The 57,115-nt window shown below is 46.7% G+C and overlaps 1 long non-coding RNA gene across 1 annotated transcript; it reads left to right on the top strand.

The window, feature by feature from the left end:
* Positions 1–36,759: 36,759 nt before the first annotated feature.
* Positions 36,760–56,801, top strand: LOC127192324 (uncharacterized). The gene is made up of 3 exons (XR_007830942.1): positions 36,760–36,900; positions 37,621–37,755; positions 56,399–56,801. It is a non-coding gene; the product is annotated as an uncharacterized LOC127192324 (long non-coding RNA).
* The last annotated feature ends 314 nt before the right edge of the window (positions 56,802–57,115 follow it).

Here is a 57,115-nt window from a genome sequence, read left to right as displayed (position 1 = left end):
ACCTGCCATGACTGGTCACTGACTAATGCATTTATATAGACAAATGGTACATTTGGAATTTACTTAGACCATTATTGAATTTCTGACATCTGACATTTGGCAAGATAACCATATTTTTAATGGTAATAACGATACTAAATGTATTTACCACAGTGACCGTTTTAAGTGTGCAGTTGAGAATGTTAAACAGTGCTGTGCGTGGGTCTCCCCGAATCACATACCCGCCACCGGTCCCTGCGAACCACCATTTTTCTGCTTGCAGGGTTTTTATTTCTTTGTTGGTATTGTTTTGTTCTGGGCACAGGTGAAGGTTGTTTGTGGTGCTGGAATCAATCCCAGGGTCTTGTACACACAGGGCAAGCACGCCACCTCTCAGCTACATACTCAGCCCCTTGATTTTTTTTCCAGTTGTGTGGCTGCGGGAGGAAGGGGTGCATGACTTTAATCCAAGCACTTACGAGGCAGAGGCAGGTGCATCTCTGAGGTCAAAGTCAGCTTAGACTAACAGTGAGTTCCAGGATAGGCAGGAATATGTAAAAGACCCCATCTCAAAGCAAACAAGCAAGCAAAAAATTTAAAAATTGTGTATGTTCAAGTGTGTATATGCATGGGGATGTTGTAGGGTAAGCCTCAGATGGCCTGACTTATTTTTCTGACTTCAGTATACCTGAAAATCAGTAGAAACAAAACTGGCTCGAGACCAATAGCTGTCTTCCAATTCCATGCCCACACTCACTTCATGGCCTCAGGTACATTTTAGAATTTTTTCCCCTTCATACATGAATGCATTTTATTTTGGCCAAATCTACCCTTCACTCCCTCTACCTCCAACACCTCCTTACACGTCCTCCTCCCAGTGTCATGCTTATATATGGATTGTATATTGCCTATGGGATCCAATTAGTGTTGCCCACACACACCTGGGTGTAGGTCTGTCCACTGTAGCATGAGTGACCTAGCAGAAAAGTGATTTTTGTCATTCCCTCCCCCACTTACAGCTTGACTGCATGCGGCATCCCAGTCGGAAGAGGGGCTTTGGGGGACCCCAACATCCATACTGGATTATGGACTAGAATGACCTTGTAGAGGTCTTGTGCAGGCAACCATGGCTGCCAAGAGCCCTGAGTACAAGTGCCCTGTCGTGCCTGGAAGACACTGTTTTACAGATGTCTTCCCCAACCTCTGGCTCTTACCATATTTCCTACCCATCTTCTAGTATGTTCCTGGGATGGGAGGCCTGGGTGGGGTGGGATGGTGCGGGTGTCAAGGGCCTGGCTGATGGCTCTTCCACCCTGGGCTGAGGCCTGTGCTGGCTAGTTTTATGTCAACTTGACACAACCTAGAATTATCTGAAAGGAGGGAACCTCAATTAAGAGTCTGCCTCCATAAGACCCAGCTGTAGGGCATTTTCTTAATTACCAATTGATGGGGGAAGGCCCCGCCCATTGTGGGTGGTTCCATCCTGGGCTGGAGGTCCTGGGCTCTATAAGAAAGACATCTGAACAATTCATGAGGAGCAAGCCCGTAAGCAGCATCCTCCGTGGCCCCTGCATCAGCTCCTGCCCTCAGCTTCCTGCCCTGCTTGAGTTCCTGTCCTGAATCCTTCAGTAATGGACCTAAAGTGTAAGTGAAAGAAACCCTTTCCTCCCCGAGGTCCTTTTAGGTTACGGTGTTTCATCACAGCAATGATAACCCTGACTAAGACAGAAGGGAAGGGAGCTTGCAGGACCTGGGCCTACCCATTACCCCCTGAATGTCTTTGATCTTAACTTTAGCCCTTGTGTGCAGCATTGTACACACCCTCATAGCAAACTGGGTCACTGTTGTTGCACTCCTTGGAATGACAAGGAGCTGAACTCTCAGAGAAGCTAAGCTACCTACCCAAGGGCACACAGTAAGTAGCCAGGACGTGACGCCCCACTGGTATAAGTGCCCCCCACCAATGGCTCTCTTTGCCTTACACTCACACTGTGCGACAATCTCTGGCTCATCTTCAATCTAAAAACCTCAGCCATCTGGAAAAGGCCCTAAAAGCAAGCGGAAGGGCCTCGCCTGCCCTGCCTCCCACCTCTCCTGTCCTGCTTTGCATTCATGACAACACTGTTCTTGCTCCAACTCCAGGGCCAATGAGCTGTGGCTGGGCTGGCTGCCTCTGAGTCACTGCACCTGGCAGACAGCGCTAAACTAATTTTGCAGGATCTTTGGGAGGCATTTGGCTTCTGTCTCCCCAGCTAATAGGCCTGCCGACAACAGCAGCAGGCTGACAGGACCCGGGGCTCCCTGCCTGGTCCAGGAGAGCCCAGCTTGCGATCAGATATGATCAGATCCTGACTGACAGAGTGGTCCTGACTTAAAGAGGACCCTGTGCTGGATCCCAATGCTGGAACATGGGTGCCAAACCACAAGGATGCTGCTAGAACATGCCTGGAAACAGAAGCAGATGAAGGAAAAACATGGCTAGCTTTTGCAAAGATTCAGGCCAGGGGTAGTATCTGGATAGCAGAGTGCTAACATGCCTGGCTCCATGCTGAAACAAAAGGCAAAGCTAGTGCTCCCAGCACACATGCAAATAACCTAACCTTCTGTGAACAAAAAAAAAAAAAAAAAAAAAGCAACTCCAACATCAAAGAGAATATGAGACATTTTATTCTGGAGCCAAGTATGAGTGACTGTGGGGCTTAGGAATACTGTTTAGGTTACCCCAGACCACATGTCTGTGTACTCCATCTCTGCCTAGTGCCTGTGGAGGCCTGAAGAGGGCATCAGATCCCCTGGGACTAGAGTTACAGACCATTGGGAGCCACCACGTGGATGCTGAGAATTCAACCTGGTCCTCTGGGATGGCTCTTAACCACTGAGCCATCTCTCCAGCCCCAAGGAAGAAGGTTTATAAAGATTTTTATACTAACAGAACAAAGAAGGTCATAAATCAGGGTATTTTTTAACTACACGTATGGAAACATTAAATGGGCATTGCAGCAAAGTGGAAATACCTCCATTATTTGAGGCCCCCCCCTCCCCAATAGGGTTTCTCTGTGTAGCCTTGGCTGTCCAGGAACTCTGTAGACCAGGCTGGCCTCAAACTCAGAGATTCACCTTCGTCTGCTTCCCAAGTGCTGGGATTATAGGTGTGCACCGCCACACCTGCCTCTAAAAGGTTTTTAACTGCAGAGGAGGGATCAAGGCTATTAAGTGGGCCAAAGACAGCCCAGTATAAATCATAATTCGTTTCTCATTCCAAACGCCCCAATTTTCGAAGTTTTAATCAATCAGCCTTTATAAATTACATCTTCTTTCGGAAATTCTTCCTCACACCTCCTTGCCTGTCTGGGGCATGAGCGTTATTGAGCATTTGTATTTTGCAAATGAAGGAACAGGGGCGAGCACAGCTTGGGTAACTTGCTCACAGTCACAGCCTGGTAAAGCGGAAGCCGGGGTCTCTCTTGACCTGCAAGCTTCATAGCTAGCCTGCCCAGGTGCCATATACGTCCAAGAACTGGGACTTTATTGTCTATGTGTGAACTGGTTCTGCATCCATACAACAAAATTACCTGACAGACAGCTCAGAGGCAGAAAGTTTGCTTTGCCTCCTGTTCTCACAGGGTCTTGGGCCATCGGGACATGGGAGACGAGATGGGAACCAGGATGCAGAGAGCCTATGGCTGGAGCCAGGGTCCCTGTAACCTCTACGGGTCCAGCCCCACTGACCGACCCCCACCAGCCAGGTCCTACATCTTAAAGGTTCCAGGTCCTTCAAAACAACCCCAGCTGGGAAGCAAGCATCCAAAACCTCATGAGCCTGAGGGAGACTATTTGAGTTCGGACCCTAAGCGTCTATACACAAGGAACGGAACGCAGGGCTCATTTGGTGAACCTTGAGAAAAGAAATGAGCTACTCGCCTGGGTGGTGGCGCATGCGCCTTTAATCCTAGCACTCGGGAGGCAGAGCCTGCTGGATCGCTGTGAGTTCCAAGGCTAGCCTGGTCTACAAAGTGAGTCGATGACAGCCAAAGCTACACAGAGAAACCCTGTCTCGGAAAAAAAAAAAAAATGAGCAATTCACAAAACTGCAAATTATATAACTCCATCCTTGTAAAATAGCCTGAATAAACAAAGCCACAGAAATGCTGATATCCATGGAGGGCAGGGGCTGACGGAGGGGTAAACAGAGAGTCACTTCTGAGTGGGTATAAAGTTTCCTCGAAAGTGACAGAACATGCTGACTCTAGATAAAGGTGATGGTTGGCCACACTACGGCTCTATTGGCTCTGTGGTTGATGATGGCTTTTTGTGGTACTGGGGATTGAACCTAGGGCCTATAAACATGCTAGGCAAGAGCTCTAGCACAGAGCTACAGCCCCAGCCCTCTTTTTGCCACCCCCTAAATTGCATTTATTTTACTTATGAGGGGTGCTTATGCCCCAGCACACACGGGAGGCCAGTTCTTTCCTCCACTGCCCAGACCCGAGTCTGAACTCAGGTCACCAGCCTTGGCGGCAGTGCTGTCACCCACTGAGCCCTCTCACTGGCCTCACTGACTTGCTCATACTGACCTTCAACCTGTGGTCCCTGCCTCAGCTCCCAAATATCCAGGGTTATAGGCCTGCTCCACCAAGCCTGGCTGTGAGTGTTGTTTGCCCCTCAATTGTACATTTGTTAAAACACATATAAAATGGTAAATTCTTCTTAAATAATTTTATTGTTTTTCATTTTATACGTATTCATGTTTTGCCTACATGTATATCTGTGCACCACATTATGTGCCTGGTACCCAGAGGCAAGAAGAGGGCGCTAGAGCCCTTGGAACTGGAATTACACACAGCTGTGAGCTGCCTGATGGGTGCTCAGAACCCAACCCATGTCCAGTACAAGAGCAGCAGTGCTCTTAACTGCCTCACCGTCTCTTTGGCCCCTGAAATGGTAATTTTTTGGTTTTTGGTTTTGGTTTGGTTTGGTTTTTGGTTTTTGGCCTTTTGAGACAGGGTTTCTCTGTGTAGCCTTGGTTATCCTAGACTTGCTTTGTAGACCAGGCTGGCCTCGAACTCACAGTGATCCACCTGCCTCTGCCTCCCAAGAACTGGGATTAAAGGTATATGCCACCACGCCTGGCCTGAAATGGTAAGTTTTTAAGGCGGTTTTTCTTACTATTGAGGTTAAGATTCCTATCGAGCTAACCTTTTATAATATTCAATTCAGTGGCATTTCATATGAAGTGTAACAGTTTCATAGGCATTTTACTACCAAAAAAAAAAAGTGCTCTGCTCAGTTATTAGTTCAACCTAGACTTCTAGACTCTTTGAGACGACAGATGCTGATGGTCTGTGGATTTGATAGTGTGATTTTCTTAATGGTTTACTTATTTCATGTATGTATGTCCTTACCTACGTGAATGTATGTGTGTCACATTCACACAGCACCAGGAGAGTCAGATCCCCTGGAACTGGAATCACAGAGGAGTGAACCACCATGTACCTGCCAGGAGCCCAGGTCCACTGCGAGAGTGGCCACTGCTCTATACCAGCCCTAGGGCCACCAGGGTTTCATAACATGATTTTATTTAAAAGACACTGCTGTCCGTGGAAGGACAGCTGAGAAAGTGGAGCTGCACCTTCCTCTAAGGGCAGCCCAAGATCCCGTGTGAGTGCTGCCATGAAGCTATGGGGACAGCTATGCTCCACTCAGCACAACCACAGAGAGGGTGCGGGTGGACAGGCCCTGCACCCAGACGACACGGGCAGCCTGTGTCAGCGGCCTTGGCGGAACTTCTGGAAAGCGTATCGTTCCATCTGTCTTGTTTTTTCCATGAGACGCAGTCTCCTCACCTTGTAGCCCCAGCTGGCCTTGAACTCACAGTGCTGCAGCTTCAGCCTCCCCAAGTGCTGGGCTTCTAAGCTAGACAAACATATCTAACTCTTGTGTCTGCTTTGTAAATGATTTCTCTGTGGTCTGTAAACAACGTCAAATAAAACAATGAGGTAAAGGCTGGAGAGGTGGCTCAGCGGTTAAGAGCACTGGCTGCTCTTCCAGAGGTCCTGAGTTCAATTCCCAGCAACCACATGGTGGCTTGTAACTATCTATAATGTGATCTGGTGCCCTCTTCTGGCCTGCCAGTGTATATGCAGGCAGAGCACTGTATACATAATGAATAAATAAATAAATCTTTAAAAAAAAAATGATGAGGTAAAATGCACTATGTGCGGAGAGGACAAATCTCACCTTCACTGTTCTTGTTTTAAAAAACAATAACAAAACAAACAAAAAACCACCTTGAGGTTCTAGAGGTACAGCAGCTCTGTCTGTGCAGCACTTGCCCAGCATGTACAAAGCCCTGAGTTCCATCCGCCGCACAGGACAAGCTGAGCTAGGCGCCCGTGCCTGTAATCCAACACTCAGGAGCAGGAGGCAGGAGGAACAGAAGTTCAAAGTCAACCTCAGCAACACGGTGAGTTCAAGGCCAGCCTGAGCTATAGAAGACCTTACGTCTGAAACTTTTCACAGGAGGTCCCTCTGTTGCTGTGTCCCTGCTGGTGTCCACACGGCGCACTGGAGAATTCATTCTCTTCCATCGTTTTTCATTAGTTTAAGTAATAAGGTTAGCTACGTGCCCCCAAAATGTCAGGATGGGGGTGCACGGCGACCCTTGACATTTCCAAATCAGCACCAAAAACCCAGTACCCTCTGATGGGTCAAGGGGGCAGTGGCAGTGTGCCAGCCTGAGGCATCCGTGTGGTGGCAGATAGTAATAACTGAGCATGCCCGCTGGGCACCTAGGCACCCCAAATCCTAATGTGACTTAGGGGGCTTTGACACAGCTACTGTTTCAGCATGAAAACTAGAGACATGGGCCTGCACAGAGTCATTTGACAGTTGTTTACGTTTTAAAATTTTTAAAACATATTAAGAGCCAGGCTCAGTGGCTCACACCTGTAGTCGCAGCACTCGGGGAGGCAGAGGCAGGGGGCTCCCTGTGAGTTCGAGGCCAGCCTGGTCTACAAAGTGACAGCCAAGGGTACACAGAGATCCTATATCAAAAATATCAGATGGACAGACACATACATGCATACATACCTATTAAGCAGCAAAGACCCATGGCTGTGCTTGAGTCTGTCTGGTTTGTGCTCATAGACCTGTCTCTGCACTTTGGGTCCTTTCCCCTGGAAAAGGCTGAAGCCCAGCTGAGCCCCATTGATTTTCATCCTGCTTTGGGATCACTGGCACCAATGAGTTCAATAACTTCCAACTTTCCTTCTGAAAGGGGAGCCTGTTGCTTCCATAGGAAATATTTTCCAGCATAGCATCCCCTCGGCCCCTGGGAGACGTGGACTATGCAGCATCTGCAGCACTGGGGGTCCTAGGAGCGAGGCTGTGTTCGGAGGTCCTAGGAGCGAGGCTGTGTTCGGAGGTCCTAGGAGTGGGGCTGTGTTTGGTGTGCTAGTGATATCACGGGTGGCCTCAGGCCCCCAGGGAGCTCCAGGATGGGGGATGGACAATGGGGCTACAAGGAAGAATTAGAGTTAAGGTGTTATGTTCAGTTAAAATGCTTTAAAAAAAAAAATACAAGGTGAACATAGTGGCACACATCTGTGATCCCGGCACGCAGAAGGCAGAAGCAGTAGAGTCTTGAGATCAAGGCCATCTTTTGGGATAGCCACACTTCCTTCAGGCTTGGCTGCCATCAGGGGTTCCCCTCGCCCCCCTCTTTGCTTTGGTGGCGATAGAGATGTGCACAGGACTCCGATGCTGTTTGGTTGTTCATTGCTGTGGTTACAAAGGACGTAACTCAGGAGCAGCCTGATGGAGGCCACTAGGGAGGAATGTGGACAGGCAGGGCTGCCGCTGAGCCACCCTCTTAGTGCTTTCACGTGGTCCCCAAGCCCTGCCAGTTAGAGGCGTGATGGCATCAATCATTGGCCAGCGGTGACTCAACCAAGTGTCCAGGCCCTTCCCCTCCCTGCTGAGGGTAAAGAACGGGATTCAAACCTCCATTTTAGAATTTATAATCCCATAAGCAGAGGCAGGAGGATTAGCAGTTTCCTAGTCAGCAAGTTACATGGCAAGGTTCTGTCTCATTAATAATAATAATAATAATAATAATAATAATAATAAGAAGAAGAAGAAGAAGAAGAAGAAGAAGAAGAAGAAGAAGAAGAAGAAGAAGAAGAGTTTGTAGACAGTTTAACTAATTCTCCCTTGTAGCTCCACTGTCCAGCTCCCACCCTGGAGCTCCCTGGGGCCCTGAGGCCACCAGTGATCTTACTAATATACCAAACACAGCCTTACTCCTAGAACCTTCCATGCCGCAAATGCATAGTCCACATCTCTCAGGGGCAGAGGGGATGCTAAGCTGTAAAATATTTCTTGTGTAAAACATAAGACTAGATTTTGACCCCCAATGCCCATGTAAAAAGTCTGGGGCAACACAGTGAGCTGCAGCCCCAGTGCTGACGGGGGCAGACTGAAGGGTGCCCAAGGCTTGCTGCAAACCATTCTAGAGTTAGCTCTAGGTTCAGTGAGACACTGTCTCAAAAAGTAAAAATAAAAATAAAAAAGTGAGGGTGCAAGCTGCTGGCTTAGGGGATGGTTCATAGGTAAGAGCACTTGCCTCAAAACCCTGATGATCTCAGTTTGGTTCCCTGAAAAAAGAGCTGGATTTTGTGGCTCAGGTCTGTAACTAAACACACACACACGCGCACACACACACACACACACACACACACACACACACACACACACATGCACACACACCACTCTAAATAAATATTTTAAGTTTTTTAACAAGGAAAAGAGAAAATAAGTTAGAGAACAACTGAGAAAGACACCTGGGGTCACCCTCGGTCTCCGCACACATGTGCAGGTGTGTGCACGAAATTGTGCACACACATGCACACACACACACTCATAGGCAAGGTTTTCTTTCCATCATTTATACCTTACAATCAGAAGTACAGTTCCACTGAGCCCACGTTAGCCTCTATTTTTTAAATTTTGTGTTGTTATTTTTACTATTATTTGAGTGTCTGTGCGAGTGCAAAGGCACACGTATGTCACTGTACGGTGGAGGCCATAAAAAGACGGTTAATCCCTTGAAGCTTCCATTACAAATGTTTGTGAGCAGCCCAGCAGGGGGCGCTGGGGCCCACGCTCAGGTCTGATCACCCAGCACTTTGAACCACTCAGCCGGCTCTCCAGCCCCATAATCTCTACCTTTTAACTTCAGTTTTTTCCCCTTTAAGTCGGTTGAGCTAAGATTCTTGGTATAATAGGCACAAATGAGAACATACAAGGTGGGTAAACACATGAATATGGAGAACGCCTGTAGCAGCAGCGGGAGCCGAGCGCACCAGCTCTGTAAATAGCCAAGGCGGGATTATGTGAGAGAAGCTGGTGTATTTTGGACTAAGCTGAAAGTCAGAACTAGCTCTGTGGAGTGTGACTTACATAAAACAAACTTTCATTTAGACTAAGAAAAACTGCACACGGTTTGAGCTACTTACGGCTGGGAAGGGCTGATGGAGGAGGCAGATGGAGAAGCCAGACACTGAATGCGTCCTACAAGGGTGCAATGGGTCCTGGGCAGGTCTATGGAGGGCAAGAGCAGGCTGGCAGCTCAAAAGTGTGCACAGAATTTATAGGGGATGGTGTTCAAGTGGCTGTGGTTGTGTAGGTCTGGGGTGGGGCCGGGAGGATGCACTTCTAACCCACCCTGGGGAAGGCAGGCCCAGCTGGCCCGTGAACCACACGTTGAGGAGCTCAGAGCTCAGTGAGATCTGGGGACCTCAGGACTCTGAGGTTCAATCACCCACCATGAGTGACAGTCACCTCAAGCTGACAGGAAGCACATCTGTTGCTTCCCTTTCTCGGTGACTATTTGTTTAGCAGGGGGGATGGGGCAGGCACACCTGCTATGCCACTCGTCCGAATCAGATGACAGCTTGCTGGGGTCCACTGTTTCCTGTTACCGTGTAGGTCCCAAGAATCAAATTCAGGCCGTCAGGGTTGGCAGCAAGCCCCTTTACCCTCTGAGCCATCTTCACAGCCCTCTTTTCTTTTTTTTAATTAAAAAATTTTTTACATATAATATTTGTACAAAACAGCAGATTTGTGGTATTTTTCCTCCTCATTTGGTGTCAGTCTGTATTAAAGTCACCTGACTCTCAACCCCTTTTGTTCCCCCCTTTCCTACTGACTGCCCCGCTCTCAAATAGTGCCCTTTCTGCTTCCGTGACTTTGTTTCCTTTTTTTTTTTTTTTTTTTTTTTTTTTCTTTCTTTCTTTTTACTGTTTTTGAGACAAAGTCCCAGTTTTAGTCCTGGCTGGCTCAGAACTCTACGTAGACCAGGCTGACCTCAAACTCGTAGACACCAGCCACCTCCACCTGCCGAGCACTGGATTAAAGGTGTGTGTCACCACTCCTGGAACCTGTTTATTTTTCTAATGTAGTTCCCAAACAAGACAGAAAACATATGCTGTTTATTTCTGGGTCTGGCTTACCTTCAGCTCCACCCACTGTACTGCAACACAGACAACGCCATTTCATTCTTTATGGTTGTATAATACTCCACATGTGGGTGCACAGATGACTCATTTTCTTCATCCCTTAAGGCTGGCCTGTCTTTTGTCGTACGTCTAGAACTTAGCACAGTCCCCAGGACACAGCAGGCATTCATCTGAGTGACTCTTTTTGTTGTCTGCGGGTGCTGGGGTCAAATCCAAGCCCAAAGTATGCCGGGTAAGCATGCTGTTACCAACCTCCACCCTCAGCCACTATGGCATTCCTGCTATTTTTGTTACACTAGTTTATTATATGTGTGTGTTAGCATGGCATGGAGGTCAGAGGCCAAACTTTAAGGAGTCTGTTGTCTCCTTCCACCATCTGGGGTTCAAGATTAAACTCAGGTTGTCAGGGTTCGTGGCAAGAGTCGTCACCCACTGAGCCACCCCGATGGCCATCTATGGTGTGCCTAAAAAGACAACACTATGCTAACACAGAATATACGAGTGCATGCAAGGACCTGGGAGAAGGAGGTAAATGTAATTACAAAAGAATAAACGGAAGAGGGGGGGGCGGTGACCCTGTTCATATTCTCAGGGTGACTAAAGAAATCTCTGTACATGCATTAACATTTGTAGATACACATTCCGAAAAGGTCAGTCTTACTGTGTGTGATCATTTTAAAATAAATATTTTATGATAGCTATTATCAAAAACAGGCATTTGCTGAACACCTACCCCACACAGGGCCCGAGCTGTGAGCGCCGGTTCAAAGGCAACGTGACAAGGGCTGGGACCGTAGCTCAGCAGAGGCTGCTTACCTCGCGCGTGAGCACCCTGGGTTCCAAATCATCATCTAGGACAACAAGAGAGACTTAAGAGAGAACGCGCCATGGCCAGCTCCACCCTCATGCTTAAAATGTCTGCATAGGGGCTAGCAAGGCGGTTCACTGGGTACAGTCGCTTGCTGGCAAGCCTGGCAACCTAGCTTGATCCCTAGAACCCACATGATAGAAGGAGATAAATGATTCCCAAAAGTTGTCCTGTGGCCTCCATGTGTGTGTGTCTACACACACACACACACACACAAACACACAAACACAAACACACACACACTACAAAGTAAGCAAATGTGGAAAAACAAACCTTACAAATATCTTTATGGAAATAACTAGCCGAGACCCACAGGGCCAGTGGCTGCAGATAGCAGCCTAAGCCCTTGTCAGTTGCTGTCTCCATTGCTTGCGCTCAATCAGGATGAGTCCTAACTATGTTCTGTGTTCCTGAAGGCCTTGGGCAACATGCTGGGCAAGCTGTTCCCGCTGCCTTGTTCATTTGCTGTTCCCACCTAACATGTCCAAGTGTTTGTCTCCTGACTCGAGGGCCTTGTAAATTGTCAAACCCATCCGAGGGCACAGACGACAGCTACCCAGCCTAGAGAAGATGGAATCTCCAGTCAGGACTTGTAGAACCTGGGCCTGGGGGGTGGCTCAGTGCGTAGAGTGCTCGCCTAGCAGCACTTAGTCTGGGGTTCAGTCTCGTACTTCCTACATAACGCAGGTGTGGTGTTTCTGACTTAAACAACAGCCCATTCTAAGCTCCATTGAGAGTTCAAGACCCAATTAAATCTATGGGTCTCAGCCATTCTCAACCTATGGTCCTGACCCCTTTGGGGCTGAACAACCAACCCTTTTATAGTGGTCACCTAAGACTGTCACAAAACACAGATATTTACAATTCATAACAGTAGAAAAATTACAAAACTCCAAAGAAGTTATGAAGTAGCAACAATGAGGGTGGGGGTGAGACAGGCTTTCTCTGTGTAACGCTGGCTGTCCAAGAAGCTGCCCTGTCGACCACGCCAGCCTTGAACTCAGAGATCTGCCTGCCTCTGCCTCCCAGTTGCTAGGATTAAAGGCATGGGGCACCACTACCCAGCTCAAAAATAATAATAATATTTATTATTATTATGCAGCCTTCGGAAGTTTGAGAACCGCCGTTCCAGAGAGATGTGGTAGTTTCAGAGGCAGGTGGGTCTCTGGGAGTTCCAGGCCACCCTGGTCTACTTAGTCAGTTCCAAGCCAGCCAGAATTACACAGATCCTGTTTCAGGAAGATGCTTGCCAGATGAGATATCTGGATCTGGGGTGCCAGCTCAGATGGTAAAGCCAGGTTCCGGAGCACATGCCGGTAATCCCAGCATTAGACAGGTAGAGAGATAAGAGGGTCTGTCCTGTGGCTTAGTGGCCTGCCAGTCTAGCCTAACTGGTCAGCTCTGTGTTCAGTGAGGGTCCTTGTCCCAAAAAATAAAGTGAAGAGCAGTTGAGAAAGGTCGGTGTTGACCTCCAGCCCCCCACATACACATGTATAAAAGGTGCCCATGGCTGGTGCTAACAACTTGGTATCTACTGCGGTGGTGAGTTTTTCTGTACGAATACTAACATATCTGCATATGTTACCTATGCTGGAACAATGTAATTATTCAGAAAAGGCTGCTCCTGGCTTGCCCTTCCCTGTACTCATCGTTAAGGTTCTAAGTCAGTAATGGAAGTTGCATTTGGGAGTGTCCTGAGTTTCTATCCTGTCCCCGAGATAAAATAACGCGACTTGAGGGAAAAAGGTTCGTTCTGGCTCACAGTTCAAGGGGACAGTCTATCATGGCAAGGAGTCAAGGTGGCAGGAGCCTGAAGCAGCTAGTGATGTCACATCCTCGGCAGGAAGCAGAGAGTGGCGAATGCCACGCTGCAGCTCACACCCGTTCCCTATTTACACAGTGCAGACTCCCCGCAGCCAGAGAATAGCGCCACCTGCGGTGGGAGGGACTTCCCGTATCATATATGCCTGTAAGATGAGCTAGGTTAGTCTGCTATAGCGAATAATCCAAATCTTAATTGTTCAAAAAGTTTATTTCATTGTGTCTGCGTTTTTGTGCTGGTGTATATGGGTGTGTAGGTACGTGCCCGTACGTGCATGGGGGAGGAGGATAGAGGTCAACACTGGGACACTCATCAATTGCTTCCCTACCGTGTTCTTCATGTTGTTGTTTGTTTTTGGTTTTGTTTTGTTTTTTGTTTTTGTTTTTTTTTTTGCTTTTTTGAGACAGGGTTTCTCTGTGTTATCTTGGCTGTCTTGGATTAACTATGTAGACCAGGATGGCCTCGAACTCACAGCGATTCACCTGCCTCTGCCTCCAAGTGCTGGGATTAAAGGCATGCGCCACCACCGCCCGGCATCGTGTTGTTGTTTTTGAGACAAGGTCTCACTCTACAGCCCTGGCTGTCCTGGACCTCATTGTGTAGGTCAGGCTGGCTTCAAACTCACAGAAGATCTTCCTGCCTCTGCCTCCCAAGTTCTGGGATTAAAGATGTGTGCTACCGTGTCTGCTCTCCTTAGTGTGGTGTGTGATGTGGGGGTGTGTGTGTGTGTGTGTGTGTGTGTGTGCGCGCACACACGTGCATGCCTGTTTGTGTACTGTAGACACATTGGAAACCAGAGGACAACTTTGTGTAGCCGATTCTCCCTTTCGACCTTTGTGGGGTCAGGGGTTGAACCCAGGTTTCCAGGCTTGCCCAACCTGCCTTTGACACGGTGTCTCTCACGAAACCTGGAGCTCACCAGTTTGGCTAGACCATCTGGCCAGCAAGACCTAGAGTGCAACCACAGAGCTGGGATTGCAACGTCACGATGTCTAGTCCAGCCTTTTTACATGGGTTCTGGTGATGGAACTCCAGTCCTCATGTGTTAACAAGTAACTTACAGACTGTGCCATCTCCAGACCAGGAATTTCTCCCTCGTAATACATTTCCGGTGAGCTGGGACCTTCGCTATGCCATTCACTCTGAAAACCAGGCTGGTTATGTGGCACTACCAGAAGTAGTGAGGAGAGTGAAGCATAGAGAAAGAGAAACAAGCATCTTCTCCCCACCCCCCCTACACAGAGAGGGAGTTTTCTCAGTAACTGGGGAACAAAGCCAGGGCTTTGCACATGGTAGGCAAGGACTGAGGTGATTGTTGTTTTTAATTTATCAATAGGGCCTAATAATTGTTTATTATCAGGCCTATAATAATTATTATTATGGCAGTATAACCCACTAGCAATCAATCAAGTCACAGACACCTATTATATTTTTAAATAGCCTTAGTTAACCTGGGGCAGGGCAAATATCAATCCTCTAAACTACTTCCCATAGTGGGACAGGCATATTATACCTGCCTCAATCCCATGCCATCTGCTTCTATCAAGCTACCTCCCATCCACAATCCCAAATACTTGCTAATGCTCTTCATCTGGGCAGAATGCCCATCCACGCCCGCCGTGTGCTTCTCTTCCTTCTAACGCATGGTGGACTTCCTCTCTTCCTCCTCTTCTGGTCTCCTCTCTTCTTCCTTCCAAGAGTCTCTCTGTCTCTCCAGCCTGGGAACCTTAGCCACACCTATCCCATCTGACCAGGTGATGGCTTTTTATTAATCAAAAGGTGGGGCACAGAGACAGGAAGCAGGAATTAGCATCAGAACACATCGGACCATCCTCCAACAGTGCATCCCAGAACCTACCCCAGAATCGCTATGACTGACCCTGGAATAGCTATGACTTTTTGTTACCTTCAAGGCAGAGAGCCCGTTGTGTCTTGAGTCTTGACACAGGGAAGTTATTCTGCTTTATCCAGCTAGAACCACTGTAGTCACAAGGGTCCTTAAAAACCTGGGTGTGGCGGTGCATACCTGTAATGCCGGCACACAGGAATTCCTGAGGCAGGAGGATGGCAAACTTTAGGACAGTAGGCTCCATAGGAAGACTTCATCTTAAAACTTAAAAAAAAAATTAAGGAAAAATAGGTAAAGGAACAGATCAAAGAAATACTCCATGAAGGGTCATCAAGAGGGCTCAGCAGGCGAAGGAGCTTGTGGCCTCGGAGCCTGATGGCCTGAGTTCAACCCCCCCAAGACCCACAGAGTGGGAGGAGAGAACCAACTCCTGCCAGTCATTGCAACACAGAACAAGTGTCACCTGCCATTGCTGGCTTGAAAGATGGAAGACAGACATAAGGACAACAGACCCTACAATCCAGGACCAACAACAGAAGAAAGTGGAGCTTCAGCCACTTAGCTGCACAGAAGCACCTTCTGCTGGGCTGACAGTATAGCCGGGTAGAAACCTGGAGCCTGCAAAGGCAGTACAGTCCTGCCAACACGCATTCTAGCACGTGAGACTTACTTGGGCCTTCTGACCTGGAGACCTGTAAGGAAATGATTTTTAACTTATTTTGGCAAAAACATACAACACAAATACTAGCTGTAAATTTTTTCTTCTTCTTCTTGATATGGGGTCTCAGTGTGTCCCCCTCAAACTGTCCCCAACTCCAAACTCAAAGGACCCAGACAGAGTATCTGGGCCAGTAGGTGCTGGCCACACCCAGTTTCATTCTCACAGTCTGGTCAGTACAGAGTAAGAAATCCCGATTCACCATCCCTCCTCTCGGGTCACCCTAGAGGGCATGCTGGAAGCCTTCTTTGTGTACCAGTCCACTCTCCTCAAGAACCGAGCCCACAGATCTACAACAGCGCCTTCGGGGGAATCTTCAAAAGTGATGAAGACTACCTGAAGGAAAGGGAGCCATCCGTTACACGTCTGCACTTTTTGATGAGTCGTCTTTTTTATTTTGAGACGGTCTCATATTCCAGGCTGGCCCCGAACTCACTCTGCAGGCAAGGATGACCTTGATCTTCTAACCCTCCTGCCTTATTCACCCCACAGCCTCCACGCCCACTCCTGTAGTTCATAACGATTTTGTAGACGCAACTCAGGGACTTCAGAAACGCTAAGCAAACATAAGCCAAATCACTTCGTTGAGTTTTAAAGGGACCCCCCAGGATATGTTGTGCTGTCAGCGTAAGTCATTGCACAAAGTTGTGGGGTTGTTCGTAAGAACGATATTTTAAAATGTAAACCCAAGCGTGAACTGAAACTTCGGGGGTTCTCGGCCGTGTATTATCTTCTTGCGCCACCTGCTGGGAGTTTTGGGAATATCACTACCATATGGTGCTCCGTTTAAGCACTGGGTTTTGGTGGAGGCAGAGGTTGGTTGGTTTGGTGGGTGGGTTGCTTGCTTGCTTGCTTGCTTGCTTGCTTGCTTGCTTGCTTGCTTGCTTGCTTGCTTGCCCTCTGCTCACTCACTCTCTTACTCGCTTAGCTTTGCTTGCCTGCTGCAGTAACCCATGCTGTTCTTGAACTTAACATCCTCCGATCCCTGCCTCCGTCATGCTCTGATTGCAGATGTGAGCCTCTATGCCTCTCTGTTCATTTCTTCAGCATACATGTAAAAAAAATTCATGCTGGATGAGAAGACTGTCTTTTGAGCGACTGGCAATTAAATTTTCCTGCTTTCTACCTTCTGCAGTGTGCGAAACCATAAAAATGAACTGATTTCAAAGTTACCATTTGAGAACAAGTGTTAGGTATTTACTACACATTAAGCCAAACGGAGTTGACCAACTATGGCTACAAGCCAAATTTATATTTTTCCATTTTTGTTTCTCCCTCCCTCCCTCCTCCTCTTCCTTCTTCTTCCTCTCCCCCCCCCCCACCTCTCTCTTTTTCTCTTTGTTTCTTTCTTTGTTTCTTTCTTTGTTTCTTTCTTTCTCTGACAGAGTGTCACTATATAGCCCAGGCTGGACAGTGTCTCTCACCTCTGGCTGTCCCTTGGGTGCTAGCCTCACAGACCTGTACCACTACTCCTGACTTAGTAAATAAAATTTCCCCAGAGCACAACCAAATGTGCCCTGCATATCTCTGTTACTTTAACACACAGAACAAATATAAAATTGTTCTCTTGCTCTTCATAGCAAAGGCTAGCTTATGCCTTGGCCAAAACATTCACAAATAAGCCTGCTTGGTTGGCCCTCAGCTACCCTTGGGACGACTGTAGCTGTTTTTAAATTTGTGTGTGTGTGTGTGTGTGTGTGTGTGTGTGTGCGCACGTATACACATGGAATAAGTTCTCTCCTTCCACTTTTATGTGGGTTCAGAGGACTGAGTTCAGGTCTTGGGTCTACGTGATAGCATCTTTCATGCACTGAGCAAATTCGCTAGCCTGACAATGTACCTCTTGTGACAAGATTTTGTTTGACAATTTACAATTGAGTGAATGCCTTGATAGGTTACAAAATCATAATGATCAAGATGTTATGACTATTTTCAAACAATTTCTTGCTGTGTAGTCTAGACTGGCTTCAAATTCTTGATCCTCCTGCCTCAACTGCAGTGCCACGATGCCAGGCAAGCACCTCACACCTAGTCTAAATTGTAATTTTTTTCTAGTCCATTAATGATGCTAACCCAAAGCATGACCTGTGGTTTAGGCCACAATCATATCAAAATTTAACACACCAGATATAACTTAGAGCTTTTGGACGGGCTGGAAAGACAGCTCCACGGCTAAGAGTGGCCTTGGAGACAGTTCCCAGAGCTCACCTCAAGATCTCACAGCCACCTGCAACTCCACCTCCAAGGAGAGTCAATGCCTCTGGCTTCTGAGGGCACCTACACTCACAGCACATTCCCCAATACACACACACACACACACACACACACACACACACACACACACAACTAAAAACAAAACAAAAACATCTTCCTCTCAAGTTCTGGGGCTAAAGGCATATCTGTGAGTTCGGACCAGCCTGGTCTACGGAGTGAGTTCCAGAACATCCAGGGCTACACAGAGAAACCCTGTCTCAAAAGAACAAAGAGAGGAAGGAAGAGCCTGGGCTCAGAAGCTAGGGCCACAGGCTCACACAGATGCCTGCTTGCAGGGTTATTTTGCATTCTTTTCCTAATTAATGCAAACTCTGTTCCTCAGCTGCTTCTAGTAAGAGGGGCCCATCCCTTCTAGAAGGTCTTCTTGGAATTGACTAAAATAAACTTTGACACCGGGTAAAAAAAGATAATTGTTTTAAAATAATCCCTTTTGGTTGGGACACAGCTAGCTCAGTGTTGCAGGGCTTGCTAGCATAAACAGAGCCCTGGGTTCTACCTCCTCCCCCCCAGTCCCAAAAGAAAAAAGATCATCTCACTTGAAATAATGCAATTACAACTATCAGTAGCAGTCCCCAAACAGCCCAGGATGCCAAATGACACACCACATACACACTCAGAACACACATGCACACCCCACACACATACACACACCGTACTCATACACATGACCACACACACACACACACACACACACACACACACACACACACACACGAGCGCGCGCACGCACATGATCCGAGGATCATCTCTAGAGAAGAGGCTTCTGATCAGACAGGTTCTTACAGGCTTTGTTTTTAAATAAAGCGACTCACTCTGTAGGCCAGGCTGGCCTTGAACTCACAGAGATCTGCCTGCATCTGCCTTCCAGAGTGCTGGGATTGCAGGCGTGGGCCACTGCACCTGGATTTTTTTTTTTTTCTTTTTTTCTTTTTCAGATCTCACTCTCAAGAGTAAGACGCATGCAGGGCAGGGGTGGCTTTTAATCCCAGCACTTGGGAGGCAGAGGCAGGTGGATCTCTATGAGCTCAAGGCCAGCCTGGTCTACAGAGTGAGTTCCAGGACAGCCAGAGCTGTTACACAGAGAAACCCTATCTTGGGGGGAAAAGTAAAGCTCACAGATAAAACTTCCAGGAATAACTGAAAGGTCCAAGCTACCTGGCTCCTGCCCCTCGTGTTGCCACCTCACCTTGCCCCGGTTGTCCTCCCTCCCGGATGCCTTCCCTATTTTGCCTATGCCCGCTCTCCTCATCGCCTGTATTCCCGCAGGACACTCATTGCTCTTGCTTGTGCGGAGGGTACTATCCCACCCAGGTTCACTTCCTAAAGGGCTCGCTGGCTGGAACACACGACGACAGGTTCCCTCAGTTGGGGCTCATGGATCTTTCTAGCATCTGCCTACAGCCTGGTAACCCAGTGGTGCTCAGTGGATGTCTGGGGGTCGGGAGGGGGGCATGAAGAGAGAGGGCGAAAGAGAAGGAAGAGCAACTAACATCCTTGGCTGCTCTATCGTTTCCACAAAATGTTTCCCTTCTGCTTGCAAAAGCATGATGCCCACAGGTATGAGGTCAGGGGCCAGAGGTCATTGCTTCCCTGCTGTCATTTAGAGAAAAGAGGGCATAAGTGGCTGTTGATAGGGGATTGGTTAATAAAATGCAAAATGGACACAGCTGTTGGATAATAGGAGGCAGATCAGGGTGTGGCCCAGTGGGATGCTGTCCAGCTCATGCTATAAAGAGAGAGGCTGGTGCTGGGACTGCTCTGTTCAGCCTGCACAAGGCTCCAGCTGCCAGCTTAGTACCACAGGGCAAAAGAGCCTAACAGAGAGCAAAAAAATGTGACTCCAAGAATGGGACTTAAGGCAGGAGGGACAATGGGGCTGGGTGGTAGAGCTGCTTGTTAGCCTGACCACCTCAGTTTGATTGCTGGGACTCACGTGGGAGAAGGACAGAACAGACACCACGTGAACTACTTCTTAAGAGGGGAGGGTACAATGCTGGAAATAGAACCTAAGGTCTTATTGCATTAGTGACAAAGTATCACGACCAAAGGCAACTGAAAAGTTTATTTTGGCTTATGAGTTCATAGAGGATTCATCACGGGGGGAGGGGGGGTATGGCATGTCCCAGGATGCAAGAAGCAGAGAGAGACAGAGAGAGAGAGAGAGAGAGAGAGAGAGAGAACAGAAGTAGCATAAGAAAGAAAGAAAGAAAGAAAGAAAGAAAGAAAGAAAGAGCGAACGAACCTGGGCTCAGAAACTAGGGCCACAGGCTCACACAGATGCCTCCCTCAAGACTGCCGCCCCCCACCCCATGACAAACTTCCTCCAGCAGGACTCCACCGTAAAGGTTCCACAACCCATAACCTCCCCCAAAACCAGTGGCACCAACTGGGGAACCAAATGTTCAGACACAGGAGCCTGTGTGGCCGGTGCCTCATTCAAGCCACCACACTCATGCAGGCTGGGCAAGTACTTTACCACGAAGCTGCACCCCCAGCCTGTACTCACCAAGTAAATAAATAAATGCATTGCACTTTTAAATAAAATAATAAGTAGTCAATTGACAGGATAGGGTGCAGCATGGTGGTGCCTGCCTGTAACTCCAAGGATCGGAAGGCAGTAATATCAAAAGCTCGGGGTCATCCTCAGCTACGTAGTGAGTTTGAGGCCAGTCTGGACTAGACAGCTCAAATAGCAACATGGGCCTCATCATCGTTGTTGTCGTTGTCACCATCATCATGATGTCATCATCATCATCATGATGTCATCATCGTTGTCATCGTCATCATGATGTCATCGTCGTCATCATCGTCATCATTGTCTTTTTTTTTTTTTTTTTTTTTTTTTTTGTTTTTTGGTTTTTCAAGACAGAGTCTCTCTGTGTAGCCTTGGCTGTCCTGGACTCACTTTGTAGACCAGGCTGGCCTCGAACTCACAGAGATCCACCTGCCTCTGTCTTCCCAGTGCTGGGATTAAAGGCGTGTGCCACCACATCCAGCCATCATCATCATTTTAAACATTGCTCTCCTTACCCGTTCTTCCTCCCTGAAGCGCCGCATGCTGAGGCAAACTTTCAATTTAAATGTGATGAGCGATGGCTCACATGTGTATGTATGCCTGTGTGAGGGTGTCAGAGACTCTGGAGCTGGAGTTACAGGCACATGTCAGCTGCCATGTGGGTGCTGGGAATTGAACTCGGGTCCCCTGGAAGAGCAGCTCTGCTTTCTTTTTCTCTATCCAAGCAGCCTCGAAGTTCCTAGTCTCTCCCTTTTTTTTTCTTTTTTTTTTAAATTTGTTTTTGTTTTTCAAGACAGGGTTTCTCTGTGTAGCCTTGGCTGTCCTGGAACTTGCTCTGTAGACCAGGCTAACCACACACCAGGCTGCCTGCCTCTGTCTCCTGAATGCTGGGATTAAAGACAATAGCTACCACCTCCTGACTAGTGAAGTATCTAAATACTTGACCTTGAACGTCTGACCTCCAGCCTTCTCTTTTTTTTTTTTTTTTTTTTTTTTTTAAGATTTTTTTTTTTATTATTATTATTATGTGTAGGGTGCTCTATCTGCATGTACACCTACAGGCCAGGAGAGGGCATCAGATCACATTCTAAATGGTTGTGAAGCACCATGTGGTTGCTGGGAATTGAACTCAGGACCTCTGGAAGAGCAGGCAGTGCCCTTAACCTCTGAGCCATCGCTCCAGCCCCCAGCCTTCTCCTCTTGAGTGATGGAATGACAGACAGGTGAGGTGGCCAGTGCATTCTAGACCGTCACCGGAAAACCTGAGTTACATCCCCAGCACCAGGAAAGACATGAGTTCAAGACAAGTCTAAGCTACAAAGAGAGATCCTGTCTCAAAATAAAGTGTGTGTTGTCCGGGGCTGGGAGTTTAATTTGAAGATCTTTTCCTGGTGCCTGAAGTCACCAGGTCTGGCCTCTCGCGGAAGAGAGCCATTGCTGGACCTTCCAGAGATGGCCACTAGAGGGCGCGCCGAAGCAGCCGAAGTCGCGAAACACTTGGGCGCTCCCAGAGAGCTATCCTGAAAACAAAGCGGTCTTCTTTTCAAAAAGCTGAAGAGGCCCCTATGGAGCGCCCACACTCCGTCTCCTCATAAGTAAACGAACTTAATTACAATTTAATTTATTCTGAATTGTATCAACAATTAAAAGGAAATTACCCCCTTTGCTCTTATTTTCTTTCTCTTTATTTAAAATAGGTTCCTTCTAACTCCAGCAATTGTATGTGAGGAAACAATTGGATTTTAATGACCTTCTCACAGGAGCTCAGCCTAGTAGGTGGCTTCTACCTTTCCCACCTAGCTTTGGCTTACATCTCCTAACATCTTAATATGTCATTTTGTTAGATGATAACTAACCTATTTCCACAAACCTGGGCGGAAATACATTCCTCTCCATCGATTGTGATTCACTGTTTCAAGCACAAAAGGTAAAAAATTAATTAATTAATTAAAACCCAAAAAAAAAATAACAACGACAAAAAAAAAAAAAAAAAAAAAAAAAAAAACAGCCAGTGTCTGACTCCTCCCCCAGCCCCCATGTTTTCTTCTGCACCCCTGTGGTCCACCATCTGCAAGCCTTTTGGAAATGGCCATTACGTAAGGAAGGGACGAGAAATGATTAACACTTGGCTCAACCTTAGCCTTGTCTTCTAGCCACCGGGGAGGGGGGGGGGCAGAGGTGGGAGGGGGGCGCTACAAGTCAAAGTAAACAAAAACCTAAGCTGTTCACAATCACCAAAGAGTTGGATCGACTCAAACATCCACCAAAGAATAAACTGAGTAAACAAAGCTTGAAGTCTGTCCACGTGGGAGTGAGAAGGTGTGGACTGCCAAGGTGACACCTCGGAGGCACACCTATGCCTCTGAGAGTGTCTGTGGAATTGCTGTGGTTAAGATCACTGGTGTGGGTGGACCCATCTTAACAGTGGGTGGGGTGTGAGATCCTGAGGCGCACAAAATGGAGCTGGTTAACTCCTTGCTGTCTGCCCTCGACGGTGTACATACAGAAACCAGAGGCTTCAGGCTCCTGGCACCTCTCATGACGGACTGGCATACAGTACCAATGGAAGCCAGAAGAGGGCGATATATCCCTTGGAACTTCGGTCACAGATGGTTGTGAGCCGCCCTGTGTGAGCTCCTCGCTTTTGAGACATGGCACCAGCCTAGTGTCAGTGCTTTCTAAGCTTTTTTTTTTTTGGGGGGGGGGTCCGAGACAGGGTTTCTCTGTGTAACCTTGGCTGCCTGGATTCATTTTGTAGACCAGGCTGGCCTTGAACTCACAGAGATCCGCCTGCCTCTGCCTCCCAAGTGCTGGGATTAAAGGCGTGCGCCACCACGCCCGACCTCTAAACTTTTATAGAAGTTTGAAAACGTTAATAATAAGGCAGTAAGATAAAATGGTTTGATCCCTTCCTGCAATTTTTCCCTTATGAAATTCAAAACAGAAGCGAAACTAAACAGCAAGATGGGAAGGAAAATGAACTGTAAAGCGCAGGCCCATTTTAAAGCCCTGACCCTGTTCTTCACAAAGCGTAAGGCTAGACAGCTGGGCGCAGGCAGGGCTGCAGAGCGTGCATCCGGGAAGCGTAAGGCTAGACAGCTGGCTGCAGGCAGGGCTGCAGAGCGTGCATCCGGGAAGCGTAAGGCAAGACAGCTGGCTGCACGCAGGGCTGCAGAGCGTGCATCCGGGAGCCCACAGGACGCACAGGCCAAGAGGGACCTGGATGCGCTCCACGAACTTCAGTGAATGACAGCAATGGGCCAGTGTCCCTTCACCAGTCGAACCTGCTAGACTGTGGGGAAACTCAGAGGGGGGATAGGCCTATATGGCAAGTCCCTGTAGCTTCTGTTCCGTTTTCCTGGAAACTTGCTGCTCCAAAGGCTATTTAAAAATTCATAGTTGGAGGCGGGTGCGGTGGCTCACATCTGTAATCCCAGCACTCAGGAGGCAGGCAGATCACTGTGAATTCGAGGCCAGCCTGGTCTACAAAGTGAGTCCAGGATAGCCATGGCTACACAAAGAAAACCTGTCTCAGGAAACAAACAAACAAAAAATAAGAAATAAAATCACAGTTGGACAGAGGCGCTGTGGCGCACGCCTTTAGCCCCAGGACTCTGGAGACAGAGGTAGACGGATCGCTGTGAGTTCCAGGCCAGCCTGGGCTACCAAGAGATTCCAGAACAGCCAAGGCTACATAGAGAAACTCTGTCTCAAAACAAAACAAAAACAAACAAACAAAACAAAACAAAAATAAGAGCCAGTTGTGGTGGTGCACGCCTTTAATCCCAGCACTTGGGAGGCAGAGGCAGATGGATCACTGTGAGTTCCAGGCCAGCCTGGTCTACAAAGCAAGTCCAGGGCAGCCAAGGCTACACAGAGAAACCTTGTCTCAAAAAATCAAAAAAAGAACGTAAATAATAATGAGGGCTGGAGGGATGGTTCAGGGTTAAGAGCATTTGCTACTCTTGGAGACGCAAGTTCAGTTCCCCGGCACCCACAGCCATCTGAATCTCCAGCTCCAGGGGGTCTGACACCCATTTCTGGCCGCTGCAGGCCCCAAGCACATGGTGGTGTACAGACATATACGCAGCCAAAACATCTGTACACACAAAACCAGGATAAATATTTTAAATTATAATAAAAAAAAAAAAAAGAATCGCCTGGTCTGAGGTTGTGTACTTGCCTAGCATAAGTGAGGCCCAAGGTTTGATCCTCAGGCCCACAAGATCAATCAATCAATCAATCAGACTCCCACTCACAGTGAAATCTCACCCTGGTAAGATGAACCAGGAACCATCAACTACAGGAGACCATGGCTTGGCATGGCACTTACTTCACCAAATCAAAAAAGACATGCTAACGCTGGAGGCAAAAGAGCTGCGGCCAAGGAGCCGAGGGAAGGGATAAGTGTGCCTCTTAGAGGGAAAGCCCAGCCCAAGCGGCAGTGTTGGCAAGTCCTGAGAGCTGGAAGTCGCCCCGGCTCAGGATAAAAAGCAGGCTGAGCCCAGAGATGACACAGGAAAGGTTGGCAGGGACCAAGGCTCAGGACCTCCAGAAGGTCTCTCAGGTTCCTGTCCTGGCTCAAAGGCTGACCAAGACTGTTTAGAAGGCAAAAGGCTCTTCTGGTCGGCTGTGGGTTGTTTGGAGACATCAGGTGTCCCCGGTTGCTCAGGGGAAGGCCATACCGAAAGAAGCTGGCCCAACCCCCAGTGATCCTGCCGCAGGCTCTGCAATGAAAGCCAGGCCCAAGAAAGGTGTGGGAGGAAGGGGTGGGTGGGTTCCCTAGACCAGACAGGACATACCGGCTGATCAGAGGGGGAAGGAGAAGGTGGGCTGACCTCCAAATCCTAGCTTGGTCACTGAGAGGATCTAGGCCAGGAAAAATAACTTGTCCAGTAGGCCTGGGACATGCAGAGTACCAAAGGCCTGTGGAGTCCCAGGTAAAGACGGAGAATCAGCCATTCGAGAGAGTGACCTGGCTGGGATAAGAACAGTGTGTGTTGTAGGCTTGAATTGCCAGACCAGGGACATGGAGGTAGGACCACAGTGGCTCCACCCAACTTCTTCCCAGCAAATCCATGAACAACATAAACTAAAACCATCAACAATTGCTGTCTATGTACCAGCCATGTGCCGGGCTGTTGTCAACTTGATCTAACCTAGAATACCCTGAGGAGAGATCCTCAATGGTCCGGATATGGTTGGCCTGTGGCCATGTCTCAGGGGTGTGTTAATTGCTTTAGTTGATGTGGGAAGGAAAGGGGGTGGCACCATTCCTGGAGTTTGGACTCTAGATGGTATACAGGAGGAGACAGAGAGCTGAGCCTGAGCGTGCTCTGGTTCCTCTCTGCTCCTGACTGTGAATGTGGTGTGGCAGCTGGGTTTTTTTTTTTTCCCCCAGTTGCGCCTTGACTTCCTTGCTGTGATGGACTGTAACTGGGGATTGTGAGATAAAATAAACCCTTTTCTCCCCTAAATCATGTTTTATCCCACAGCTGCAGAAACGCCACTGTCTAGGGGATGGAGGGCCGTGGTTGGAATGTGAGATGTCCACCAAAGCCTCAGTCCCTGGAAGTGAGCCCTGAGGGTTTGTTCAGGAGAGGGAGGATGGTTGTGAGCTCAAGGCTTCTTAGGAGGGAGACCCTGCTCTAACCAAGTCAGAAACACTGTAAGAACTACCCCCACCCTGGGAGCTAAGGGTTGATCTTGTTGTTCCAGCCAGAGGGAAAAAAAAAAGAAAGGAAGGAAGGAAGAAAGGGAGGGAGGGAGGGAAGGAAGATGGAGAAAGGGAAGGAGGGCTGGTGAGAAGGAAATGAAAATAAGAGACGGTTGCCCTTGTTGCGGCCTGCTCTGTGACATAGCTGCAGCCCTTTCATATTTACCTTGCGTTTTGCTTATAAGGTGAAATTCAGTTCAAAACTTTTCAACTCTGCTTCCTAGAAGCAGTTACTCGTAGCTCACACTAACATTCCCTGCCAGAGGGCCAAGCTGACCTTACACTAAGCTACACTCCTGCCGCATCCTTGTCTTGTTACCTAGGATTCGACGGTGTCATAACTCATCCTTCGCTATCTATGTACTTGGCTACACTTTGGATATACTGAAGCGCTGCCTCGCTTCTCTCACTCAGGACCGAGCACGCTGAAGTCCAGTCAGAACTGCTTGTCTAGTTGGCAGAAATAGCTTGAGTCAGAACCGACCACCTGTTCCACCATCTGAACCCCCGTATGAGCTAACTGCAGTTTTTGCCTTTTTGTAAAGGCCCCTGGGGAACATTCGGTGTCACAGTCAGGTTCCTAAGTCCTTTCTGTGGCCTTAATTGTAGTCAGCCTGGAGAAAGTGTTCAATGAACCGTCACTACCTCACTGAGCTTGGTGCTCAAGTAGTTCGTGTGGCAATTCCTACACTACAACACCCTGGGTGACAGAGGCTCGCCCAGCACATAGGCTCCCCAGCCCTGCGCCCTCTCTCCTCTCCCTATTTTATGGATCTAAGTTCCCTGAGGTGATCTTGTGAGGGATGGTAGGCCCTATACCCATCTCACAGGGTCCAATCTTGAATAAACCTGTTTTCTTTTCCACCAGCTTCCATGAGTGTTGACTTTGTGGTGAGCAGACCTGTTAAGACGCTCAGTTTTCATAGCTGCTCTACAGAGTGAAAGTGGCTATTATAGCCTCCCTACAACAGACGTGAGGAATCTGAGTCACAGAAGCATTTGAAAGCTGGCCTGAGGTCATAAAACTAGAAAGCGTCAACATAAAGCTAAAGAGCTGGCCCAAGCAGCTGCAAACTACAGCCCGATTTAGGCTATTTGGTGCAGTGGATATAAACATGTTTTTGGTTTGATCCCAAGTGTGGGGTGGGGAACAGACTTGTGAGAGAGCAGGTGATCTTTATCTAGAAGTTGAACCACTTTGTGGGGGGCTTGGTTGTTGCCAGCTGAAACACATCCTAGCACAGACTCTGAGAGGAGATACATACATACATGCCCAAACGAGGAGGCTGGGCTTTTGGGGTCTTGGTACTGTTCGGCCGTTAAGACAGAACGGCTCCAGCCAAGGCTTGGAGGCTCTGGCTGAGGCTCCGGGTTCCAGTTGCTCCAGGTTCCAGCAGCAACTTTGGTGGAATTGCTGGTCTGCTGAAATCCTGATGACTTTGCCAGGGGACGCATTCCCAGGAACTGAATCCAACAAGGTCTACTTCTCCTGCTCCCATAATCCTCCTTTCTCTCCTGTCTAGGGTAGGTGGGTTGGAAGGGAGGTCTAAGCATTAAAGAACCACAAATAAAGTAGATTTGGAAAAGTTGGAGCCTGCAATTTGGTTTTTCATCTTTTTGGAGACAGGCCCTTGCTGAGTAACTGAAGCTGGCCTGCAGCTCACAGTCCTCCTGTCTCAGCATCTGGGGACTACAGATGAAGGTCACCATCCATGCCTTGAGTTATAGGTTGCTTTGTGTGTGTTACATTTGTGAGCTGACTGATTTGGGGGCTGGGATTCCAACTCTGGTCCCTCCTGATTGAGCAGCAAGTGCTTGTAACTACTTTGCCATCTCTCTAGCTCCAAGTTGTGAGTTTTAATAAAGTTTTATTGGAGCACAGCCGTGCTGTTTCACCTACATACAATCTAAGCTTGCTTTCAAAAATAATCAGTAGATTGCAGTAGCTAGAACAGGACCCACTTAAACTTCAGAGTCAGATGGTTGGTAGTAGCACATGCTTTTAATCCCAGAACTCAGAAAGTAAAGGCAGGTGTATCTTTGTGAGTTCAAGGCCAGCTTGGCCTATAGAACAAGTTTTGGGACAGCCAGGGCTACATAGAGAAGTCTTGCCTTAAAAAAAAAAAATAGATAAATGGATAATAGATAGGTAGATAAATAATAGATTGATAGATGATAGATAGATAGCAGGGAGAAAACCAACTCCCATAACTCCCTAATCTCTACCCTCCACAGGTGTTTCACCTCTCAATAAGTAAATACAAGTGACAGAGAGAGGGAGAGGAGAGGGAGAGAGAAAGAGAGAGAGAGAGAGACCTGGAACTTGCTTTGTAACCAGGCTAGCCTTTAAAGTCATAGAGATCCACCTTCCTCTGCCTCTGTCTCCCAAGTACTGGAATTAAAGGTGTGCACCACCACCTGGCCTTAGAATTTTAAAAAAAAAAATTTTTTTTTAAAGGTTGGGGCTGGAGAGATGGCTCAGTGGTTAAGAGCACGGTCTGTTCTTCCAGAGGTCCTGAGTTTAATTCCCAGCAATCACATGGTGCCTCACAACCATCTATAATGGAGCTGATGCCCTCTTCTAGCATTCAGGTGTACATGCAGATAGAGCATTCATATACTAAATAAATAAATAAATCTTTGGGGGCTGGAGAGATGGCTCAGAGGTTAAGAGTACCGTCTGCTCTTCCAGAGGTCCTGAGTTCAATTCCCAGCACCCACATGGCGGCTCACACAGCCAGCTACACAGCCATTTCCTGGCTACTACTCTGCAGCTCTTGAGTGGTGGTGATGATAAACACAGTATTTTGGTCCTCCAGCCACATGCTTCCTTTGACAAGGAGGAGCGAGACTCTAGTTAGATATATATATATATATATATATATATATATATATATATATATATATATATATATTTTTTTTTTTTTTTTTTTTTTTTTTTTTTTAATACTGATACCTTTAGATTCCACTAATGAGCATTTCCCTCAAGTCCTGAGCTAAAATGTGACCCTGAGTATGATAAAGAAAGCTCCCTCTTTCCTTGGGTCAGACCATATTTTTTTTCTTTTTTCTTCTCTTTTTCTTTTCTTTTCTTTCTTTCTTTCTTTTCTTTTCTTTTTCTTTCTTTCTTTCTTTCTTTCTTTTTTTTTTTTTTTTTTGTTGTTTTGTTTCACGGGGGGTTGGGGGGGGGTTTCTTTTCTTTTTTTTTTGGTTTTTCGAGACAAGGTCTCTCTGTGTAGCCTTGGCCATCCTGGACTCACTTTGTAGACCAGGCTGGCCTCGAACTCACAGCGATCCGCCTGCCTCTGCCTCCCGAGTGCTGGGATTAAAGGCGTGCGCCACCACGCCCGGCTTGGGGGGTTTTTTGTTTTGGTTTTTGGTTTTTGGTTTTGGTTTTGGTTTTTTGAGACAGGGTTTTTCTGTGTAGCGTTGCCTATCTTGGACTCTCTTTGTAGACCAAACTGCCTCTGACTCCCAAGTGCTGGGATTACAGGTGTGCGCCACCATGCCCGGTCTTTAAAAAAAAAATGTTTTTTTAAAGATAAAGTCGCATCTTGTGTTCTACATTGACCCAAGCGCTCTATAATCCCACTAAACAGGCTCCTGTTGCTTCTACTCCTGCCTCACGTGAGGAGCTGTGGAGCACGCGCCTGGAGCACTGGGCGGATTTGCTAAAGAAAGCAGATGTGAGACTCTCTCACTTGCAAACTGAACTCATCTGAACTGTTCCTGTGCCAGCCCTAAAGCTGTGGAAGGTAAATATTGTCTCTCAGGATGGCCGTCATCTCCCTGCACACTAATCCTCCTTCTTAGACACAAGGAAGCCTTATTCTTGTCAAGACTGAGCAGCAAAAGCATGGCCACCTGCCACTGAGGCAGCAACACAGACCCTCCTGTGAGAGCAGAGGACAGTCTGTTAGCAGTCTTTTTCTCCAGAGGTCTGTGGTGTTCAGAACCTCTGGGCAAGGCCAACTGCCAGTACAGAGGCCTTCCCAACCTCTCTTGGATGGAATCATTTCTTCTTCCATCTGTCTTTCGGAGCCCTGTTTGGGATAAATATGCGTCTGCTTGTGTCTCCCCTGGAAAGTCTCACAACACCGTCCTCTCCTTATCCTTCACAGCCCAGCTGAAGCCTTCATCTCTGGACTTCCATTGTAACTGACAGTCTGTGGTTCTCTCTCAATTCTACACCTTGGGGCTACACACACACACAGGAGGAGAGAAGCGGGTGTGCAGCCTAGGGTTGCACGCTGGACACACACAGGAGGAGAGAAGCGGGTGTGCAGCCTAGGGTTGCACGCTGGACACACACAGGAGGAGACAAGCGGGTGTGCAGCCTAGTGTTGCACGCTGGACACACACAGGAGGAGACAAGCGGGTGTGCAGCCTAGGGTTGCACGCTGGACACACACAGGAGGAGAGAAGCGGGTGTGCAGCCTAGGGTTGCACTCTGGACACACACAGGCGACAAGCGGGTGTGCAGCCTAGTGTTGCACGCTGGACACACACAGGAGGAGAGAAGCGGGTGTGCAGCCTAGGGTTGCACGCTGGACACACACAGGAGGAGACAAGCGGGTGTGCAGCCTAGGGTTGCACGCTGGATACACACAGGAGGAGACAAGCGAGTGTGCAGCCTAGGGTTGCACTCTGGGCACACACAGGAGGAGACAAGCGGGTGTGCAGCCTAGGGTTGCACTCTGGGCACACACAGGAGGAGACAAGCGGGTGTGCAGCCTAGGGTTGCACTCTGGGCACACACAGGAGGAGACAAGCGGGTGTGCAGCCTAGGGTTGCACGCTGGACACACACAGGAGGAGACAAGCAGGTGTGCAGCCTAGGGTTGCACTCTGGGCACACACAGGAGGAGACAAGCGGGTGTGCAGCCTAGGGTTGCACGCTGGACACACACAGGAGGAGAGAAGCGGGTGTGCAGCCTAGGGTTGCACGCTGGACACACACAGGAGGAGACAAGCGGGTGTGCAGCCTAGGGTTGCACGCTGGACACACACAGGAGGAGACAAGCGGGTGTGCAGCCTAGTGTTGCACTCTGGGCACACACAGGAGGAGACAAGCGGGTGTGCAGCCTAGGGTTGCACGCTGGCTTTGAGCCTCTCCTCTGCTGCAGTCCTGAAGCTCTGTGAAAGAAAGCTCTATGTTTACTTTGACCAATACTATGAACCCAGAGCTTGGCATGTCAGGAGCCTAGAAACCTCCTTGTCAAGTACATGAATGTTACTCACTAAAAAGTGTGTGTGGTGTGTATGTGTGTGTGCATGTGTGGTGTGTGTGTGGTGTATGTGTGGTGTGTGTGTGTGCATGTGTGGTGTGTGTGTGTGCATGTGTGGTGTATGTGTGGTGTGTCTGTGTGTGGTGTGTGTGTGTGTGCATGTGTGGTGTATGTGTGGTGTGTATATATGCGTGTGTATGTGTGTGTATGTGTGTGGTGTATATGGTGTGTAGTATATGGGTAATGTGTGTGTGTGTGTGCGTAATGTTATGTGTAGTATGTATGTGTGTTATATGTGGTATGTATGTGTGTGTTTGTGTGGTGTGTGTGTATGTGTGGAGTATGTGTGCTATATGTGGTATGTGTGGTGTATGTGTGCATGTGGTGTGTATGTGTGTGTTTATATGTGTGTATATGGGGTGTGTGGTGTGTGTGTCTGTGTTACACATGTGGTGTGTGGTGTGTGATATATGAACAGGTGTGCACGTGTGGAGTCAGAGGAAGAAACTGGGTGCCTGCTCGTCACTGTATTGCTGTGAGACAGGGATTCTTACTGAGCCTGATCTGAGGCTGGCAGCCCGCAAGACTCAGCAACCGTCCTGTCTCCACTGACACAGCACTGGGGCTAGAACCCCCACACATACACACACAGCTATGATCACCTTTCTTTTTTGAATGTGGATAATGGGCCAGGCATAGTGCTGCACACCTTTAATCCCAGCACTCCGGAGGCAGAGGCAGGCGGATCGCTGTGAGTTCGAGGCCAGCCTGGTCTACAAAGTGAGTCCAGGACGGCCAAGGCTACACAGAGAAACCCTGTCTTGAAAAACCAAAAATTAAAAAAAAAAATTTTTAAATGTGGATATTGGGATTTGAACTTGGGTCTTTGTGTTTGTGCAGCACTCTCTCTTATCCACTGAGCCGTCTCTCCAGCTCCAAACATACTCATTTTCAAGCTCAATGTTTGACATGATATTTTGGAGAGAATAAAAAAGGATGCTTTACCTAATACACGGTCCTATTTGCCATGCAATTTATAGCCTGCAAGTGACAGACTAGAACAAAACAAGAAAAAGCAAGATTCAGAGCTCTCCACCAGCAGGCAAAAACTTAGAGTAACCATACATCAGCTCGGCCTGAGATCCCAACAGGCAGGGGAAAAGCCATGGAGAAACAGTTGCAAAACTTCTGTGTTGTAATTAAATAACCAGCTCTCTGCAGGAGGCGGTGGCCAGCATGAGCTAAGGAGAGAGTTTCCGTGGCTGAGTGGCCTGCCAGCTTCTCAGACTCCAGCTGAATATGTCTGTCACTTTCTCTGTAGCTATGTTTTATCGAAGTAGATTATTTGACTTTAAGATGTTTACCAGAGCTGGGGGTTAGAGCTCAGGGGTACAGCATATACTCAGCATGGCAGAGCCCTAGGCTTCAATCTTCATCCCTCCCCCTACCAAAAAAAAATACATGTTTGCAAACTTTCTAGGAAGAGATACTACACAGTCTTGCCTAAGTGACCAAAGAACTCTCTAGTACGATACATGAAGTAGAGATGAGGTCTGTGGGATACTGGCGAATAGCAGATGCTTAACAGCCGGTAAGTGTGGTCTCACAGCTTCAGGGCTGAGGATCAGCAGTGTCTCCCGAATCAGGCTAATGGCCAAGAAGATGTCCCTGAAAGACATGGCATGGTGGCACGCCTTTAATCCCAGCACTCAGAGAGGCAGAGGCCGGAGAATTGCTGTGAGTTCGAGGCCAGCCTGGTCTACAAAGAGTCCAGGACAGCCAGGGCTACAAAGAAAAATCCTGTGTCAGAGAGAGAGAGAAAGAGAAAGAGAAAGAGAGAGAGAGAGAGAGAGAGAGAGAGAGAGAGAGAAAGCACACCAAGGAAATGTCTTCAAAAAAAGATACAAATGAATATATATATATTTTTTCAAATGAATATATTTTAAACAAGCACTTGAGCCCAGCAGTGGTGGCACATGCCTTTAATCCCAGCACTCAGGAGGCAGAGGCAGGTGGATCACTGTGAGTTCGAGGCCAGCCGGGTCTACAAAGTGAGTCCAGGACAGCCAAGGCTACACAAAGAGACCCTGTCTTGAAAAACCAAAAACAAACAAACAAGGATTTGATTTTAAAATGTGGAATGGTTCAAGAATGTACATGTAATCAGGCTGGAGAGATGGCTCAGTGGTTAAGAGCACTGACTGCTCTTCCAGAGGTCCTGAGTTCAATTCCCAGCAACCACATAGCGCCTCACAACCATCTATAATGAGATCTGGTGCCCTCTTCTGGCCTGCAGCTGTACATGCAGGCAGAGCATTGTATACATAGTAATAAATAAATAAATCTTCTTTAAAAAAAAAAAAAAAAAAAAAGAATGTACATGTCATCCTTACACAGGGACCGCACTAATCTCTTTAATTCTTCCAGTTTTAGTTTCCTATTGCCAAAACCAAAAGCACATACATTTTTATAGAATTTTATAAAAATGATGTTTTCATAGGCTGCTGGGCCTCATCTCTGTGCCTTCTTCAAGCTTGGCTGTATATGTACATAGTGCTTTCTTTCTTTTTCTTCTCCCTGCCCCCTCCCCACCTCTCACTTCCTCTCTCTTTTAACACAAGAGTCACACTGTTGGCCATGCTGGCCCCTGAGCTCAACAGCTCTCTCTAGCTCCCTCAGCCTCCAGACTAGACGGTGCTGTAGCAACACACTACCACGTCTGTCTTCTTCATTTTTTCCTCCCCCTCCTCCTCCTCTTTCATTTTTACTGTCTCCTCCTCCTCTTCTGCCTCCTCTTTCGTCTCCTCCCACTTCCTTCCCGCTTCTCTTCGTCATTTTCGTCCTCCTCCTCTTAACTGCTGTAAGGAAGATGAAAACTAAAGAAACACTGCAACCGTTGGAGAAATGACTCCAGAGTAATGACCTCCAAGTTTTCCGCAAGCTGACATGGAGCATTCCTGTCCCCAAAAGAGAACTCTTCCTTGGGACCTCTCATGGTCCTAGGGTTGGTTTCAGCTGGACTCCTCCGCTCTTTGCTTACATAATGCTTTCTCCAAAGATGAGCATCCTGGGGTTGGAGAGATGGCTCAGAGGTTAAGAGCACTGGCTGCTCTTCCAAAGGTCCTGAGTTCAATTCCCAGCAACCACATGGTAGCTCACAACCATCTACAATGAGATCTGGTGTCCTCTTCTGGCATGCAGACACACATGCAGGCAGAATACTGTATACATAATAAATAAACCTTTTTTAAAAAATGAGCATCCTATCATGTTCCTGACTTCGTGGGAGGACTCCAGCTTCCTGAGTCCCCAGAATTCTATTTCCCATCATCTGGGGCAAGGCCACTGCTCTCTGTTCTACAGAGGCACCATCGTCCTGAACTAAGGCAAACTGAGTAGATAAAAAGGTAGCACATCTTATGGAGGCCTCCGGCTGGTTACCACTGATGATGCAGTGACACTCAGTCACCCCCTCTAGGAGATACGCTTCACTCTGCAGGATTCCCAGACCGGCAGCTTCAGCTGTATCCTGTTGAGAATGAAGACCCTTGCCAGGGGTGGTGGCACTCACCTATGTTCCCAGCACTTGAGAGGTGTAGACAGGTGGATCTCTGTGAGTTCAAGGCCAGCCTGGTCTACAAAGCGTGTCCAGGACAGCCAAGGCTACACGAGAAACCCTGCCTCAAAACAAACCAACGAAGGAAGGAAGGAAAGAAGAAAAAGGTCTGGAGAGATGGCTCAGTGGCTAAGAGCACTGCTTTTCCAAAAGACCGGGGTTCAATTCATGTCAGCTCACATGTCAGTTCACAACTGTCTGTAACTCCAGTTCCAAGGAATCTGACATGCTCACACCAATGCTCATAAAATAAAATTAAACAAATTATTTTAAAAAGAAAGAAAGATGTAAGACAAGGGCTAGAGAGATGGCTTACAGGTTAAGAGCACTGGCTGTTCATCCAAAGGTCCTGAGTTCAATTCCTAGCAACCACATGGTGGCTCACAACCATCTATAATGAGATCTGGTGCCCTCTTCTGGCCTGCAGGCGTACATGCAAGCAGAACATTGTATACATAATAAATATTATTTCTTAAAAAAAGACACAAGACAATGAGCAGGAAGGCAGTCCACAGAGTGGCAATGGCTGGAGAATGGGAAAGACACGCACTCAAAAGCTCTGGGGCAGCCAGCGGCCGCGGCACACACCTTTAATCCCAGCCCTCAGGAAGCAGAGATGAGGAGCTTCCTGAGTTTGAGGCCAGCTTGGTCTACAAAGCCAGGACAGCCAAGACTACACAGAAAAAAACCCTGTCTCGAAAAAAGAAGCAAACAAAAAGCTCTGAGGCTCCCCACCCTTTGTAGGTCAGCTATGCATCTCTTCTCCTGTGTGCAGCTCAGACTTCTGGTGCAGCCAGTCTGTTGCATGCAGTCCATGTGGGAAGGGTTTGCAGACCACCTGTTGGCTTCAACCATATGCTGATCTTGAAACTGCTGTCTCCAGACTGCACTTTCCTGACAAAAAGCCCTGGCCCAGGTTATAAAATTTCAATCTGACAGAGAAACCCTGTCTCAAAAAACAAAAAACAAAAACAAAAAATCAGTCTAAAATGTGCCTGGAACTTCCTGATGTACAGATCAATGACTTCCTGAAGCCAGTCCAGCCCCAAAAGGGGTGGTTATTGTTGGGTTTGTGTGCTTGCTGTTTTCTGATTCTCTGAGAACCCAGCCTTCCTATCCCCACCCTGTGGATGCGAACCTCAGACAGAATCATTAAAGTCCGGGAGCGCCTCCAGGGGGCCCTAGAGAGTAAACTAGGTAGGAGGTAGCTCTTTAATTAACACTAGGGTTGTAACTCTGGCCGCCATGTTATTAATTACTGCCTGTTACTCCCTCGTGGCGCCCTCAGAACAAGCCATTTCTCACTCGCCCCGCCCTGCCCCACCCTACAGTTTTCCCTTCTTACTCAACGTTTTAGCAGACTACTACGCAGTGTTTTGAAAGTGAAACTAAGGCTGACTCAGAATTGGAACAAAGTTGCATCTGGACGAAGGATTTCCTTAAACACTCAGAAAAAGCCCCAGAATAGAATGGATGAAACTTGTGATTGAAGACCACAGAAAACTTACTGTTCTCCAAGTTTTTAACTGACAAGAATCGTTTGTGTTACTGTGGTCCTTTGTTGTTTTTGCCCTTTGTTTGAATGTGATGGGGGGGTGTGGCCAGTTATTTTGTTTGTTTTTAATGTAGTAGGTTTCTTTCGTGGTGGTGGTGGGGGGGTTGTGTTTTATTTTTGCTTCCAGACATGGTCACATGTCACCCAGGCTGGCTTCAAACTTATTTTTAGCCAAAGATGATCTTGAACTTCTTCCTTTGTCCACCGCTTGAAGGCATGTGCCACCATGCCCAGTTCGAAAGTGGTAAGTGGCTCATGTGTCTGTGGGGTCTTTAAGGCTGCACTGACTTCTGTGCCTGTGTGCTAGTGTGCAGTCATGACACTGGGGCAAGGGGGTTGTGTACTAACCAGTGGGGTGGAAAGTGTCTCAGCGTTTTGGCGCTGAGAACACCTGGGTCACTCAGAGGGAGTCCGTTTACTGTCTTGGGTCTCGGTTTTCTCATATGTAAAATAAGGGGTACCCCTGAGTGTGACAGTGCACTCCTGTAACCCTAGCTCTCTCAGGATGCAGTGGCAGGCAGATTGTGAGTTCGATTCCAGCCTGGGCATCATAAGAAAATAAAGCTAAAACTGGGTGAGGTGGCACACATCTGTGATCTCAGCATTCGGAAGACAGAGAGAGACAGGGGCGTCAAACGTTCAGGGTCTTCAGCTACAGAGCAGTTCCAAGCCCTGGATGCAAGAAATCCGTCAAATAAATAAGTGAATAAATGCATAACACAAAGGAGTTTGACCATTGGGGATTACAAAAATTACAAAAGGCTTACAGAGGTCTACCAGGAGTCTGTGGTGGCTAAGAGAAACCCTCACCTCATCCTTTTCCCCTTGTGGGTGCATTGCTGCAGATTCCAACAGAGGGAGATAGATAGAAGACAGACAGACAGACAGATCTCTTTCTGAACCTTCATTTAGCACTTGCCAATTTATACATTTTTGAAACTAATGCCCCTATTTTTTTCTGTAGAACTTGGAATTCAGAAAAAACACTCCCGAGGCCACAGCTCGCCTGAAGCCAGCTCTGTAGCGACCACTAAGGAGACCCCAGGACTCCTTCCAGATCCAGTCCTCCCCCTCTGTGAATGCACACGTGGCTGTGCAGGTGTAGCTGTGCCTCGGTTACATATATTCTGTCCGTATATATATTGGGTATCCATTCTGAGTTGATCGGTAAATGAGTGAAGATGAGGGATCTGAGACACGTGCCACAATAACAGCTAGCTGAATAATTAGACTTCCAGAAAAGTCTGAGGAAAGACAGGTTTAATTAGGGCAATGACTCAGGGTCAGGGTGCTTTTATCAGAGCAGGTGGTGATGGGTAATGGCACCTCCCCATCAAACCTCTGGCCAAATGAGCTCCCTGTCTGTCAAGAGCTGCGGATCAAACAAGGCCCAGGTGATGGTTCAAGTTGGTAAGCCTAGCCCTCGGAAGACAGAGGCAGTTACATTTCTGTGAATTTGAAGCTAACCTAGTCTATGTAATTAGTTTCAGCCAGGTTACATAGTGAAACTTTGTTTAGAAACAAAACAAAACAAAAAGCCCAGATCCTGACTCAGAAAACAAACAAACAAAAGGAGCAGAGAAACATGCATGCCAGGAGATGCTTGATGTCATAGACCGGCATAGACTGGCATAGTCCGGCATAGACCGGCATAGACTGGGATAGAGTGGCGATTTACAAGCAACAATAATTAATTTCTCAGAGTTCTATAATCTAGAAAGTCAAGACACCCGCAGATACAGTGTCTGAGGAGGGCCTACTTCTATAGCTTTTGTACTGTATGTTTCCACAGTAGAAGGTGTGTAATGGTTTAAATAGGAAGTGTCTCCCACAGGCTGAAGTATTTGAACACGGTCTCCACGTGGTGGCGCTGTTCAGGAAAGTTGTAGAACCTTAGGTTGTGTGGCACGCCTACAGGAAGTGGATCACTAGAATCCAGTGTTACGGGTCATAGTCCAGCCAGTATCTCTTCTTTTCCACTGCACACCCACCTCTTGGTTTTTTGTTTTTGTTTGTTTGTTTGTTTGTTTTTTTTTTTGAGACAAGGTTTCTCTATATAGCCCTGACTATCCTGAAATCTTGCTCTGTAGACCAGGCTGGCCTCAAACTCAGAGCTCCACCTACCTCCGCCTCCCAAGTGCTGGGATTAAAGGCATTTGCTGCCACCAATGGTCAATTGAGCCTGTTTCTTTTTTCTTTTCCTTTTCTTTCTTTCTTTTCTTTTTTTAAAGATTTATTTATTTATTATGTATACAGTGTTCTGCCTGCGTGCCAAAAGAGGGCACCAGATCTCATAGATGGTTGTGAGCCACCATGTGATTGCTGGGAATTGACTTCCAGACCTTTGGAAGAGCAGGCAGTGCTCTTAACCTCTGAGCCATCTCTCCAGCCCAAAACAGCTGTTTTCAACCTGTGGGTTGTGACCCCTTTGGGAGTCTAATGACCCTTTCCATGGGAAAACATAGATATTTATGATTCATAACAGTAACAAAAATTATGGTTATAAAGTAACAGCAAAAATAATTTTATGCTTTGGGGGGAGCTCACCATGTGAGGAATTGTGTTAAAAGTTTGCAGCATTAGGAAAATTAAGAACCACCGTTCTAAGACAGGGCGTGGTGGTGGTGGTGGCTGCGGCAGTGGCGGCCTGGCGCACGCCTTTAATCCCATGCAGAGGCAGGATCTCTTGAGTTCGAGGCCAGCGTGGTCTACAGAGTGAGTCCCAAGACAACCAAGGCTACACAGAGAAACCCTGTCTCGAAAAAACAAAAGCAAGAACCCAGAACAAAGAAACACTGTCCTAACACATCATCCTGAGAGCTGGGTTTTCTTTTTTTTTTTTTTTTTTTTTTTGGTTTTTCAAGACAGGGTCTCTCTGTGCACCCTTGGCTATCCTGGACTCACTTTGTAGACCAGGTTGGCCTCAAACTCAACAGCAATCCGCCTGCCTCTGCCTCCCGAGTGCTGGGATTAAAGGCATGCACCACCACGCCCGGCCTGAGAGCTGGGTTTTCAACAGAAAACCTCAACAGAAAACCCAGGCGAGAGGAGGAGGCACGTGCAGGTCCTAGTGTGGCTCTGTGGGTGCTATGGGCCTAAACTGCTTCTGTTCTGACACTGTCAACCCCTTAGAGTGAGAAGCACTGCTGGCAATTTCTAACGTGTAAGTTTGCAGGTTGGTTTGAGGTCTAAAAGCTTTGACCTCAGAGCTGGTTTTCCCAAGATGATAGCAGCCACTGGCTCTTACCCCACCCCCCACGCCCCAGGGAAGATCCGGAAACGCCTATTCAGACTACAGAGTGGCCTAAATATTGCATAACTGCCAGTTAGGGGGAGGCACCTGCTGGAGGCAAGCTCGGTAGAAGCAACAGCAGCTTGTTTTCTCTTCTAACGGTTGATGGTAAAAGGCTTTTCCTCTTGAGAAGGAGGCTTGAAGGCAGAGAGGGCTAAAAGTGTTTAAGGACTTTAAAGATGGATGATCCTGAGGTTTTCAATCTGTTGAGCTACACACACACACACACACACACACACACACACACACACACGTGTAAACAGTAGATAATAAACACACCACCCTTAGGCTAACAACTCTCAAGCATCATGGTTTCAGGCCACACTCCTATATAAACGGCTCCCAAATTGCTGGCGTGGTCGATAGCTCACACCTGTATTCCATACTGTATTGTTCTGAGAGGTTGTGGGACCATTTAGACACGGGCCTAGCTGGAGAGTCAAGCCACTCAGGACAAGCCTTGAGGGCCTGAGCCTACTTTTTTGTTTGTTTGTTTGGTTGGTTTTTTGAGACAGGGTTTCTCTGTGTAACCATGGCTGTCCTGAACTCACTTTGTAGACCAGGCTGGCCTGGAACTCACAGAGATCTGCCTGTTTCTGCCTCCTGAGTGTTGGGATTAAAGGCACATGCGCCAACTTGCCCAGTCTGCTTCTATGCCCAGAGCTCTCTGCCTTTTAGTGGGTGACGTAACTCGTCACTGCGACCTAGAGCCACTGTCTCTACCGCACCTGTTCTGCCATGGTGTATTGAACCCTTTTTTCTTAGGTATTTGGTCACCATGATGTGAAAGTAGCTGACACACACGCACTTCTTCCGGCTTGGGTGGTTTTGTTCACTTAGAGATGCTGGGGATAGCATCCAGGGGGCCTTGTATATGCTAAGGAAGTGTTCCACCACAGAGCCACACACACACCCAGGCCAGCAAGTGGTTCAGTGGGTACAAGTACAGGCTTGGAGATCTGGTTCTGATCCCCAGTCCCAAAACCGGTTTATATGCACACAGATATTGATACTTAAAAATTTGGGAGGCGGTGTTGGTTTTTCCAGATAGTGTTTCTCTGTGTATCCTTGGCTGTCCTGGACTCACTTTGTAGACCAGGCTGGCCTTGAATTCACAGCGATCCACCTGCCTCTGCCTCCCTGAGTGCTAGTATTAAAGGTGTGTGCCACCACACCCAGCTAATACTTTAAATTTTTTAAAATATAAGTTTTTTTCTTTTTTCTTAAAGATTGTATCACAGGGTGGCCTTGAACTTGTTTTGTAGCACTACAGAGATGGAGCTATGGAGCATAGGGGACTATATGTTTTATGGCCTCTTTGGTTTTTTGTTTGTTTGGTTTGGTTTGGTTTGGTTTTTCAAGACAGGGTTTCTCTGTGTAATAGCTCTAGCTGTCCTAGAACTCTCTCTGTAGACAAGGCTGGCTTCGAACTCACAGAGATCCTCCTGCCTCTGCCTCCCGACTGCGCCTCTTTGGTTTTTATTAGTGTGCCATTAAGTCCAATGTGGAGATCAGCCAAGTTGTTAAACTCTTCAAAGGACTCTCCATTGAGAAGGCAATTCCACACTCTGCTGCGCTCAGAGGCCTTGCGTAGGGCACTTTATTTCTCATCAGGAAGCTCAAGAGGCTCAGTCTTGCTATAGGTTACCAACACTCCAGCTCCAAATAGAGGACTTGATGGTCCATCATCACTCATGCCCATCGGATAACAGGTGCCAGGGTTTGAAGAATAAACCAGAAGAGAAAGGCAAGACTGCCTGTTTTTTAGCACAAGCATTTCCCCTTTTCTATTCAAAACATCAGCTTCATCTCTGTAACAGTACTGTCCAAATTCCATCCCTCAAATGTGGTCCCATAAGATATGAGAATAGGAGCCCGTTAGGTCCGTGTATGTGTGTGTGTATGTGTGTGTGTGTGTGTGTGTGTGTGTGTGTGTGTGTGTGTTTCCTCTGTATGGAAACATTCCCTGCTGGTAGGAGCAGGTATCTCAAGAACTTCAGGAAACTAAAAAGAAAAAAGAAAAGCACTTGCTGAAAGTTTACAAAAATTACAAGACTCCTTGAAGTTCTGTGGGTGACAGACAATCCCAGGGAGGAAGCCCTTTGGAAGAGATGCCTGCAGGTCGTACAGGAGGCCCCAGCGCTGTGGCTTTGGTGCTTTGCCTGCATCATCGCTGGGGTGATCTTTCTGGTAACACAGCTGCTGTCATGCACAACTGTCTGTGCTCCTTTATGCTCCTGTATAGAACCCCAATAAATCCATCGACTTGCAAGCTGACTCGGGTAGACTATCTTCTGTCACCATTTTCTGCTGGGATGAGCAGAAATAGACTCCAGGAAACGGCTTACAATGAGCCCCTCGTGGAGAACAACAGGGAAGCAATTGCGTTTCTACCAACCCTGTGCTTTTTACTTACTTGACAGGAGCGCTGTTTTTCACTGGGTATTCAACACCTCACAGAGCAGGTGTTCCTTTGATCTCACTTTGGGAAGCATGCCGGAGCATGTGATGACATCACCTTTTGCTCTCTACATGCTTAGGAGAAAAATTATGAAATCTGCTAAGCAAAAGAAACTCAAAAGAGATAGCACAATTTCCAGTATCCCTGGCTTTCTAAGAAGCGCAGGAATGACCTTGGGCAACAAAACATTTGACACTCTATTCACAAAAGACCCATTCATCATCATTACGACTGGTATGTACAAAAAGAAAAATGTCAACTTGTGCAGCTTGGCTACTGAGTTTTATCTTATTCTGTGGGTGTTTTTATTATTTTTTGTTTTTATTTGTTTTATTTTGAGGTGAGAGAGGGGGGGGGGGAGAGAGGGATCTGTGAGTGTAGTGTGTCTTCTCTGTGAGTGTAGTACATGCACACATGCATGTTATCTGAGGGTCAGGGTTAGTACAAGTACACCTGTGTGTGCACCTGTGTGTACACCTGTGTGTTATCTTGAGTGTAGTATGTGCATGCATCATGTATGTGTTGTCTATTAGTGTAGCACAGGCATGCATATGTTATCGATGAGTGTAATATGTATGCATATGTGTGTTGCCTGAGAAAATGTATATATGTATTGTCTATAAGTATAGCATATGCACACATGCTAGTTGTCTGAGTGTGGTGTTGCATGCATGTGTTATTGTCTATGAATACAGTATATGCGTGCATGTGTTATCTATGAGTGTAATATATGCACACATATGTGTGTTGTCCGTGAGTGCAGTACATACATGCATGTAGATGCCAAAGGAGGACTGAGGGGTCCTCCATCACTCTTCCCTTATTCCTCTGACTCACAGGTGCTCCTTGAGCCTGGACCTTGCAATTTTCAAGTAGTATGGCAGCCAGGAAGCCCCAGCGATCTTCCTGTCTCCGCTCCCCAAACAGTGGGATTGCAGGTTACAAGACCACTCCTGGTTTGTTACATGGGTGCTGGGGTGTAAACTCGGGTCCTAGGTAGTTGTACTCTTAACCACTGAGCCATTCTTCAGCCCTACTGCTCTGCTTGTAGGAAATGGCAAGTAGATTTTCTCTGCCATGACAGCTTTGATCAGGGGTAGAAGATGACCCAAGTACTGCATGGAAAAATAAGGTGTTCAGTAGTGTTAGTGGGGAAAAATAAATTGTGGCTGATTTTTCTGCTCTCTCTCTCTCTCTTCCCCCCTTCTCCCTCCCTCCCTTCCCTTCCCCCTCTTTCCCTTCTCTCTCTTCCTTTTTCTTTCTTTCTTTCTTTTTTTTTTTTTGGTTTTCAAGGCAGGGTTTCTCTGAGGAAACAGGTTAGGAGTCTGGGAGCATGAGTTCAGTTTTGTCCCTGTCAGTAAGATAGAGGTTGTTCTAGAAACGGCTGGACTCAGGCAATGGTCTCCTAACCGTTTGGGAAAACCACCAGCAACTGGCAACCGAATTCTGTCTCCAGCCTTTCTCTTGTCATTGGGGCTTGAGGGGTGGGGCTTAAAGTTCCAATTTTCATCACATGGTTACTTCCCAGGCCCCATTCTGAAGCTATCTAGGGGCCCACCAAGAGGCATCTGTTAGCATAAACTGGGGCACACTTAAAAGGGGGCCCATGGGCCCTGGCTTTTGTTGGTCCCTGTGTCACCCATTAATTAAAAAGTAGCACACATACTTTTAAAAAAAAGGGGGGGAAGGGGAGGCCCATGAATAACAAAAGTATTCCTCTCAGCCCACCTCCAAGGAAATTCCAAGGGTTTTATTACCTATGGGCCAGGAAATGGGAGCATTCCTAATCTGGGGTTTGTGGAGCTCAGTATCAGCTTTTTGTTGGTCAAACAGGAATACTATTTTAGGCAAGGCTACAAACATCATTTCGAGGTAAGTGAGAATGTTCTTGTCAAGGTAGCAAGCAGACCTTAGGAGCCTGTAACTAGCATCAAAATACATCGGACCAACTTCCAACATAGTTTCCTGTATAGCCTTGCCTGTGCTGGACTCGATTTGTAGACCAGGCTGGCCTCAAACTCAGAGAGCTCTGCCTGCCTCTGCCTCCGTGAGTGCAGGTCTGTGCCACTGTGCCCAGCTTCAAAGTAGTTTTGATTTGTATTTCCCTGATGACTAAGGATGTTGAACACTTCAAGTGTTTCTCTTTTGAGAACTCTTTACTTAGCTCTTGTGGTAGTTTGAATGTAATTGACCTCCATAGGCCCATAGGGAGAGGTGCCATTAGAATTGTGGCCTTGTTAGAGGGAGGTGTCACGGTGGGGGTGGGCTTTGAGGTCTCATATATACTCCCGCCACTCTCAGTGGCTCAGTCTCCTTCTGCTGCCTGTGGGTCAAGACGTAGAACTCTCAGCTCCTTCTCCAGCACCGTGTCTGCCTGCACGCCACCATGCTCCCTACCATGATAATAGTGGACTAACCCTCTGCACTGTAAGCCAGCCCCAATTAAATGTTTTCCTTTATAAGAGTTGCCATGGCCATGGTGTCTCTTCACAGCAATAAAACCCTAACTAAGACAGAGGTTGGTGCCAGGGACTGGGGTATAGCTGTGATTGGTCTGACTGTGCTCGGAGGAATATGGATGTTAGAACTTTGGGTCAGGAAAGCAGTGGACTGCTTAACGGACCATACTAGTAGGAACGTGGGCAGTGGAGCTTAGGGTGATGTGGGAACCGGAGGGCGTGAGGGAGACAGAGTCACCAACCGAGGAAACACTCTGGAGCCCAGCACTGAATGCAGATATATGAATGCAGATATGTATGTATGTATGTATTGCGCAGCAGCAAGCATTTTTATACAGTCTTTGGACCAATGGGGAGTCAACATGAGCTCTGGGAGAGCCAACCATCCCACTGGCCTGCCATCACCTGAGGGAATCTCCATGCAGACAGGGAAAGTAGCCCCCAACCTGTACTGAGCCCATTCTGAGGTTCTATTAGTTGGCTAGGATCCTCTATCTTGTGTCACAGGGTATGCCAGTGAATATGAGCACTCCTACTGTTCCAGTGGTAAGAAAGCCTTCCTTACCGCCCACTGGGCCCCACCCCGGGGCCGCAGCACGCACAGGGTGACGTGAACTGTGGGGGCCTGGCTCAGGAGGTTTCAGAGAGGAATTTTGATATGTTGTCTAGAGACCATTCTTGAGGTATTTCGGTGAAGAATGTGGCTGTTGCCCAGTGTGGTGGTGCAGACACTCCGGGGACAGAGGCAGGCGGATCTCAGAGTTCCAGGCCAGCCCGGTAAGTCAAGGACAGCCAAGGCCACACAGAGAAACTCTGGCTCAGGGAGGGGTGTGTGTGGAAGAATGTGGCTGCTTTTTGCCCTTGTCCAAAGAGTCTTGCCTGAGGCTAAACTGAATAGATTTGGATGAATTGTGTTAGCAAAGGAAGTCTCAAAGGAACCTAGTATAGACTCTGCTGTGTGGTTACTATTGTTCTCTATTTTTAAAAACATTTTATCTATTTTTATTTCGTGTGCATTGGTGTTTTGCCTGCAAGTATGACAGTGTGAGGGTGTCCAATCCTCTGAAACTGGAGTTACAGACAGCTTTGAGCAGCCACGTGGGTGCTGGGAGTTGAACCCAGGTCCTCTGGAAGAACAGCCAATGTTCTTAACGGCTGTGCCATCTTTCCAGCCCCTACTGTTCACTCTTCTGAAGAGTGTTTTGATGAAAAGGAGCAAGCTGAGTAAGGAAAAATAAAAAATGTACAGATTGAAAAGAAAAGGGACCAGCACTCAGGCAGGCAGAGGCAGGCAGATCGCTGTGTACTTGAAGGAGGCCATGTTCCCATCCCAGCAAGCAGCAGAACTTGGCAGCTTCAGCCCTGTGGTTCTGGCTTTAGAGTCAAAGACAGAAGAAAAGAGATTATGGATTCACCCTCTGAGACTCTACAGCCCTTCCGCTGAGACCTACTTTAGCTCCCAGCATGACTGTAGCTCCTCTGTCAACACCAGCTCTTAGCACATCTGAAACCATTTTGACTCCAAGTCTCCATTTTGATAATAAGGCGAAATTAAGTTCAAGTCCTCAGGCCCCGCATGCCTGAAACCAGGAAGGTTCAATGCTTGCTGCTTAGAACGAAGCAACAGATGGTAAATATTCTAATTGGGCTAAAGATAAATGATGTTCTACTAAAGTTAAGGCTGCAACATCTTGCTGTGTTCCTTACTCCCAGAGAGCCGGAACGCGCCCAAGAGCTCTCCTACCGTAAATCCCAGACAATCAGCTTAAAATGCTTTGTCTAGGCACCTGGTAACAGTGTGCTCAGAACTGGTCAAAATGATGTTATGCTGCCCTCCCCGTTGCTTCCCACCTGGTTACCTGGTTACAGTTTTTCTTATTAAAAGCCTTAGAAACAGACCATGGCCCTGACTGGTCAGTTCTTGTTCTGCATTCAGGAAAACGTCTGTCAATCTGAGTCTGGTGTCTGAGTGGTCAGTATGCAGCTATTTCTGAACCCTAACGTGAGGAAAGCTGTTGAGGCCAGGCCTGTGGTAGAGGTGTCCTTGCATGGAGGCCTAGAGAGACCATTGTATGAAAATGGTTATGGACTCTCTCTCCAAGACCAAGGAAAGCCACTGTGGCAAGGATGTCCCTGCATGGAGGCCCAGAGAGGCCAGTATGTGAAGCTGTGAAGGTGACACCAAGATGTCGGACATGCCAGAGCTGGGATACCGGACAAGGACAGGGAGTGGAGCCAGCCCAAGGGAAAGAAGTGTGCTACGGTCAAGAAAGCTGAAAGGAGTTGGAGATCTGAAGAGCGTTTTGATGTCAGACATTGAGATACAGAGTCTGGAGTTTGCCCACCTGGATTTTGGTCTCACTTTGGTCCAGTATTCCCTCACTGTGCTCCTTCTCCTCCCGTTTGGAACAGTAACATATATCCTGTGCCATTACATGTTAGAATTGTATGGTCTGCTTTTTTATTCTGATTTTATAGGGGATTACAGTTAAGAGATTGCAGGAGTCTCTGAAGAGACTTTGAACTTTGGCCTTTTAAACAAGCTGGGACTTTTATAGACTATGGGGACTTTTAAAAATTGGACCAAATGCATTTTGTATTATGATGTAGTTACAAGCCTGTGGGAGCTGGGGAGTGGAATGTGGTAACTAAGACAGTTCTGGACCCCATTTTAATTGGGTTATTAATTTTCTAGATGTCTTGTGTGTTTTTCTTTCTTTCTTTTTTGTGGGGCTTTGTTTTGTTTTTGTTTTTATTCTTAGTTCTTTCTACAGTTTAGACTTTAGCCTTCTGTTGTATGTGTAATTGGTTAAAAAAAAATAATAAAAAATTTTTAAAAAGTCTCATTCTATAGGCTGCTGCTCTGTCCCCATGACAGTCACCTTTGCTGTACAGAAGCTTTTCATTTTCAGGGGAATCTGCCCCCTTGCCCCACGTTTTTTGTTTTTGTTTTTGGAGACAGGGTTTCTCTGTGTAATCCTAGATGTGTCCTGGACCTCTGTAAACTAGGCTCGCCCCAAACTCAGCCAGCCACTTGCCTCCGCCTCCTGGAATTACAGGCATGCACCACCATGCTCTGTTGCTAGGGTCCTATCTATTAATTATTGATCTTAGGACCTATGCAATTGGTGTTCTGTTCAGAAAGGCTTTTCCAGTGCCGATGAGTTCAAGACTGTTTCTCACTTTCCCTTCTATCAGAGTCAGGGTAACTGGCCTTATGTTGAGGTCTTTGATCCACTGGGAGTTGAGTTTTCTGCAGTGTGGTAAGTATGGATCTATTTGCGTTCTTCTGCATGCAGCCATCCAACTTGGCTGGCATCATTTGTTGAGGATGCTGTTTTTTTTTTCCAGTGTGCATTTCTGATTTATCAAAAATCAGGTGTCGATATGAATTTATGTCTGGGTCTTCGGTTCTATTTCATTGATCAACATGTCTGGTTTTTGCTTGTTTTGTGCTAGTACCGTGCTGTTTTTAATTACTATATCTCTGTAATACAATTTAAGATTAGGAGTTGCCTTACTTCGAGTTTCTATTGCTATGATGAAATAACAGGACCAAATGCAAGTTACGGGAGAGACAGTTTATCTGGCTTACACTTCCACATCACTGTTCATCATAGAAGGAAGTCAGGACTGGCACGCAAACAGAGCAAAAAACCTGGAGGCAGGCGCTGATGCAGAGGCCATGGTAGAGGCAGGCGCTGATGCAGAGGCCATGGAGGGTGTTGCTTACCGGCTTGCTCCCTATGGCTCCGTCAGTCTGCTTTCTTATAGAACTCATGAAAAAAATTGTTCCCTTTTTTTTAGATTTTCCAATTTGGTAGAGTAGAGGTTTTTAAAGTATGTCCTTACGAGTCTCTGGATTTCCTCAGTGTCTGTTGTTGTGCCCCACTTTTATGCTCTGACTTTGTGACTTTGAGTCTTCTCTCTCTCTCTCTCTCTCTCTCTCTCTCTCTCTCTCTCTCTCTCTCTCTCTCCCTCTCTCTCTCTCTCTCCATCTTTTAGTTAATTTGGATAGAAGTTTGTCAGTATTTTTTATTTTTCTCAAAGAACCAATGTTTTGTTGATTCTTTTTTTTTTTTTATTAATTTATTCTTGTTACATCTCAATGTTTATCCCATCCCTTGTATCCTCCCATTCCTCCCCCTCCCTGTTTTGTTGATTCTTTGTATTGTTTTTTGTTTGTTTCTATTTTATTGACTTCAGCCCTGAGTTTGATTATTTCTTGCTGTCTACTCCTTTTGGGGTGTGAGCTCTTCTTTTTGTTCTAGAGCTTTCAGGAGTGCTATTAAGTTACTAATATTCAATCTCTCTAAATTTATAATGTAGGCACTCAGTGCTATGAACTTGCCTCTTAGCACTGCCTTCATTGTGTCTTATAAGTTTGGGTACGCTATGTTTTCATTTTGTTTTTCTTTCTTCTCTCTTTTCCTTCTTTCTGCCTCTCTTTGCTTTTGTTTCTTTGTTTTGTTTTTGAGACAGAGTTTTTCTGTCTAATCTTCCCTGTCTTAGAACTCCCTCTGTACACAAAGCTGGCCTTGAACTGAAGAGATGCACCTGTCTATGCCTTCTGAGTACTGGGATTACAGGGGTGAGCCACCACTGCCTAGTGTGTTTTCATTTAATTCTAAAGTTTTTAATTTCTTTCTTAATTTCTGTCAAGCCATTTTCCTTTCTTTCTGTCTTTCTTTTTTTAATTATATATATAATTTTTGATTATATATACACATACATATATATATATACATACACATACATGACCCGGCATGCGGGGTTCAACTAAAACTCGGGAGGAAGGTCACCTGTTGAAAATGCAAGACACAAAGAAGGAGAACAAGTCTGATTGATCAAATTCTCAAACTTTATTAGTCAGGCAGCAGCTTTTATAAGTCAGAAGGTAGGGGAGCATATTGCTATAGCAACCCAGCTGCAGGCTTTTCTCAAAACACAGGGAATTCCAGGCAGGGTCATAATGTCCTGCCACACAGGGTATCTTCTCCATCTTTGTCTAGTCTAACTGCTGACTCACAACAGGGTCAGCTAGTTTCTGGTGAAAGGCAAGCTCTGGGAAAAACAGAGACTTAAAGGTGCAGGCTCTGACAAGATAGCTGAACATTGGCCATATGGCCTATTGTCCCCAATATATATACACATACATTTTTGGGGAGGGTTTTTGAGACAAGGTTCCTCTGTGTGGTCTTGGCTGTCCTGGACTCGATTTGTAGACCAGGCTAGCCTCAAGCTCACAGAGATCACCTGCCTCTGCCTCCCAAGTGCTGAAATTACAGGTGTGTACCACTGTGCCGGAATTTTTGACTCTTTTTTTTTTTTTTCTTCAGCAGTGAGTTGTTGAATTTCTAGGAGTTTGTAGGCTTCCTGTTGTAGCTGATTTCCAGCTTTAATCTATGGTGGTCAGATAGGATGCAGGGTGTTATTTCACTTTTTTCTTTTTTAAAAATTTATTTTATGTACATGAATGCTTTGTTTTCATGCACACCAGAAGAGGGAATCAGATTCCATCACAAATGATCTGAGCCACCATACAGTTGTTGGGAATTGGACTCAGAATCTCTGGAAGAGCAGCCAGTGCTCCTAACTGCAAAGCCATCTCTCCGGCCCTATTTCAATTTTCTTGTGTCTATTGAGACTTGCTTTTATTTCTGAGTATGAGGTCAGTTTTGGAGAAAGTTCCATGAGGTGCTGAGAAAAAGGTATATTCTTTTGTCTTTGGGTGAAATGTTCTGTAAGTATCTGTTAGGTCTATTTTGTTTATGATGTCATTAGCTCCAGAATTCTGTTTAGTTTTTGTTTGAATGACCTGTCTATTGGTGAGAGTAGGATATTAAGTCTGCTTTGTCAGATATTAAAATTACTATATTGGCTTGCTTCTTTTGTTTGTTTGTTTGTTTTGTTTTTGGAGACAGGGTTTCTCTGTGTTGTCTTGGCTGTCCTGGACTCACTTTGTAGACCAAGCTGGTCTCGAACTCACAGAGCTCTACCTGCCTCTATCTCCCAAGTGCTAGGATTAAAGGCGTGCACCACCATGCCCAGCCTTGCTTATTTTTAAAAATAAATATATATAATTTATGTACATTAGTGTTTTGCCTGCATATTTAAGGGTGTTGGATCCCCTAGAACAGGAAGTACAGGCACTTATGAGATGCCATGTGGGTACTGGGAATTGAACCCAACCAGGGTCTCCTCAGTGATCTTAACGGCTGAGTCATCTCTTCAGCCCCAACGCTGGCTTCTTGTGTTCGTTTGCTTGGGGTATCTTTTCCCATTCTTGTACCTTAAGGTGATGTGTATCCTTGATGTCCTATTGTGTTTCATGGATGCAGCTGAAGGATGGATCTATTTTCAAATCCAATCTGTTAGTTTGTGTCATTTATTGAAGCACTGATACTATTGACATTGAAAATTATCAACAAGCAATGTTTGTTGTTGAATGTTGTTATTTTGCTGTGGTGGTGTGGGTTGTTTTTGTTTTTGTTTTTGGTTTTTTTGGGAGGGGTTGATGTTTTGTTTTGGTTTTGGTTTTTGCCTCTCTTTTGATTTGCAGATCTAAATTTCTTTTCTTTTTTTAAACATTGTTTTGTTTTCTAAGACCAGTTTCTCTTGGCTGTCCTGGTCTCCCTTTGTAAACTAGGCAGGCCTCGAACGAACTAACAGAGATCCACCTGCCTCTGCCTCACAAAGGGCTGGGATTACAGGTGTTGGCCGCCATACCTGGCCCTGTGTTTTCTTTGATGTGGTCAGCCTCTTCAGGTTGAAGTTTTCTTTCTAGTCCCTTCTGTAGAACTGGATTTGTAGACAAATATTGCTTAAATTTGCTTTTTATCATAAGATGTATTTCTTTTTTATTTTATTTTATTTTATTTTATTTTATTTTTAAGATGTATTTCTTTCTCCATTTATTGTGATTGAATGTTTTGCTGGGTGTAGTCGTCTGGGCTGACATCTGTGGTCTCTTAAAATTTATAGAACATCCATCTAGGCCTTTCTGGCTTTCAGAATCTTTCAGATTCTTTATTGAGAAACCAGCTATTATTCTAATAGGTCTGCCTTTATGTGTTACTTGGTCTTTTCCCTTGTAGCTTTTAATATCCTTTCTTTGTTCTGTGTGTTTAGTGTTGTCATTATTATTTGTTATGGGTAATATGTATTTTCTGGTCCAGCCTATTTGGTATTGTTTTTGCTTCTTGAATCTTGGTAGACATTTTCTTCCTTAGGTTAGGAAACGTCTATGATTTTGCTTTGTTTTGTTTTGTTTTTGAAACAAGGTTTCTCTGTTTCTAGAACTTTCTCTGTAGGCCAGCCTGGTCTCCAAAGGCTGGTCTCAAACTTAAGAGATCTGCCTTCCTCTGCCTCCTGAGCACTGGGACTAAAGGTATATGCCACCATCTCTTGGCTAACAAATCTCTTTTTAAATTAATTTATTTATGTATTTTATGTATAGAAGCACTCTATTTGTGTGTACACCTGCAGGCCAGGAAAGGGCTTCAACCACCACTATAGATAGTTGTGAACCACCATGGTTGCTGGTAATTGGAAGAGGCTCTCAACCACTGAGCCATCACTTCAGCCCACTTTTTTATTTATTTATTTATTTACTTTTATTTTTTGGTTTTTCAAGACAATTTATCTGTGTAGCCTTGGCTGTCCTGGACTCACTTTGTAGACCAGGCTGGCCTCGAACTCACAGCAATCCATCTGCCTCTGCCTCCCAAGTGCTGGGATTAAAAGTGTGTGCCACCACCATCTGGCCAGAAGTAAATCTTTAAAAAAAAAAAATTCCCTTAAGTCAATTTAGTGTAGGCAATCTCGCTCAATAATACTCCCCAGGTGATTCATCTGACAAAGGTTTAATATCCAAAATATATAAAGAACTCAAGAAATTAAACACCACAAAACCAAACAACCCAATTGCAAAATGGGGCTTGGAACTTAACAGAGAATTCTCAACAGAGGAATATCAAATGGCCGAGAAACACTTAAAGAAATGCTCGCCCTCGTTAGTCATCAGAGAAATGCAAATCAAAACAACACTGAGATTCCATCTTACACCCATCAGAATGGCTAAGATCAAAAACTCAAATGACACCACATGTTGGCGAGGATGTGGAGTGAGAGGAACACTCCTTCATTGCTGATGGGAATGCAAACTAGTACAACCACTTTGGAAAGCCATCTGGCGCTTTCTCAGAAAAATGGGAATAGAGCTTCCTCAAGACCCAGCTATCCCACTCCTTGGAATATACCCAGATAATGCCCTACCACACAACAGGGACATATGCTCAACCACGTTCATAGCTGCTTTATACATAATAGCCAGAACATGGAAACAGCCTAAGTGTCCCTCAGTAGAAGAATGGACTAAGAAACTGTGGTACATTTACACTATGGAATACTACTCAGCTATTAAAAACGAGGAATTCCCAAAATTTGTGGACAAATGGATCGATCTAGAAATTATCATAATGAGTGAGTTCACCCAGAAGCAAAAAGAGACAAACGGTATATACTCACTTATATCAAAACACTAGTCCAAGGGATACATATCATGAAAATCTTTACTAACCAAGAAAGTGGGTCAGAGGAGAGGATATCCGATTGAGACTTTAGGCAAGAGTAGCATGGAAGAAAGAGGAAATAGTAGGACCCACAGGGTCCTGGAAACCTACAAGAAGAACTTTATGACAGGCAGATCTGGATCCTGGGGTCCTCCTCAAACTAAGGCACCAGCCAAGGAGAATATAGGCAGTAAGCTTCGAATCCCTACCAAGACCTAACCGACGAACATGATATTCTCCAGCGTTGAGTGGAGAGTGAGATCTGACTCTCACACGAACTCTGGTGCCCCTTTTCTGACCATGTCCCCCGGATGGGGAGACCTGGTGGCACTCAGAGGAAGGATAGCTAGTTACCAAGAAGAGACTCGATATTTTAAGAGCATATATAAGGGGAGGAGGTCTCCCTCAGTCACAGACATAGGGGAGGGGAGAAGGGGAGAAATGGGAGGGAGGGAAGAATGGGAGGAAACAGGGGAAGGGCTAACAATCTAGATGTAATATGAATAAATTAATTTAAAAAAATTAAAAAAAAAAAGAATTAAAAAAAAAATACTCCCCAGGTGATTCTGGTTGGTGTCAAATTGACACTTAAAACTAACAATCACATTGGACTTTTCAGAAAAAGAACCCCTGTTCTATACCCAGAGTACCAGGAAACACCAGCTGTGTTAGGTCTCAAACCTGGGGCCAATGGCTAACTAATGTACCTATTTAACATATCAAAGCTGACCTGGCTACCAGGTTCTCCCAGCATCCCTTAGTCTTTGCCTATTACAGGGTATGGCTGACATACCCTGCTCCCTACTCTAAACTTTTTCAGCCCAGGGGCTGGGCTGTTTTTTCCCCAGCTGCCCTTCCCTATACAGTCCAGCCATTTTGCTTACCTGGCCCTTCTAGCCCTCTACCCTTTGCTCTCTTGGTCTGGTGGCCTTCCCTCTCTCCCTCCCTCATCTCTTCACATGGTCCGGCTGAGGGTCATGTTCACTCCGGACTCTCCCAGATGTCTCTGCCTCTGGCTATGCTCTCCCTCCTATCTACACTAAACCTTCTCTTCCACCATACTTAGACATAGTTATGTCCCCTTTTTCTTCCTTTCCTTTCTTTCTTTCTTTTTTTCATTCAGTGTGTAGTCAGTGAGTCTTGCTGCAAAGAGGAAAATGTAGCTCTTATGTTACAACTGCCTTATGTACACCTTACAACACCCCCTCCCCTTTCTTTTTGATGTAAGGAGAAAGCGCAGGGCCTCACGTAAGTAAGTAGTCTGTCTCTGCAGCCCAGACTCTCTTCTGTTTTGTAACAATCTTTATCTTTGCCATCTGTTACATAGCAGGTGTGCAATATAATTCTCGGCTTCTGTTCTCCTTAGCTTCCTATTGCTGTGGTAAAACGCCGTGACCAAACACAACTTTGAGAGGAAAGGGTTTATTTGGTTTATAGGTTAACAGTGGAGGGAAGCTAGGGCGGGAATTCAACCAGAGACCATGGAGGAATGCTACTGCCTTGTCTTTCCATGGCTTGCCTATCCTGCTTTATTATACAACTCAGGAGGGGGTGGGATGGAGCACCATGAACTGAACCCGTCAGCATCAATTGTCAAGAAAATGCCCACAGGCTTGCCTACCGGTCCTCAAGTAGAGACAGTTCCTCAGTTGAGAGTCTCTCTTCCAAGATGACCCTGATCTATGTTAAAGAGACAGAACACTAGCTAGGACAGCTTCCTTTAGAGTTCTGTGTAGAGAATGTGACCTTGCCTTAGTCTGCGCCCAAGGTGAAAACAGCCTGGCGATGCTTGACCCCACTGAGACTTTGCCTCTGCAAACTGATAAACATCTTAGTATGGACTGAGGGAGGAAGGATCGGCCCAAGACAAAAGACAGGGGCCAGTGATTCCTGCCGGAAGTGGGGGTGGGGGCAGGGAAACGCGGACACAAAGATCAGGGAACCGGCTGGGCATGGTGGCGCACGACTTCAATCCCAGCACTCGACTTCAATCCCAGCACTCGGGAGGCAGAGGCAGGTCAATCGCTGTGAGTTCGAGGCCAGCCAGGTCTGTGACGAGGACAGCCAAGGCTACACAGAGAAACTCTGTCTCGAAAAACAAACAAAACAAAACAAACAAACAAAAACAAAGATTAGGGAACCGGAGAGGAGATCGAGGTTCCTGCCCACGGCGGCGCTAGGAGTTTCAGGTTTGGCGGCGGCTGTGGTCTCTGTGGATACCTCCAAGTTCAGTCACGGACAGTGCGGCTTCTTCTGTCCAAGAATTCTCCCCTGAGAATTACGTCAGGGAAATTGCCTCCATGGAACTGATATCCAGAAGACTTCATTCTTGTTCTCCTTAATCTCCTTTCCCTCCTATTTAGGGTAGTCAGGCTGTAAGGAAGGTACATGCCTTTAATAAATCCCTAATAAAGTAGAACTGTCAAGGAATCGGAGCCAACAGTTGTGAGTATGTTGTACTTTCTTTTTGTTTCCTTAAAAAAAAGATTTTATATATTTTTAGCTATATGTAATGTTAGTGTGTGTGTGTGTGTGTGTGTGTGTGTGTGTGTGTAGGGAGTGTGTGCTTGTGAGCACAGGTGCCCATGGAGACCAGAAGGTGTCCGATCCCCTGGAGTTAAGAGTTACAGGTGGTTTGACTTGGGTAGTGGGAACTGAACTCAAGTCCTCTGTGTGATCAGTAACTATTCTTAACCTCTGAGCTGTCTCTCTAGCCCTTTTGTTTGTTTGGCTGTCTGTTTAAGAAAGGGTCTTCCTATGCAGCTCCGGCAGCTTTGAAGGCTGGCCCTCTTACGTCTCCTAAGTGCTGAGATATGTTCATGCAACCCGCCCCCCCACATGCCCCCCCACATGTGTGTACAGGATATGTACACACACCCACATATGTTTATATCCACCTCTGTACACTTAGCAGACACACAGTTGATGCTTTCGTTCTTTCCCATCACCTCCTCAAGGTCCTGATAGCAGCTTGACGGCACCATGAAGTACGAAGGGAAACCTTGGCACTCTAAAAGTCCAGTTCCCCCCTGTAAGCTAGGAGTTTCCACCGTGAGATATTCTCAGTTCTGCAAAATCACACACTCCAACATCAGAGCTGATGGACGGAGCATAGCCGGGACTAGCCAGTCAAGGTCTTTGCCCTGTGACCAGTGTGCTAATAAAATGGCAGTTCTGGGCTGGGGATGTACCTTAGTACCTGCAAGGCCCTGTGTTTCATCCTTAGCACGGAATGCATATAGAAATATAAATATGAGAGATTAAGGATTCATACCTCTTGAGACCAGTAGCCCAGGTGGCCTGTGGTTAGGAGCTGTCATTGGAATGTTAAAAATACAAACAAATAGTTTTGTGGAACTGCTGGCTCAAGGGCCTGAGGCATCACAGCGTTTCTCTGTGTAGCCCTGGCTGTCCTGGACTCACTTTGTAGACCAGGCTGGCCTCGAACTCACAGCAATCCGCTTGCCTCTGCCTCCTGAGTGCTAGGATTAAAGGCATACGCCACCATGGCCCGGCTGAGCACAGAGATTCTTAAACTGCCAGAAGCTCATGGGAAGCTTCTAGAGCTGAGGGCTGATCTTATGGTTTGAATCTGAAACACCCCCCCAGTGCCCCGCCCCCCATGGTTCAGTCCAAAAGAAACCTGGGACAAATAGCTAATTGTGACATCTATT

This window comes from Acomys russatus, chromosome 7 (assembly GCF_903995435.1).
Source record: "Acomys russatus chromosome 7, mAcoRus1.1, whole genome shotgun sequence".
In the NCBI taxonomy this organism is placed as follows: Eukaryota; Metazoa; Chordata; class Mammalia; order Rodentia; family Muridae; genus Acomys; species Acomys russatus.
Note: the sequence above shows the minus strand (reverse complement) of the source record. Positions and strands in the feature narration are given on the sequence as shown.